The following is a 72,089-nucleotide window of genomic DNA, read 5'->3' on the forward strand; positions in this document are numbered from 1 at the left end:
GACCTCGAGAGGTCATCTAGTCCAACTCCCTCACAAACTTTGCACATCTGCAAATATTGTCAATATATACATTTTTTCGGTGTTTGAAAAGCTGCCTTGATATAGTCTTTTTTTGCAGATATTATAACAAAAATGAAAAAAAAGTATGAGAAGCATGACATGATACTTTATATGAATGTTAGTATTGAAGTGAAAACATAGTTATACAGCCATCTCACTTCACTTTAAAAACCTGAGCATTACTATTAATGGAAAGGTGGGATTGAAAATATAGCAAACAGAAATCCAGATAATAGAAAAAAATATAACGTATGCAATGGCAATGCACTATTTATTATGTGCTAAATTGCCCCATTAACATGACTTTTTCCAACCTTGAAATATCACACTGAAGATAAAGAGTAGTTCTGCATCAATGCTTGTTGATTTTTGCATTTTATGTGGAAAATGAAATGATAGCTGGGATAAATGTATCTGTTGCTACTCCTTGTCAAGAACATACATTCAGCATAATATTCAGATAAGGAATGTGTGAAAGAAAGGTCAACTAAACAATATTTGAGGAAGTATAGACTAGAGATTGATCTAACATTCCATTTCCTAGGATGAGAAAAATATCTGAGGATTAAAGGATTATAAATTAGGTGTGCAAGCTATGTGTCACCTTTGCACGTAACAGAGATTTTAAGATCCGAAAGTAAAAGCCACCACCTGGAATGCAGACCTTACGTTTGTTTTCTTATACTAGTGGCAGATCAGGTTAGTACATATCAAAAAGTCTGGTTGTTCCCCAGAAAACAAACAAACACTTTTTTTTTTTTTTTTTAAATGTCTCTACTATAACTGATGGTTGAGCTCCACCCTATCCAATTTCTCATCAATACAGTATTATCCACCTCAGTGTTTCTGATTTAGTTGTTTTTTTCCAGTGGGAATAAATCAGATGGCTAAAAATTAGGTCAAAAATGTTAAGTATTTCAGTGTGCCGTGATAATAAAGGGATGAATGAAATAAAATTATGGAAATATTTTTAACTAATTAATTTTACTGCTATGTAGGATAGGTGTTGGTGGCTGATAATTTCCATTTTCTTTTCCATGCAGTAGGAACTCACACCCAAGAAGAGCAGCAGTCTTGAGGAGCATTTGGCAGATTTCCCAATATTACTCCCCTCCAAAGGCAAAATTAACATCAACAAGTTAGATATAGTGTATGACAACAACTGGGATAGAGCCAAGCCAAATGTTCCAGGCATATTGCCTGGATATATTCAGATTTCGAGGAGGTGCTGTCAACATCACTGAGTATTTAGTCAGATGCTTATAATATGTTAACAATTTGCTCAGACAAGAGCCCTGTGTAGCAGACACAGAAAGAGTTTCATTTTTTTCTTCCTATAAAAATTATCAAACAAAATTCTGTTTCATATTAAAATTTGAAAGCACTTGTTCAAAATCTTGCAGCACGAGAACTGCAAGTTAAAGCTTCAGTCCAACTTCCAATTCAATATTTTGAAGATCTTGTGTGGATATGTATATCTATATATCTGTGTGTGGGAGGGAAAGAGTGTGTGTATGCACAAACACACGTGGCTGCATGTAAAATAAAAGGTACATATAATATAGAAAATGACACTTTAAAAAATGGTGATGTTGTACTGTTGATTTGGAACTCTGAAATAAAGTCTTGCATATAAATATATCTTTTATAGCAGATTAGTGCCAATACTTTATTCTGAACCAAAACCACACACAATGCAATGTCAGTAACAAGACATTTCATTTAAATATGAATTATATTCTCTCTCTTCCCCAAGAGAATTATCTTTCTTTTTTTTTTTTTTTTTTTTCTCTAAGGAAAAGATTTTAAGGAACACGGTTTGCAAATGATATGTTAGAGGAGCTTTTCACAGTGAAAGTTATTAAAGACATTAATTATCCTCAGATTAAGGTATGGATTTATAAAGGATATAAAAATCAATTTGGTGAGAATATGTGAAGTTAGTATGAAAGTTGGATATGTATCTTAAATTACTTTTTTTTTGCTATCTTACGTATTACTCTAACATTGGAAAACTGTGATTATTTTCTAATATGAAATTGGTATACTCTTATTCCTATTTAAAGTGAATTACTGGGCTTCATTCGAGTCCTTCAGAATTTTTATTTCTAACTTGAATTAGGTCATCTCTTCACCTTTGACTTTTCTAACTAAGATACATTTGATTGAAAGAGTTATTACAATTCGTACATTTTTCTGTTATCGTATATGTTAATATGTCAACAATGAATTATAAGAGAGTACTATTGTTCTCTTTCCCCAGTTTCTTCTGTGACATTCAATAAATCTTAGTTCATCATTCTATAATACACTTAATGAACCACATGGGTAACTTTGTTCTGTCTTACCATGCTCTGTTGACACCCCTGAGTTTTGTATAGTATTTCTTGGACCAAGAGAGGATAAGATGACAAAAACTCTTGACATATCATCACAACAATGAATGTAAAGTTGAGATTCACTAGTTACCTGATGTTTGCATGAAGTAGTAATATTAGCATATTCCTAACAGCAATAAAAAAAAAATAAAAAAATAGTAAGTATGTGTTTATCATTTCTCTTTTATCCCTAAAACCACCTCAGATTTCAGCATCTTGTAATCACATTGTCATTCAAATCTCACACTCAGTGAAACCATCTTTACCAAGGTTCCATGTCTCATATGAATGACAGAGCATAAGAGCCCCAAAATGTTTGCCTTGTGGCAGAAAAGGATCAGCTTGTTCTTTGATTATGTTGTAAATTACAACTACAGACATAAGCGTATTTATACACACATACATACCCATATATTCATGTCTATAAACAAATGCCTCTTATAACAAATTAAAACATTTCCTCCCCCGAAGTTCACTTATCTATTTAACGCACAATAACTAAGAAGTGCTGTTAAGTGAACTTTTCATGCCAAGAGTGGGTTCTAAAATATCTTGGGATTTTTTTTCCTCATAATCATTTTTTGTAACTGAATATTAGGAATGTTTTTCCACATTACATCAATTATATAAAACCTGTTGCATTTCTTAAAAAAAATTCCAAATGAATTATATGCCCATAGCCACCCTCCAAGAAATCATAGACAAAAATCATGTTTCTTTCTTTCATTAATTAGACTTCCGGTTGAGGAAAGAAGACTCACTTTTAAAGGTATGACTTTCTTTTTACTAATAATGAACACTTTCACAGCATGTTTCATCTACAGTTTCTTCTCCCTTTGCTGGGGAAACAGAAGTGCAGAGAGCATTCCGTCATCCTCCCCCATCCGCAGAGCCAGGCCATGGTAGCAGCACAGCTGGAGCCCACATCCTCACCCCTCGGTTACTAAAGCATTCTGCCTCCCAAGAACCAGTTTTTGGAGGGTGAAATATATACTGCACCTATCAGCATATAAGAAGATTATTTTCATTGATCTTTCTTGTGACACAGTTTTGCTTCAAGAAAAAAAAAGAGGAAACAATTACAATTAATGAATGTCCAGTGCATCATCTTGGAAAGACACTCTAAGGTGAGGAAGATGTCATAAACACTTCCTAATTTACCTAATAGACTAAATGAAGTAAAACTCATGATCCACTTTTTTTTTAAGAGTACAAAAACAGATGTAGAGTTTATGTCAAAATGGTTTAAGTACAGGCTAAACACAATACAAGCTGTGCTGTTATGTGTGTTGAGCTAAAGAGTTTTGGGATCAAGTAACATGGTTCATATCTAAATTATTCATGCTCCACCTTAATGTTTCTCAACCCCCTGTACATGGCAGGTAATATTGCATTATTAACAATCTTTTTCATTTTTGCTTTTATCTCAATAGTAAATTGCTGGCAAATCTTTCAGATGATAGTCTTAAAAAGATACTCTTAAAAGAATAGATTTAACATGCATGAACAAATAGAAATTGCAAGTGTTTGGCCTTGAGAGTATTTCTTTTATGTATAACTTTCTTGATGCCATGAAGAAAGATAAATTGGTGGGAATATTTAACTCATTGCTGACAAATTTATTCATCCAGGTTTTAAATGAAGAAAGCAGAAAATACTGCTGTCAAGGACTGAAGTCCTAGCCACTTTGCATATCCACATGACACTAAACTTTCGTTTAATTAAGGTATTCTATTCATAAACAGTGAAGCTGAAACCTCCGTAAAGCAAGAAAATAACTAATGCGAAGCACACAGTAGCTGAAGCCTGGTTTCCAAATAATTTGTCTTGGCTTTACAATGCACAACAACAACAGATCTACATCTCCCCACATTTTCCATGAACATTTTATTCTCCTTTTATCACAAAGCTCTCAACTTCTTCATCTTCTACCATCAGCACTACCAGCAGCACTACCAGCAGCACTCTCAGGGCTTCTGTGTAATGCCTCCACTTTTCTGTCACCCATACAAATTTATTCTCAGCTACCTCTCACATTTTCAATTCTCTCGCTTTCCCAAACCTTTTGGAACATGGAAAATGGATAGAATGGATGGATGGATGGATGGATGGTCACACTAGCAGCATGGACTCATTAGCTGTATTTCCTTAGAGAATCGGGCTGGATGGGGCTGCCCACTCAGTATTTTAGAGGCACCCAATTCCACAGAACAGAGGTTGGCAGCTGTACCTCAGACCCCACTTACAGGTCCATTTCCTCCAGCAGCTTATTTAAAATTCCCAGCTCTCAGTTCAATGCACTTCCTGAAAACTCAGGGTTCAAAGTGTATGCATCTTGCAGACCTGATGGCACAACCCTTCTTTTGTCCATATAGACCCATAAATATCTTTCAAATAAGCACATCACAATAAAACCTGATGTTACCTGCAATATCATGTTATTCAACACATCACCCAGGGAAAAGACTGAAGCAGAAAGTTGCACCATATCATTACGGCATGAATTTGTCCACTTCCTCTCTGATTTGTCACACAAGTTAAAGTGTGGATATGCTAGAGTATGTTGAGTGCTGTGTGGTCGCTCTGTGCAGCTAATCAGCACATGCCTCACAAGCCTTACTAAGGAAAATTTTAGCACATCCACAATGTGTGAGCAGACGGGTTCTGCAACACCTACACAGTGGTCAACATATTCACAATTCAAGCGCATACCCAAGGGCAATCAATTGGACTAACCAAGCATGCAAAATATAGATGACCTGAACACAGACACCTTTCATTTGCCCTGCTACAGTTTTGTGTGGACTGCTGGGCACCCAGAAATCTCAGAGAAAATGGCTAAAGCTGGTAGGAGAGCAAAAGGTGAGATATAAAAGCAGTCAGCTACTGCCAAAAGCAGTGACATCAGCAGGTGCATATTCCCTCATCCGCTACTGAGGCAACCTGGAGAGGACCATTGTGAAGTTATAGGCAGGACACACTATGAAGCTGCAGCACAGTAATTACTGTACAGTACAAAATCTTGTATTCAGTCATTGTTTCAAGCTACTGTGGTTCTCACTATAGAGAAAGAAGTCATTAAAAGTTAAAGTAGGTAATAGAAACATTGACATCAGTTTTGTTCTGTGGCAAAATTACTACATAGCATCTAGTTAAAGCTCTTCATGGCTGTCTAAGAGAAGAATTTGGCCTATTACGTCTCTAACAATTATTTGTCTATGCTCTCCATGCTTATTGTTTCACCTTTTCAGATTTATTTTTTCATTTACTTTAGTGTTCACTCTCAGACAGGTCTTAGTAACAACCACCATAAAACATTTCTCAGAATTTGTTTTGTTAGGTTAACCATTAAGATCATTGTGATTCTTCCTATTTTCATTATCAGAAGCAATACTGGGATGCTAAACCCCAAAACACTCTGGTGTGCATGACTTAGGTATTTGTATGCATATTAATATGTTTTTCACCTGACACATATTGAAATGTAGCAGATCACACACAAAATATGGTAACGTACTCAGAGACATAGTATCTATTTTTTAAAGCATGCAAATTGTGTGTTTGTCTCAATAGGTGACAAACAGATGGAATGTTGTCTTCAGCACATTTCTTCAGAGTTTCTAAATCTGCCTGATGGGAATTCCACTACCTGCACCAGCTGTACAGGTGACCTCTTTGACTTCCACTTGCCAGGCTCTGAATATATAAGGCAGTGCTGGCATGTTTTTAAAATAAAGTATATGCAAATTTGGACATATTTGACATGTTGCTGTAGTGCCTATTTAAAATGTATGCTATCTGTTTTAACCCTTGCACTCATAATTATAAAGTGTTTCAAACTGTCTATGCAAAAAAAAAACGTTTTTATGTCTTTCTCTTGATTAATCTGCTTTAGTTTTTGTGGGTTTTTTTTCTTTTAATCAGAAGCAATTAAGGTTTCATATGTAATTATGAGTCTTTTTTGTTTCATTTCATTGTGAAGGGTTACTACTGTACTCCTAGGGCTGAATTTTCCAAGCACTGAATGCCTACTTTCTACCCTATGTGCAAATGCTCAGGAAGGTCTTAAAAGACTTCCAAATTAGGAGATTTATTATACAAGAAACAGGACACATTTCTTGTTTTGGTATAGCATATATATAACACAGGACATAAAATATTCTCATTTACTTCAAAATACCAAAGGAACATAACCACTATATAATGTTTCAAAGATATAGTAAGGCCCATATTGAAAAATGACCAGTAGTTGTGCTGGTGTCTAGTCATTTTCTGGCTAAGAGCAACCAGACATTTGAGACTGTCCCCCTATTACACAAAAGACAAAATAGTCCTTTCCTAGGAGTATGAATAACCTGCATAAGACAATAGGCCTGATTTTAAGAAAACATATACCTGAGTCCAGGTGATTTTGATGGGTATCAGGTGCTCACACGAGTATGGTTTTGAAGGAGGATGTATGGCCCCAATAAGGTTATGGTTGATCAATGCAGTACAAGTTAATGAAAACGTAATGAGCCCCAGCAAATGGACCAGCCCATGGAAGAAGGCTCTCTCCCTCTACATGAAGCTGGCCTCTGGAAGGGCTTTTGAAAGGTTAGAAAGCTACAGTAATAAGAAGACAAAACCTCATTAGTTCCTGGAATTCTGCCTATGATCTTTTTCCATTTCCAGTAGTTAGTGTTGCTATGCTCAAAATTTTGTCTACAAACAAAGGGAAAATATATCTCATATGTAAAACCAAGAATTTGCTCAAAACCATAACAGTGTAATCCCAGAAACATTATTGCATTTAGATCTAATTATTGCAGAAACAGGAAGACTCATTTTCTATTGGGAAAAATGTCTCTCATAATAATAACAATTTACCATTTTTATACTCTTAGTTCCTACCCCTTTTCCTAGTGATATACACACCCTCTCCCTGCTCCTGCAGGTCTTGAAGTCAGTGGTTTCATCCTAGTGGCAGTGGTGGGTATTATGATGAGTGTCGATATCTGGAGTCCTTCACTGGGAGGAATGTTGGTGATATCTTCTCCCTTGCTCTATGATATTACTAGGGACTTTTCTATATGTTTGCCAATACATTTTATGTTTTGTTCCTTCTCCACTGATCTGAACCTCCATGTTAGAACCAAATATACTATAAAGAGTGCCTATGTTAGATACTATTTACTTGTTTTCTTTGTTATCGCTAAAAGCCGTTTTATCCAGCTCCAGGCTTCCCTTTCTTTAACTGTCCACTGGTGAGTTGTTCATAGCCCTGGAGTCTCCAGTGCCAGCCTGTGCCCATCTCTTACCATCCCATGTCTTCCCTCCTCTGTGCCACATCCTGTGGCTCCACTTCTCGATGTTGCTGCTATCCTACCAGACTGACATGTCTGTATACTATGTCTTTATGGCAGTTTTAAATACCTCATACTACAGAGAACAACAGCTTAGTATTGTTATCTCAATAAAACTATGGTCATACTCTATGAAGAAAAAGGAAAGTAGAACGAATTAGTGACCACTACCTAGTTATTGGGAAAATTGCTGTTTAAGCTAACCCAAGTAAAACAAGAACAGTTCAGACAAGGTAAGCCTGACACATTTCTGTTCTGGGCCTTGCAAACTCAGTTTGAAGCCTATGGCCAGGTAATGGCAATGTCACTACTGTAGTGCAGGTCTGCAAGGTCACAGAGTTAAATATGTGTTTTGTAACTATAACCATACCTCATGAAAACCCTCCAGAGATTTTGTGTCATGACAGTTGCCTCAGATCACTTTGGACTGTGTTAAATTCCTGTGCTGAATTATTGTCTGGCAAACTTTCACACTCTGGATTTTAACAGGGCTCTTCTGATCAGTGTGCAAAACACATCCTGACCTAACATACCCCATTGCTGCCTCGAGTCCTCTTCTGTCTCCAATACACAGACTGTGAGACACCTGCCTCCCTGCTGATGCATCAACTGGGACTAGAAATTTGCACAGTAAAGTGAAGACAGATACTCCAGGCAACCTTAGGAAAGAATTGAAAGGAGCTGATGTGGGGCAGAAATAGGAGAGAAAAAAGAATTAAGCAGGTTTTAGGAATAGGATAGTGGGAAGAACAGGAGGTGGAAAAGAGTCTGAACTCTCAGGAGAGGAAAAGACATGATCAGCAAGAAAGCAGCTAAGTGTCTGTTGCATATGAGGGAGAGAACTCATAAATGTAGAATCAGCAATGTGTTCACCTTCAGCTTTATGACTGATGTCACTGTGCAAAGTATAGGGTTAATTTACATAGCAGTTGCCGAATAATCTTCATTAAATATCTAGATGAAATGTCAGATTTATTTTCTACACAAACTGCAACAAACTCTACAGATCTACCCACAACCTGAAACATAATAGATTTCCTCTGGCTAGCATTAACCCTCTATTTATGTTTCTCGGCACTAGTGAATTCGAAAAATGTATTTACTTTCAGTGTTAAAACTCTCAGGCAGTAATAATTCTTATCTAAATTTACAAGGATCAAGTAACTACTTATGGAAAGTGCTCCATAGGTATTGCAGAAATCATTCATAGTTTACAATGGTCCAACAAATGCAACAAGAAGCTATGCTTGTAGACCATAAAAATGAAGTAAAAATTTAAGCTTGCTGCTATGAATTTGAACTATTGATATAAAATCAATCCTTAGCCAGTGTGGTCTAGAAAAGTGATTGTATCATTTTTATTATCAAGTCTAGATATTGCAAAAGTTTTGCACAGTTTGATATCTAAAAGCAAAAACCATAATTCTTTAATTTACTTCAAAAAAAATATTATTTTATATCAAAAACCATCTGAAATGTGCAAGGATTTATCTACCTTTAAAAGCACCTTTAAACAACAGCACTAATCTTTTCTTAGATGGAGAACATCGAAGCTACCTGTAAACCAAATTGCATTTTCCACACATGACAAGGCAAGTCAGTATAATGGAACCCAGGTGTTAGACTAATTTCTAATTTAACCATAAATGAAGAAAAGAGAAATATTAATCCTCAATGCAAGTTGTTGTGGTATTACAGAATCCATCATAATGAAGAAATGACCTCACTTTGCACAAAGGTTAACTGTACAAATGGTACTGCATTGACAAAAATGTTAATGAGTTTGTGTGGCAGCAGGTAAGCAAGAGCTGGCAGAAGGAAACTATTGTGATAGGCAGATAATTACAATGGAAGTCATGTCTTTGGTAATGACTAGGATTCACATCACATATCTTTTCAGTCACAGTACAATTTTGCCAGCTCTGTTTATGGTAATCTATGGGATTATTTGACAGCAAGGTGACACTTTGACTTTGGAACAAATTTATTTCACAGACAGCACAATTACTGATATTGTGACATTCAATTAGTTACATCACTGCTGTATAATTTTGATTTTAGAAAATATACAAACATGAGGTATATTTTCATCAGTACATGAAGTTCTTTGGTTCTCAGTTCAGGTTTCATCATGCTAAATGCTTTGATCTTACTAATGTGTAGGAGCCACGAGAAATTTAACAGCTGTGAGCTGTTAACCATTCAACTGCAGGATTAATAAAGAAAAAGGAAAAAAAATCCATTCCAATTATTTAATTAACTTAAAGAGAAGGAATATAGATTTCCAGGCACTATATAACAAGTACAAAATATGCTTTTTGGAAAGGAATTCTCTGACAGTAGTTACAGACGTTATATCACATTTTAGGCCAAATCTCCAGCTAATCTATTTACCTCAATCTCACAAAACAGCTACAAATAGGAAAATATTCAGGTAAACAATCAAATCTCTGTCACTCATTTTTCCCTTTATGGAAGGAACGTGAAATAACAGGAAGAGGATAAGACTGACAGCAAACATTGTGAGTGGCTCCTGAAGTTCCAACATATCCTTGGTCCATGGTGATAAGCAGCACCTTACTGTGAGCATTTCATTGCAAGAGCAGAGACTACAGCAACACATCAGTACTTGTGTGTAAGTAAAGTGTTCTGAAACCATAACTGATAAAAGATGTGCTTTGGCAAACAGACAGCAGTTTGTAAGAAAAATGTTTTCTGTTTGAAATTGTCCAAGAAATGCTTTGTGCCAACAAACTTCGGCTTCTGGGATGCTCATCAATGTTTTCTGCTTGTGCTTCATGTGCATGTTTCAGTGCCTGAGCTTGTGTGACTTGTCACCTAAAGTACATTTTGTTACTTCAGTTCTTTCAGTGGCTGACCTAATCTTCCACAACTGCCTCACCTGAAGTCTCTCTTGCTTCACAAAGTTGTATCTTCACAAATATATCATTGTAAATATTAATTTTATGGAAGAAAAAACATAAAAGAAAGTAGAATATAAAAAGAGGTATGAATATATCAGAAGCAAAAACTTGTTTAGAAGACAAAAGAATTTCTACAAATACATTGCATTACTATTAGCACGGCTCTTGTTTTACTAGTGATTTCCACCCCCACCTTGATGTAGGTTTTACAATCTAAAGTTTATGTATCCACCTTCTTTGTAACTCTCAATCTATGTGAAATGTTCAATATCTTAAGATACGTGAGGTAAGCATTAATCAAAGAACAGCATTAAGGAGCAATAGCTATTCTTACTCTGCATGATGTCTGCATCACTCCTTCCATTGAACTTAGGTGTAAACTTTTATTCTGCAATTGGATTAGAAAAGTTGGCTTAAACAACTTATTTATAGTCATGATGTGGAAAAGAACAATTTGCTGTCAGTATTCTATTATATCCAGTTCTGCTCAGTAATTTGCGACTTGAATGAACAAAACTGAAGGCTTTAATGGGATGAGAATGTTGCTAAGATTTGTTAGTGCAGTCACATTTTTTCTCTCCAAGGAGACAAGTTGCAATCATAACGATCTTACATTTGTAGAGTGGTTTTCATGCCAAAGGACCCCCCAAATGCTTTAAAAAATTGGCAAATTACATACAGGAATCTTACCATTCACCACTGAATTTCAGCAGCCTCTGTTGTGAAAGGGTTTTAACAATGCACAGTAAAGTTTAGTTCACTTTAGGACAAGATATGACTACTATAAAGCAGGAAGAGTCTCAGCAGGCAGGCAATAACACTTCAAATGGAAATGCAGAGAGACCACTGAAGTTAACATACTACTTAGAAAGTGTGGCACATCGATTTAATGACCTTCCTTTTGTGTTTCAAGAGGACCATCCATTCAATAACTCATTGAACAAGTCCAAGTGCACTTGATGCACTTAGAGCACAGTTCTTCAAGGTGCTGAGTACTGTAGTTCACAAGACAACAAATGGTAAATCTGTAAAAATGACATGAATAAATGTAAGTAAGTGCTTAAGTGCTTTACTGATGAGAACTTCCAGAGCTGTATGAAAGAGTCTGTGTCCCTGAGAGCCCAACTTCACATCTTGAAAGCAAGATATCTGAAGGAGAGAAACAGAAGCAGTGAGAGTGGTTGGTATTTTTCACTGGCACAGTTTACAAGGACAGCAAAAGGTAATTCCCCTCTCACGCATTCTTTGAGAATTTGCTTTATGATGCTACAGCTGAAGAGGACAAAGGTTCTGTTATTTTTTTATTTTTTTTTTTTTAAATTAAAAGTACTAAAAAAGAGCAGAAGGTATTTAGACAAAACCCAGGTCTCTAAAAACTTCTACCCAGTTGTTAATCTAACTGTGGAGATGCCTATTTCTATAGACATCTCAGTGCTGCAGTGAAGCTTGTACATGAGGGAGGTCTACCATAAACAGTAGTTTAAGAAGTATCTCAGATGGAAGCAAATGTGCCTGAGGACAGATATCTGGTTCAGACATGGCTGATGAAGGCATATGGTGATGGAGAGAGCAGGCAGCATTCTGATGAGACTCTCAGGAGATAATAAGCGTGTCTAAGGGTCTCAAAGAAGCAAGAAGGAGGGTCACCACAGGGAAGGATGATTTTGAATAGGAAAATCTGTTATACTAGTGTTCTTCTAAAGTTCACCCATAGGTGACTCAGACACACTTTGACGATCTTGGGCCATCTGTCCTCAGACATCCTGCCTCTGGGACCACAACTGGTGAAAAGGGAAAAGAAGTGCGGGCATCCTTTACTTACACACACACACGTGAAGAAGTCGAGGAGGAAAGAGGGGCAAGTGTCATGTGTTCACTGAGAAGAAACTCCCTTAAACAGGGAGAAAACAGCAGGTTGAAAATGGAAATGAAGGAAAACCATTCAACTATGAAGCCTTTTGGGGAGAAGGAAAGGTGTCCCTGAGGCTGCTCCACTGCACAGGGAAGGAGGGAGGGGAACCAGCCAAAGTTGCTGGATACCAGAGGCTTCCAGCACCCTCTGCAGCCACCACTTTGCCCAACTTGTCACCCAGCTCTGCTCAGTTTACAGCTTTTTCCCTGGCTGATGCCTGCAAGTGGGGACCCTGGGTGTAAATCCAGCAAGCATTTCTGTACTTTACAGTAGAGCAGGAGCTGAAACCAAGATCTCTCTTCATTTATTGGTCCCTTACCCACCAGCATATAGAGTCCTTTGTACACACCCTTCTTCTCCTTTTTCTTCTTCCCATCTTCTTTTCAAGGAAAGTGGGAGCAATGGTTTCACTCTTTCCCAAGATCTGAACAAATTCCTCATGTACCATTAAAGAAGTACAACAACAATAAAAAAACCTCTATTGAATAAAAAGATTATGTAAATATGTGTTTTCTAGTTTTCTTTTTGATCAACCTTACAGGAAAGATAGAGGAGGAAGGATTGTCCATGAATTTGTGTGGAGCTCTGGTGAATTATATCCTCCTGGTGCCAAACTTTTCAGTTCTAACAAGAGAAAGCCCTGAAAATTTCTGAACTTCTCACTATATCAGAGTTGTATTTTTATGCTTACTGATTATTTTTGTTGCTTTCACTTATAATTGCTATTCTCTAAAACAGTTTTGAAAAACTACAATCAACAGATGAAGGCTTCTGCGGTAACTGGTACACATCCATGCAACTGAAAACTAAGTACTACAAACTTTAGGAATACTTCTGCCAGGGAACTATTCAGGGAAGTATGTCATGGCTAGCACTTCTTCTCTAAGAAAAAGAAAACATCTGGACTCTTTATTAGATTGCTTTCCTTCGTAAAATTGTATCTCTTTACTCTTTGGACAACAATGATCTGTTTTCCCTTCTTTTGGTTTTGTCAAAAATTTGAAATCTTTCAAATATAAAAGACAAAATTAAAATGTGGTGGAAATTCAGGCACAAGGAACAAGGAATTGAGCTAATTTAAACTGCATGATTCTGATTACTGATGATGGGTCTTCAAAGCTTGATGTTTTAGTCTGCTGAATAAACCCCAGCATGTGCCCAGCACAGATGGCAAAAGTACTTCCATGTATGTTTTTAGGTGGTCTTCTAAAGGAAGCAAATATTCTGAAGAAGCAGAATAATTATACCGAAATATGTTTAATTTTTAACCTATTTTAACATTAGACTTATGCAAATTTGATTAAGACAGAAATTTAAACCAAAACTGAACTGCACACTGAGCAACAGCTGTGTATGTTCTGCAGGTGGTTTTCCACAGCAGCACACTATTCCACAGTCCTTCAGCTCCCTCTGCTGCTTAATCAGTTCCCTTATTTTTCAAATTTGACATAATCTTTTACTCATTTAACCTTTGTTTTGATGATAAAAAATGATGCAGATTAAAATTGCACCTAAAGCAATGAAATTATTGCTTGAATCAATAAACTGTGTGTGCAAAGTTTCATGTAATTATTGTCTCTTTTCAGGGAGAGGCAGAAAGCCCATCAGACTCTTCTGATTGCTTTTTGGTGACTTGTAGTGCATATATTCTGCCATTAAAATTTGATTTTATGTAACTGGAATGTATCTGTTGCTTAAGCTGACATTTCATGGTTATGCAATTTTATTTCATACTGGTAATTTTTTAAAATAATTATGCCTTTATATACCTCAGTGTGATCTTTATTACGAATGTCTCTTTCTGACATCTCTCAATACTTTCTTTCCCAGATTTTGATGGTGTTCACTTATCAACAATGCTAAAGAAAAGCAGCAGCAGCTTGTATGTTTGTATATTCTAGACTTTATTGCTGTATTTTCCATTTCTAAATAGACTTGACAAAGCTTATCCCAGATAACAGAGAACCATATATATTCAAACAATGTGTTGGTCAAAATGCAATATAAATGCAAAAGACACAAATACACACACACACATTCATTAAAGTAGAACTTTGGTTAATGAGGTATAAAGAAGGGAAGGAATTATCTGCCAGAATATTTGTGGGAAGTATTATTAAAACCTCAGCATCACACATCATACTGACTAAAATGGGGACCTGGAAAGCAGTAAAGGTTAAGGGAATATTAACACACAAGATTATGCCATTCCAAGGCACCTCTGATCCTCAGGGGATTTTCAAAAACCCAGTAGGTCTATCTAGATTACATCAAAGATGGGAAGCTTAGAATTCAATGTGTAATTTTCTCCATAGGTATGTAGGGTATTATATCAATTTTTCTATTCAGTTATTCAGCCGTGCGATTATATCAGTCACTGACAGAATTACCCCAGGAAAACAAGATTATGAATTCTCCATGTGAAATTCTGCAAAACTATTGAAAGTGCAAGTCTGGGGAATCTTGGCCAAGGCTTTACTTCCTCCAAGACAATGAGGATGACTTTCTGAGAGATCTGCATTAATGCTTAGCCCCAAAAGCAATGGCACCTGTGGGTATGTACTATGCTACACCTGTGAATAAATGCAATCCACCTGTAGCCCAGCATGCACAGAACAATTCAAACAACCCAGGCTTGATCAGACTTCTCAGGCACTGTTTGGATGCACGGCTTTGTCCTTTGTGAGGACAGTGTTTATATTTGAATTTTTTCAAAGTATTTGCTGCTGTTCAGGAAATGGTGACATGCTGCTGCCTCTCCTCAGGGGACAGGAAGCGGTTGTCTTCACTATCACCTTCTTCACACAGCTTATTTTAATGTGACAACTTAGGAGCAGGACCATTGGACTGGAGATTAATTACATGACTGCATACATCTCAGGAGGACATTACAGAATGACAGTCGCATCCAAAGGATACAGGCATGTGGAATAAAAGGGTGGATGGCAGGAGACCAAAGCCGCAGTCAAACAAGAGTACCTCAGAGGATGCCGAATTTCAGAGGTATTTGGGAGGACCATCCCATCCCCTTCCAGCCTTAGAGTCTGTTAGGCGCTTGAAATCCATGCATGTCCTGACCTTCCCTAGGCAGTTCAGTGCCTCACTCCTGCTCAAGTCTCACCATGGAGTATGCTGCTCCACAGCAGCTAAACCCAGCAGTTATATATCACCTGAAAAAGCTTCATACATTGACAGTCCCATTGTCACAATATATATAGGGACACAAATGTGAGAAGGCAATACTGATCATCATGTCCAGTACTCCACCACCAGCAACAACCAGAACATAAGCAGCAATTCAGGCCACAAAGGACTCAAAACATAAAAGCTTTCCCATTGTTGACAAATATTAGACCTGCAGTAAAAAGGCCAACGTCCCAGCTGGCATGTCCCATAGTCAGGAAAGAGAAAACATTTGAGGTCACAACAATGAGCTTCAACACAGCAACAAGAAGTACCATCACTTACCATGAAATATTTGGGCAATTCAGATGGCTTCTCCATGCAGGTCTGCCTTTCTCTCTGGTCACTATGGGCTCAGGAAACTTAAGTTCCTACTGACACTCTGACGTGCAGGGCAGCTCTTACTACACAGGTGTGACTGCCTGCTTCAGAGCCCCTGTCAGAGCTCATTTGTGAGGGCCAGACTCACGCAACTTTGCCACTAACTCAGTTCAATTCTGCACTGAGTCATGCAGGACTCTGTTCAGAGCAGGAGTATCAGGCTGCAAATGTAAAGCTGTGCACTGCTGCCTGCACAGCATGAAATAACATCCAGCTGCTCAACAGCTCAGATTCGAAGAATTCAAATCAACAGCTCTTTATTATGTGCATTTAATTAGGTCCTTATATGTTATATCACACTGTTTATCCTACTATTCACGGTCTCCTCCAGGCAATTCTGCTCTGCTCACACCTAAGTATACATGCAGACATCAGCCATTAGCAGCACTACTATGTTCCACTCACGCTGTATATTGTTATACGTGAATGTCTTCCTCTGCTCAATGTTACAGGCGACTGGTGTGGACCTTAGCTAGCCCTTTAATTTAACTGCTTCCCTACCCACACATTATCCAGTTTCTCATTCCTTCACTAGAATAGTTGCAGTAACTACAGTAGCTCTTCTTCAAACCTTTAGGGTACTTCTTCTGTTTTAATACTACAGAGTAATGAAAAAGAAATATGTAATCCCTGTCAAATTAATAAAGGAAAATTTGGTCTGATCTCAAATTTGGTGATTACTTTAACTCTGAACATGTGAGTAAAATACACCAAGGTGGCACTAAAAGAGTTTAAGATCTGAAATCCATCAGATCATACTAACTCAACTGTACTCAGCCTATCACTGCAGCCTCCCCACTGCTGCAAGGGAGGGCAGCAAAAAACTGGAAACCAAAGTCATAGATCTTAGGGGGTGGAAAGGATAAAAGAAGCAGAATAGCTCTTTCATTTACAAACATTGCCAATAATTAGGAGAAACCCTGAAGTATGGGAGGATTACTACAGCAGAAATAAAATGCAAATAAATGTGAACACGCAGCAATTTAGTTTCAGTTCATCCATTTTGGAATACTAAAGGATTTAATGTTTTTCATTCTGGGATCAAACCCTTCACTAAATTTTTCATCCCCATTACAAACAATGCATGTTCCTTGTCCTCTGTCTTACTTTGAATACTTTTACTCTTCAGATGCTTATGTACCATCTTCTTATTTCCTATTTAAATTAACTGTGATAATTTTATAACTGTTCAGTCTTGTACCATGACTTAAATTCCCTCTCCCAATATATTTATAGGCATCACTTCCACTCTCATCCAATTTTTCTTGCTTTCTTTCCAGACGTTGTTGAGAAAGAGAACTGAGGAAAGCAAAATGCACAGGGCCAAGAAAAGAGCAGAACCACAAAATTGTGGCCCTGTGAGAGGGACATTCTCTTGGGAGTGGGTGAGTGAGAACCTGGGCAGCAGGACCTGGATGTCCAGGTCTCCCAGGACTGCTTTTGTATTTTTATAATAAACAGAGAACAAAAGAAAACGTCTGTACATACACAGCTGTTCTTCCAGGAGGTTAAGTCTGAGCTCTGGGTTCAAACTGTGACTTTGCATGGTGACCTTACACACTGTTTGAGCCTCTCCAAGTAGCTGGTGTTATTCTACTGCTATTTCCAGATAGTTTTAAAACTCAACAAGTAGCAGAGCAAAGCAGTTTTTTTTTCCTGACTGAATTCAATGTGAACAAAACATTACTTGATTCTTGTTTAGGGCCCAAGTTCCAGGTACTTAACATATAATTACACCTACAGCAATAAATGAAACATGCCTGGAATGGTTTTCTGACACTTAAGGAACCAGAACAATTCACATTGATATTTTCAAACTTTTAAAATCACCAGACTGCATGTATGCAAACTACTCAGCTGAGATGTTCCAAAGTCCATCTTGATTCTTTAACCATGTCTAGGGCTTACACACTTAAGTGATGTGTTCCTGGTATTGGTACCAGGGTCAATGCTGTTCAACCTCTTCAGTAACAACCTGGAAGACAGGAGTAGTGCAACTTCTCCAGGTTCACAGACAATTCAATACTGGGGGGCATGGTCGATACACTAGAGCTTTGTGCTGCCATTCAGAGACCTCGAGGTGACAAAGAGGAATCCCAGCAAGTTCCAAGGGATCTGACAACTACTTCAGCTCAGGAGGAATAACCACAAGCACCAGCACATAACACGGACAGATCAGCTAGCTGGATAAGAAGCTTGGCAGTAAAGGTCCTGGCAGTGTTAGTGGACACCAACTTGTATTCAAGTAACACAGCCTTGCCAAAAACAAGGAAGAGTGTTGCCAGCAGGTCAAAGGAGGTGATTTTCCACTCTCCTCAGCACTGGAGAGACATCTGGAGTGCTGGGTCCAGTACTAGGCCTTCCAACACAAGATATGAGCATAGTAGAGTGAGTCCAGCAAACTGCCATAAAGATGACAAACGGATCGGAACATGTGACCTACAAAGAAAGACTGAGGGCTAGGACCCTTTAAGCCTGGAGAAGGGGAAGTTCAGGGAGATCTTATCAATGTGTACAAATACCTGATAAAGCAAGGGTGGAGGTAGAGAAGACTAAGTTAGAGTCTTCTTGGTGGTACCCAACAAAAGAACAAGAGGCAACTGTCACAGTGAAATACAGGAAACTCCATTTACACATAAGGAGAAAAAAATCCTAAACAAACCAACCTGCAAGGATGATCAAATGCTGGAACAAGTTATCCTGACAGGCTGTAGTCTCCATCCTTCTAAATACTCAAAACCCAACTATGCACACTCACCAGCAACCCGCTTTAGGTGATCCTGCTCTGTGCTGTGTGGTCGTAACAAGCGTCTGCAGAGGTCCCATCCAACCTCAGCAATTGTTTCTGCAGTTGTGTCTAAAATGTTTTGCAGTTTGCATGAAACAGCAACAATCAGGGCACCATTTCATCTTCTGTGGAACTAAACTTCCCACTTGAGTCTGGATCCAGTAACTGTTACAGCAGCTATACCTACAAACCTTTGACTAGGGAGCCACATCTCCACTACGTTTGTGAACTGCAGCTGTGGTTGAATCTCACCTTTAACTTCAAGAACGAGAAGAAAATGTGCTTCTCTTGCATTCCTGTGTAACCTCATCTAGGTGTTCCTGCGCTGGCAGGAGGATTGGACTAGATAATGTTTTGAGGTCTCTTTCAATCCCTAACATTCTGTGATCCGTGACAATTATTATAATACCTTATATTTGGAAATAATAGGGAAATGAGACAGCTTACCTCAGTCTTAGGATGAAGCTAGCAGCTCCTTGCTTTCCTCAGACCCACCTAACACGTACAGGAAGAAGACGATGAGCTACACCAATGTTTTGAGCATGGCTCAACCTGGTGAATGGACTCTCACCAGTGCTTAACTAGCTCGCAGATTTGATCTGATAAGCAAAATTGTCAAATTCCTAAAAAGCCAAAGGGTATTACGTACTTGTAAAGTTAAGATTAGATGAGCTAGAATTCCAAGAATTTCAGGAGATGCTCAAAACCAAATGTGGCGGTTTATTAAATTTGGGTTATACATAGCTATTAAACCTAGACCCGAGAGCTGTAGTTCAGGTGTCCATCTTTTAAAATGGTATGATGAAGATCATCAGGTTTGTGACTGTGTATCAAAGATAGTGGAAATGTAAAGATTTTATGAAAAATTTATTCAGCAAGAACAAAACTTCTAGAAACCAAGTCCTAGTCAGACTGAGCAGAACTAAATGTGCATTGAAATGTGCAGATCATTATTTAACAAGTCATTTGGTGTACTAAACTATCTTGCTGGAATAACAGGTGAGGAAACAGTTTTTAGTCTTGTTCATTTACTTTGTTTACTTTCACAGAAGCTGGTTCCTGGAAAGTTTACAAAAACAATTGATGCATTTGATAAAATTACCCCTTCCACCAGAACTCTGCATGCAGACTTTAACTCCATATGTCACAGAACAATCAAATATTAAGGTAATTTTAATGGTTTTTTGCTTTACAAGTTAGCATTGTAACGATCTCTGTTCTGAAAGTCTCTATAAGCACGTTTTGCATCTGTTTTACTGTGTGGGATTCTTCCAAAAGGTTCCAGATCATTGAAGCAGGCATCAAAAACTTCATCCACAGCTTTTTCTGCCGTTTCCTTGCTAACTTTTCTAACAGCCAGAATGGATCGAATTGCTCTGTCTCGTACACACGTCTAAAGTGGGAATTAGATAAAGAAAAACACGTCAGTATTAGTGTAAATAATTTTTTTTCAGATTTTATCAAGTATCGAGTCCTACTACGTATGCAATAATTTTGTATTACAGAAGAGTCAAACAATGCCTGTAACAAGCTTTAAAGTACATTTTTGTTCCATCTGGTGTTTTAGTTCCATCTGTGTGATTTAGTTTTCCAGTCAGGTAAGTAATTGATGTTCCTTAGAAGAGGAATTAAAATATAATTTGGCATTTGTTGTAGGTATCAAGTGTTTGAACAACTTAACTTGAACACAAGAGAAAAATATGCCAGGAAGAAATAGAGAAAAGGACAAATGCCAATTAGTACTTTTGCAATTAAAGGGCTATAAAACACAAAGGAACGACTTCTCTACTGGCCTTCATTTTGATACCACTCTTTACAGCTACTTTTGCTTACATGGTTTGTCTACTAAAACATGAAAAAAAAAGAGAAGATGTAAACATCCCCAGCTACAAGCTAACTGCCACTCTAGCATGAGAAACTAACAGGGACTCAACCCATAGTTTTTATTACTATCAAAAAAAATTAATTCCTGTAAGACTTAACACACATGGTTATTTAGAACCCTTGCCATCCTCCTCCCTTCAGTTTTCAAAGACTTTTTAGAGTTTTACTCACTAATAGCATGTAAGGTATTCCCACTACATTTCCTGGAAATTCTGGGGTGTTTTTGGTTCTTACTAACCACCCACTGTCAGGGTGGTTACACTCTACAATACGACTAAGTATTCAGGAATTTCATTCCAACAAAAATAATAGTAAAAAAACCTTAATATGAATTATTAAAAGTTATGAAAGCTTAATTAAGAGGAAGCAGCAAGTCCATGGCATCTACTTCTTTTTCTGATATTTTCAGCTATGAAAGTGTATAAGGCTGAGATTAAGTAAGTAAAGATGGCTCATGCACTTTAACAACTACAGTCTTTACCTGATGGTGTCCTTTTAATCCAAATTTAAACCTGGCTATTTCATTCATCAGTGTACAGTCTCCACTGAGATTAGCAGCTCGAATCTATTGAGAAAAAAAGGCACACAATCAGAAAACCACATGGAAACACACGATGAAGAAAGCTGTAAGAAATCTTTTTCTTCACTATCTTTCTGGAAGCTGCTGGTAGAGAATATTCCCAGGGCCACATCTGCTTATTAAGTACATATTAACCTTTCTACCTACCCTCTCGGGCTCAATGAACTGCAAAGTATTACTATAGAACCTGTACGTTTCTCCAGGGATCTAGTCTCACATATTCCCGAAGTTTAAATGAATGAGCAGAAGGGATCGTATGTGTGTGTATACATATATCTATGAAGTGCTAAAAGAACATGGCAAGTAATATTCTCCCCAAACTATTTATACCAGAAACTGATACAAGAATCAGTCATAAAGGCAATTACCTTTTGAAGACTACAGCTTCAATACCCAGAAGAACACTAATCCACGTGTTTTAGGAAATGCCACAATTAAATAAGCATTTATGTTTCAGCTTGTTAACTATCTTGTCCTGTGCACTGTGATTTCTTTCGTCTGCGAACTGTACCACACCCTGCCCCCTCAGTGAGGAAACGTAACTAAAACTAGACTTCCTGTAACTAAGAATCACATTGAGAATAAATGTATGGAACATATGAAATGGAAGAATTAAAAAGCTAACAATAAAAGTTGTAACACCATGTTTATATAAAGTAAGTGCCAAAGAACTGAAGCAAACAATCTCAACAAGAGCAAGAACATGCACAATCTTGTTTTAAACATTTTCTCTAATTTTATGTTTGAGGCTTAAATGTTATATACTTCACTGCATAAATGCTCAGAAAAAAATACATAATCATTAATAATTCTGAATTATTTTACTGGGTTCATGTGGCAGGATGTTGGCAGCATGGGGCCTGGTGGGGTGACTTCTGTGAGAGGAGACAAGGGGCTGCCCCCATGTCAGACAGAGCCAGTTCCAGATGGCTTGAAAATGGATCCACTGCTGGCCAAAGCTGAGCTTATCAGTGATGATGGTGGTACCCCAGTAACGACATATCTAAGAAACGGTAAAAAACACTAGATGGCAGCTGTGAGAGAAAGGGGTCAGAGAAAAATGACAGAAACAGCCCCACAGACACCAAGGTCAGTGAAGGAGGAAATGGTTCAGGCACCAGAGATTTCCCCTGCTGCCTCTGGAGAAGACCATGGTGACACACGTCATCTCTCGGCAGTCTGTGAAAGAACACAGCGGAGCAGATATCCTGACTGCGGTCCAAGGAGCACCCCATGCCAAAGCAGATGGACACGAGGAAGAAATTTTTTATAATGAGGGTGGTAAGACAGTGGCACAGGTTGCCCAGAGAGGTGGTAGATGCCCCATCCCCAGAAACATTCAAGACCAGGCTGGGTGGGGCTCTGAGCAACCTGATCTAGTTGGAGGTGTCCCTGCTCATTGCAGAGTGGGGGGACTAGATGACTTTTGAAGGTCCCTTCCAACCAAAACTACTTTGTGATTCTATGACATGCTCTGAAAGAAAATGCAGCCCACGGAGAGCCCACCTAGAGGTTTTCTGGCAGGAACTGTGGCCCGTTGGGAACCCAAGCTGGATCAGGAGTGACCTCACACTGGAGCTGGGGAACAGCACAAGGAGGAAGCAGCAGCAGCAGAGACAAAGTGTTATGAACTGACCACATTCTCTATCCCTCACTCCCCTGTGCAGCTTGTAAGAAAAGGAGATAGAAGAGCCAGGAATGAAACAGCAAAATTGAGCCTAGGAAGAAGGGGAGGTGGAGGGAAGGTATTAGTTTTATTTCTCACTACCCTACTCTCTCACTAATAGGCAATAAATTACATTCATCTTCTCCAAGTTGAGTGTATTTTATCCATGACCTCCATGCCCTTACTTTGATCCATGAGCTGTTTAATCTTATTTTTCTCCCCTGTCCTACTGAGGAGAGAGAGTTGCAGATTGGCTTGGCGGATCCAAGCAAGCCAAGGTCAACCACCCCCTGGCCCCAGTTAAATAGAATGGCTTTACTGATACCCCATAAGGTTACTTCATTAAGTTTTATCTATAAAAAGATAAAGATAATATGTAACTGTGTCTCTCTTCCACAGCAAATATGAAGTAAATAATAAAAAATTTTTATGAAATCCGATTTTTTTTTCTGTACCAAACTCATAATTTTGCTTCTCTCACATACTATTTACAGGCAAAACCTGTGCACATCTTAAGTCTGGAATCAAATACATTCTCATTAAAAACAAAGAAAAAAATCCTACAACTAAAAAGAAAAAACAAAACAAAACAAAGCTATTGTAACATTTTAATATAATTTTATATATTTTTAAAAAACAGTTAAAAAGCCATCTAATTCACACAATAATGTACTTCCATAACACTAATTATAAGGGGATGTTTTTCTGTGACCAAGTGATTTGGACTACATCAGAAACCAAATAAAAGCATGTGAATACACACAAGTTGTGTACACAAGAGAATCTTTACTAGCATGTGCTCAGTTTAATTTCACCTCCTAATGCATCAAATTTTAAGGCCTTTCAAACAGCAAATTCCTTTGTCCGCTGTAACGGACATGGAGTTATAACTATACTATTATAATAGCAACACGACAATAATCAAAAATGTATGTTATAGGAAAAGACAAGTCTGTTGTTAGCCAAAAAAAAAAAAAAACCTAAACAAAAAGGTAGTAACCTTTTTGTTAGTACTACTGTGATAACTACCCACTATACTAAGATTTGTAGGAGAGAAAAAGAACCTCGTAAACTTTTGATTAATGTGTGAATGCGTTTTTACCTCTAACTACTCTCATTTGTTAATATCCACTTTTTGTTATGATCAAACTCACAGTGATCACATTTTACTTTGTATGACACTGACTTATTAATATCTGTGAAAACTAAATATTTGTTTTCTGAATTAAACTGTTCAGATTGACTTAACAGAAAGGACAAAACGTATTAACAGGATTAAACCAAATGAAGTCTGAGTAACAGCATGACTACATAAACGTAAAATATCAGATAATCAGCAGTACTTAATATAACAACAACATTAGAAGCATTTTAACTTACCTCCGAACATGCCAAATGTTTGACATTTTTAAACCAATCAACATGTGCGCGGCAGTGATCAAAAGCATGTATCAATTCATGTGTGACCACCCGGTTCATATGGGATTGTTGGCGAATGTTGTTCTGACACAGAACAATCTGTAGAACAAAAGACAAAGGTTGCCTTTTCACCAAGTTTCAGCATCTCCCTTACTTCTCAGAGACTCAGCACACATCACCTACAGCATTTAGGCTCTTCAGATTAGCATTTTTCAAGGTTAACAGCCTCGTAATTCTGCAGTGGTACCATGGAGCATCTTTCACTTATCTTGTTTTCATGACTTTAACTTAGATATTAGCATTAGTAAATTTAATACTAGTAAGAAAACACTAAAAATTGTAGTCTTTCAAAAGATGTACAGTGCCTACCTGAGATGTAGCAGAATCAAAACCTCCACTAACACAGCCATCACAGTTTTCACAAGAAAAGTGCCGGTCATTGAAGACAGTGCTGAAAGGCCCAAACAAACAAAGTTATAGGAAAGAATTTGAAAAAGACCAGTAACTCCATGTAATAGTGTTGCCACTACATAGAACATGATGGATTAGTTTACATACCAACCAGATTGCTTCATAGCCTCAAGAAGAAGTTGAGCATAGGGATCTAGAAAAACATTGCTGCAATAAATTTCTCTAGACAATGGTTTTGAAAGTCATCTATAATTCAAATACAAAGACAAGTCAGTCTGGTGTTATTTTATTAGTAACAGGCATTAATAGAGTGGCTTACTGTGACAAATGTCTTGAGTAACCTTTGCAGTCAACATAATGTAATGAAAAAGAAACAAATGAAACAAAAAACACTATATCCACTCAAATTTTCATGACAAAAAGGAGAGGACCTGCTGATAGGAAAAAAAAGCCCACAACTACTTTTTATGTTATATTAATTATATTTCCTTTGTCTTAACCAAACCCTCAAGCAGCAGCGCCATCCGGCCGCCCCGGGGGGTCGTGGGCAGAGTGAGTCCTGGACCGGGGGGTGGGCAGCGGCAGGGGAGCAGCTCCAGCCCCCGCAGCGGTTCCCGGAGGCGCCAGGGCCCAAGGTCACCACGCAAGCCACGGCCAAACCGTTCCAGGAGGGCGCACGGCTGTCCCCAGTTCCACTCGGGCGCCCTCCGCTGCGCCAGGGCCGGGCCCGGGCCTGCCGGGAAGCGCTTACTCGTGTCCAGGGTCATCCTCAGCATCAGCTGGCACTTGTTGTGGAACGTGAAGAGGCTGCGGACCAGGAAGCTCTGCGGCTTTTTGTTGCGGTCCGGGAAAAGCCGGTAACCCAAGTCATCCTCCTCCTCTTCCCCCGCCTTCTCCTCGGCCGCCGGCGCAGCAGCTTCTGCCCCGTCCATAATCGGCCCCTGCACCTCCCCACGCCCACGGGCCCCAGCCCCGCCGGCGGGGCAAAGGGCGAGTGACACAGCAGAGCCAATCGCCGGACCCGCTCCCCGACACGTGAGGCGGCGGGGGCGTGGCCAGGCAGTGCTGGGGGCTGCGGACCGGGGGCCGGCAGAGGCAGCGCATGCGCCCATGTGCCGCCGCGCTGCCCCGCCCCCTTCCCCGGGGTTTGTCCCGCTGCGGGGCCGCGGTGCATCCTGGGAGGAGGCTCGGCTGCGCGGGGAGGGCGTCCGGCGGCGGCGGGAAGAGGCGGGACCCGGCGCAGGTGAGGCCGAGGCTGGGCCTGGTCTCCGGTGCTGCCTCTGCGCAGCCTGCGGCTGGCCTGGCCACGCGAGGCGGCAGGCGAGGGGGACCCCGCTCTGAGGGACATCGTCTGTAACGGCGGGCGGTGCGGGGGCGGGTGTCGGAACTCAGACGGGCTGGTTTTGCCCCGGGGCCTCTTCGGCGTGAGCCCGGGCCTCCGGGGCGCGGCCTCGGCTGCCCGCCAGGCCTCCTGGGTAACGCGGCTGCTCCCCTGTGGAGTCGCTGGGCCAAGGCACCCTCGGGCGTTGGGTAAAGCAAGGGAAGGCCCTGGCGCTGAGATTCAAATAAAGTTGCTTTAAAGCGCGTAAGAGCCGCCCTGCCCCGGAGCCTGGGCCAGCGGGGATGAAGGTTGTTGCCAAGCTGTAGGCGGCAAGCAGGCCAGTGCACGGGTGTCAAACTCAATTTCGCCTCGGGGGCCACATCAGCCTTGCGGTTGACTTCAAAGGGCCGAATGCAATTTAGGACTGTATAAATGTAACTGCTTGTAGTTACCCTGGGCTAGTGGGTAACAGGAGCAGGAGTACACCGTAAACTTGTGCAAGACACTTTAGAATGCCAGAAAACAAACAGCTAGATTTAATATTAGATTTTCCCATGTATGAGAATATTATTTTAGTTAGTGATAGCAAAAAGGACAGTTCAGCGGATCACAATGTAGTTTGTTATGCCTTTTGAAGCATCTTGTTCTAGCTACTGTTACCTGAGGTGTGCTAAGTCATACAGAATATTAGGTGTGTCCATGACCAGTTTTCATGAAATGAGCTGGCTAAATATTGTGGAGATAGTTCGGTATGGGGGAACAGTTGTAGGTAGAAAAGTAAAAATAACAAACACCTGAATGGGAAATGAAATGGGAATGAAAAATACCCATTTATTTGGGCTTCACCTAGAGTTTCTTTCAGATTAGTTTCAAACAGGCAAAATATTTAAAATATTTCAGGAAAAATATATTGCTAAGGGTAATCATGTTACCACCTATGCATAGGAGGTAACTAGGGAGAAGCACAGCTTTTGTATCAGGGCATCTGCTCAGCTGCTTACTCCTGAGATCCAAAACCTACTTTTGCTTTGGTCACATTACTTCATTAGTAACATGTAGCATATTTTTCCATATTTTATGAGACTTTGTCTGTAATTATGGACAGTATATTGTATTGCAGAAATCATTAGCTTGGTTTGTCTTGTACGCTTTTATATTTCTATGCTCTTAGGTTATTGTTTCACTGGATGTTAAAAATAATTAAATAAAAATTTGGTCCTTTCTCTCCCTTAGAAGTTGTGTGTACTGTCTCTATAAATAGCTTATATGAGGATTGTAACTGATCCTGAAATTCTTTCAGTCAAGAAGTTATAGTATCAACTGTTCATAACTTTCTTTGTCTAAGTCTGTATTTAGTTCATCGTGAATTACTTATTCAGGATTGTTTTCAAAATAATTTTGTCTTTTTTGTGCTATGGAGTGTACAAATGTGGAGATTTTTTTTTTCAGTTATAACCAAGAGTTTTTTTAAGGTTGCTTTTTACTTGTGACTTGATATTTCTGTGAAAATAAAACATCTTTCATTTAAGACACTACAGTTAAGAAAACAAAATTTATGAAGGCTATTAAGTATTCATAATTATTAAGCAGTATTTTAAGGACTTGGGGGGCTACAGATGTATACAAAGCACATTCAAATAACATTCTGGATTTGTAATTCACTGGACTTGGTAATAAAACACTTCATGTGTTTACTCATTCCTGTCCTAAAAAATGTGTGCATATTTGAGCTCACTTACTGGTAGCAGTTGAAAGTGCTTTTGGGGTTCGTTTGTCAGATGATGTGTTTATGTTCAGATACAAGGCAGAATGTATACCTTAATTGCCTTTTTGTGTTAAAACTTAAATATTAGTGTGTCAAATTTTATTTCATTCCGTTGTCTGGGAAACACTGCAGAAGTTGCTTTAAACTCAGATCACCTTGTTATCATTTTAAGGATTTGCATTGACTTGTTGGGCCCTTTACTTTACACTTAGTTAGGAAAGCATGACTTGGTGTTCCAATATACTTTGTTTTATCTAAAAAATGTGGCTTCTCATTGTTTTTTCAAAGATATTTAAAGTATGTTTCTTCTTAGTCTCTTACTATATTATATTCCTACTGTGCTATTGGGAAGCCTGTCTTACATGTAAGTCAGATTAGTCATTTTGAAGTATCTAGCTTCCTTCAGTACATATTTTCCAGTTCTCTTTATAAAGGTTTTTTTCCTTGAAATTTGACAGATCACAATGAGTTCACCAAATAAAGCACTAGAACTACAGCTGCAAATGAAGCAAAATGCTGAAGAGCTGCAGGATTTTATGAGAGAATTGGAGAGCTGGGAAAAAGATATTAAAGAAGTGGATTCTGAACTCAGGAAACAGAGCGGTGTCCCAGAAGAGGTAAAAATCACAAGTCCAATGTCAATATTAACTCAGCCGTTCATGTGATCATGTTTATAATAATTACTTTTTGCTTCTGCAAAATTACATGTATTGCCTTAAAATATCTGAATAGAAGGTATGAGCTAACCCAGATGACTTGTTCCTCATCTGAAGCAGACCAAAGATTTCTCTGTAAACAGTTCCACCAACAGCTGTGGGGCAGTAGCCTCTGGAGGTGATGGGGCCAGTAAATTTTTAATCAGTTCCAGGTAGATCTAGAATAATATTTATGTTTGTAGCATCAGTATTATTTGTGGCTGACTTTTAACGTATTTATGTTATTATTCACTGATAACTCTGCAGACAGTTGTCTACTGAAGCTTAACTTTATATCCTACATGTAATATCTGCTATTATTATGTATTGAAAGATAGAAAACTTGCTGTCCTTAGTGGTTTTGTAGCATTCCTGAGAATAGCTTGCTGGATGAATTTCTAAAATAAGCCAGTAGACACAGATGCTATATCTAGTTATGGGTATTACAGATTCTTCAGTACAAGTGACTTTCACACATCTGTTTAGTATTAAATTACTTATTTCAATTTAGAATTTGCCACCAATTCGAAATAAAGCTTTTAAGAAAAAGAAGAAAAACAAAAGTAAGCTCCCTTCAAAGATAACCAGCGTGGAAAACAAGAAAAACAAGATCAAGTCTTATGATTATGAAGCATGGGGAAAACTTGATGTGGTGAGTCAGAATATTGGCTTGTTAACTTAGTCCTGTTCCCAGTTGATTATGTCTTAAATAAGATTTTCTTATAGTGCTGGGAGTTCAGTCCGCAGGTCAGTATCTTACTGGGCTGGGTACTACATAAACATAAAAAGCAACTTTCTTCCAAAAAGGTCATATGTTTAAAATTTGGAATATTAAGGAATACTAGTTTTCTGTTCACTGTGCTCTCAACAGCGAATCAAATTTGACTTAAAGGAAAAAGCATGGTTGAACTATAAATCTATTAAAAGGTCATAATTCTAATAGAATATAAGACTAAACATGGTTGGCAGTATTAGAGGATAGGTCTCGGACTTTGAAAGTGTGGAATGCTTCTTGGTAAAGAGGACTTGAGCAGTAGAGATTTTTAAAAATGCACTACTAATTCTCCTCAAGTCTTATTTTATTTTGTATTGTTAAATTATAATGAAGTTAATTTATTTTTATCTGTTGCAGGATAAAATACTTGAAGAACTTGATAAAGAAGATAGTACTCATGATTCTGTATCTCCAGAATCAGACTCAGAGGAAGATGGAATCCATATAGATGCAGAAAAATCTCTTGCAGAGAAGGAAAAGGTTGTAGCATTATAACTGTTTATTATATTTGTTATTTGGGCCAGTTCTGTTTAATATCTTTATCAGTGATCTGGGTGAAGGGATCAAGTGCACCCTCAGTAAGTTTGCAGATGACACCAAGCTGGTCGGGAGTGTTGATCTGCTCAAGGGTGGGAAGGCTCTGCAGAGGAATCCAACCAGGCTGGATTATTGCCATATGGATCACACTGGTGTTTACCTCAACACAAGGGCTGAATGCCCCAAACTAATTCACTGAGAATTTAAGATTAGTTCCTTTGCAAGGCCAGTACATCTGGGAACGATGGGCGAACTTGTCTGTCTTCCCAGCCTTGGTAATGGCAAGTTGGTACCAGTTCAGTGTTACCTTATTTTGCAAGTAGAATACAGCAAAACTTATCTCATGCTTCATTGCCATGTGAGTTACACCAAGTCAGTTGTATGGCAACTTCTGTAGTTCTGAGAAACTTCTTTGTTTACAAACAATCACCTAACACCATATGTCAGTCCATACTTTTCTTCAGTAGGGTTTCTTGGATTTTTTTTTTTTTTTACGGTCTGTGTGGGTGACATCTGCCTTCTTTCCCTGCTGCTGTAGAAATTCCATAATTTATAATCTGCAGTCTGCACTGAGAAACTGAGATGTCTTTGACTATTGTCATGTGGGCTTCAGTGAAGCATTTGATGGCACACAGAGTGAAAATTCTGTCCCAAAGGAGGCAGAAATGAGAATATTTACCTTGGAAAACAAAGATGCCTAATCTGGTTACTAAAAACTCAAAAAAACTTCAGTAATTCTCTTTGGCAATGTAAGCAGTTATTATGTGTGTGTTATAGGTGTCTGGAAATGACCTACAGGTACTGAAATTAGGTGTATAGTAAAACACTCCTATTGCATAAATCTTGAGAAATAATATGGGATACTTGGAATATTTTAGTGAAAAGTAATATTTTACTGTAAAGGAGTACTTTGTGAGAGATGTTAAACAAAAATATTTGAGCATTCTAAAATACAAGATCAAATTTTTTCACCAAAAATTATTAATATGTCTTTGAATGTACAACAATTTGCTAATAAGAGTTTCCTCTGTTTACAGGGTAATAACTACTTTAAACAAGGGAAGTTTGATGAAGCTATAAAATGCTATACTAGAGGAATGCATTATGATCCATACAATCCAGTATTGCCCACAAACAGAGCATCGGCTTTTTATAGAATGAAAAAGTAAGGCTTGTTAAATCCTTAAATATTTTTTTCTTTCAGATGCTATCTTCAGATTTTCTATCTGATTATTTATTATGCTATACTACAGTCTGAGTAAGACTGCTATTGCAACCCACTTTGCAGTTTCAAAGCAAAATAGGAATTGATGGCATAAGGAATCTGGTAGTCTCTCTCATCTTTTTTCCCCCTCTGCTTTCATGCTGGATGTTCACTGTCTTCTGTGTTACAGTGTGAGACTTCAAAAAAAGAAAAGAGAGTGAGATAAAGTTCACTATCTAATTTGCCTTTCAGATTCAGTAATCTCTGAGGCTTTAATTTGTTTTGGGAGAAGAAAGGGCATAGGAGAGTTGGTTATTCTTTCTTTTGCCGCAGAGATTGTTTACCTCTCTTTTCCTTTCCTGTTTTAATGTCTTCTGAATTGAGAGATGTTTAAATACTTGTTCTTTGCCCCTTCTGAAGCATGTAACATTTCCACTTTAAAGAAAACCTTTAAAGCTTCAGAGTAAGCTAACTTGAAGTTTTGTTTTTTGTTACCTAGATGTGTCCAAACTAACTCATTCATATTTTTATAGGTATTCTGTTGCAGAATCTGACTGCAATTTAGCACTTGCTTTAGATAAGAATTACACAAAGGCATATGCCAGAAGAGGGGCTGCTCGCTTTGCTTTGAAAAATCTTCAAGGTGCTAAAGAAGGTGGGTCTTGTTTCAATTCTTCCTTATAATCGATACAAACTGTTCATCTGTCTGCTTGGTTAAAACTTGTGTGATTTGTTTATTTGGTGTAGGAATTTAATTTTCATTTCCTGTAAACAAAGAAATGATATATGACATTCTTCTGGCAAGGTAAAATTCAAACGGCAAGTCTAAATGGTTACTGTAGGCATTAGAAGTTCTATAATAATTCAGTGTTAAATGTTTTAGAATAGTGTGTTCCTTTAATATCTCAGGCTTTTTAGGTAACTACAAAAAAGAGTTCTCTGAAAAGAATGCTATTATTTTATGTTCTGGTTACTAACCTGTAGTTCCTAACTGAAAAATTGTTTTCTGATCTTTTGATAGATTATGAAAAAGTTTTAGAGCTGGATGCAAACAACTTTGAAGCAAAAAATGAACTGAAGAAAATTCATCAGGTAATAAGATTAATAGGTCCTAACATAAGTTAATACAGATATAAACTGAAGAGGGTGTATTAATTTACCACAAGAACTGAATTCAGTGAACTCTTATGTGCTTTTTCTGGCATTTAAACTACCTTGAGGTACAAATCTGTAATTGAGTTTCTTCTGGATTAACTAGCATGTATGCAGACATCAGTGTGATGGTGGGTTATCAAACTAAGACTGGATGTGTGTACTGACATCTGTGTTTTTTTTTAAAAAAATCTTCCCTCAGATGTTTTTCTACCTCCTGTGTTAATGTTTTGTTTGTTTGTTTTGCTTCTGTTTTTTTTTTTTTTTCAGTCGTGCTTAGTATTTTGTAGCAAGGTATCACTACATATGAGAGAACCTCTGTGTTCTCTTGGCTGTAAGGCTGAACCCTTAACCTGCTTGTAGCCCCACTGACTTCTGTGGTCTACCAAAACAGAAAGTAGCTTTATGCCTATGAGGACATAATACTCTACTGCAAGTCTGATGACAGGGAGAGAAGGTTAATTATGATGACCTCAGTAATTATAAGCTCACTCGTCATTACTGTATGAATATGTTTATACCTCTTCACCTGTAGTTTTAAAAGTGCTTGAAAAATTTAGTTTCAGAATGAAGACCCAAAGTCTCCATAATTGAAGAAATAAATTATTTGTGAATTGGAATACATATAAACAGGTTCACTGGGTTATTTGCATTGTGCTTCAGAAATAACATACTTTTTATTTGCCAGTATTCTGACTCGCAGTCCCTCATTGAAATACATTTTTGAGAACAATTTAGAATGATCTCTTCAATTTGCATTCAACTTACAACACAAGCACTTCTGTTAAAATGCTTGGTGATTTTTGCATCTTAAAAGTTCAGAATTTATCACAATTTTATGTTATGAAAATCTGTAAGTGGGAGAAATACTGAGTAAAAAAAATACATCTTTGCAGGCTCTGTCATCAAAAGGAAGTGCAGAACAAAAAGAGCTTGAAGATACAGTCAGACCAGAGTTAACAGATGAAGAGAAGAAGTGCATTGAAGATCAGCAGCTCAAGCAGAAGGCTATTACAGAAAAAGATCTGGTAAGACATAGGTGGTGGAACAGGAGAGAACTAGCAAAGAAAAATGTTGTGTTGTGCTATTAGCTATGCGATTGTGTTGATTAAACTTGGTACTGTCTTGAACTTCGTAAATACAATGTCCTCAATATAACCTTAATTGTTTCCCATTTTGGGCTATATAGGGACCGGAGGGGAACAGTAAGTTCTGTTTGGACTCTTCTGGAAGAATAATTATACAAGGTAGCTTTTACAGCCCAAATTGTACCTGATACATTTTAAATTTATAGCAAAATAAGTAGAACTTGAATTGTATCTTACAGAGATCTCATTTCTCCAATATTATATGCATCTTGACCCCTGCTTGTCCAAGTTGAGTTGTGGACTATTTCCCATGTTTTCAAATCTCTGATTACGTGGTCAAAAGTAGTTATAAAAAGGACTTGAGGGAGTGCAGGCAACATTGACAATAAAAATGTATTTCTGGATACGTGGTCTTGATTCACAGTTAGTTTATTGATTTCTCCATCTCCCTAGTGCTGCAGTTAAGAAATAACATTAGCAACTAAAATGTAATTTTGTTTCTGTTCTCTTTTCTAGCTATTTAACTTCTGACTTTTTATCAATATTCAGATTTCCTACACTGGTTGTAAGAGGTAATTAGTAGGAAGAGAATGAAAGCATACATTAAGTAGGTAAAAGGGAACAAAAGTTTGAAGAGGTCAGGGAAAATAAATTTCAGTCTAGTGCAATACTTTATTGGCAGCAGAGTTGAGTAGTAGCGGACAAGATAACACATGGCTTTATGAGTACAGAGAAGCAAAAAATAGTCTCTTGGAATCAAACAAAAACGTAATGTAATTTTGTTGTATGGAACATTATTTAGAAAATAACAGCAACATTTGGGCCAAACTAATATTTCAGGATAACAGTTTCATAGATGTAGCAGGATAGAGAAGGTTTTGTGCGGCACAGAAAGGCGTCTTGAAAGGGGAATTGTAAAGGCTCAGCTTGCATTTAAATTCAGGAGGTACATAATGACTTATCCTGCACATCAAGGGTAAAGAAAAATCACAAGATACAGACTTATAAGTCTGCACTTGATCTATATGTGTAGCATTTTTTTTTTTAATCCTTGAAGTTCTAGGAAAAAATAAGATATTTTTGTGGTCTGTCTCCAAGCTTAGATATGAAGAAATATGCCATAAATATCTGCCCTGATGTGGGTGTTCTTTGTGATCCATCTTCTTGATATTGTGACCCTGTCTACTAAAAGGGATAAGAAAAACTCATTGTACTAGATCTTTCTCAACGCTATTTTTCTCTAACCTAAATATTACAGGGTAATGGTTATTTCAAAGAAGGAAAGTATGAGGCTGCAATAGAATGTTATACCCGTGGTATAGCCGCAGATGGCACCAACGCGCTTCTGCCAGCTAACAGAGCCATGGCCTATCTGAAGATCGAAAAGTAAGTCGGGTTGCATGGGCTGTACTGTTTCTTTCTTTGTTATGAAGTAGAGTTTCACTGATGTTGAGTTATTGTCGCTCCTAATTCTTTCTAGAATTCAATACAGGGTAAAGGGTAATTTATCCTGTAAGGGAGAGAAAACAACTCAATATGTGTGATCGTACAATGTGTTTCATAGGTAAGAAGTTTCGAGAAAATAGAAACTATGATTTCATACTGATGCTAAAGTTTCATTTTCATTCTTTCATGTGTCTAAAATTCTAGATATTCACCTCTCTCAAAGGACTTGCCAGAAGCTTTATGTCTTTTTTTAACCATAAAACCCAGTCAGCTACTAAATGTTGCACTGTAAAAAGAAGTGGATTATGACTTCTGAATTCAAAGGGAATGGAGGGGAGTTTTTTCTGGAAATGTTCGTATTTTGATGTATTTTTCCTTAACTCCACTAATGGAGATATGAATGTGTAGTTAATTTATTTTTAATTAAGCTTTATTTAAATAATCCAGTAACAGTAGCAAATGCATTCTTTCTAGCAAATGAGAGAAATTTCATGTGATCAATTTTGAAGTCTGGATTTTTTTTGACTTCCCAATGGTATGGTAGTTTAAACCTTTTAAAATGGTAGCATAAGAAGCAGAGAGCTAAGCATTATTTTGGTCTTCTGTTCTAACATGATGTGGTTGGGTATCTGTAGAGACAATATATTGTTCTCAAATTATGAGATAGTAAGATAGGTAGCACAGGTAATATTTCTGACGCAACATCTGTAATTTAGTACTGAAGCCATAGAGGGCATCATAATGCAAATCATGTTCTCAGAGAATCAGGGAAGTGATACTTTAATTGAATTGACCAAGCAAGAAAATTGATTTTGTATGATATATCAGTGTATCATGAGTCTTTACATTTCAAAGAGGACCCAAACATAAAACGAAACAGAAGCTCATTGGTATTCTTATGAACCTCTAGAATTGATAAGAACTGAAAAAAAAAATACTGTTCCTGTAAATTTAATGATACATTGAAGGAAGAGAAGAGGAATGAATGAAAATACTTAAATATGCACATAGTGGAATCATTAATATAACTAATATAACTGGTGTGAAGAAATTTGATCTTACAGTGAAGTAAAGGACTTTAATGCAAGGGCATACTGACTTCTCATTCTTGAAGTAGTTAAAGACAAGTCACAAAAATTCAGATGTAGAGAAATTGTCATTTATGCTTGCTTCTCCTTTCTTGCCTCTTTTTTTTTTTTGGCAGGTTTCTTTGTAATGATATTTATGCTTTTTGGAAGTACAAAACTATGATACTGACTTTCATTTTAAAGCTATTTAGCGTTTAAAGTGGATTCTGGTCTGTCAGGCTTTAAGCATTTATTTTCACAGAGGAAATTAATTTCTCTGTGATGATAAAAAGAGAATTATCAGTTTGCCATGAGATACCAAAAGATAAGGTGAAATTTCAAGGTGCTGGGAATCCATTTTTTGTATGTTTACTTTTATTTTGCATTTTAGCCTAGTGATGTGTATTTACATGTATATAGGTAATTACTTTCTGTCTTCATATTTTAATTGTTTTGGGTAGCTATGTCTTTTCTATTGAAACTGCCTCTTTTGAAACATCATTAATTATGTACTACTCTTTCAATGAGATACGAAGAGGCAGAACAAGACTGTACACAAGCTCTGCTCTTAGATGCCTCCTATTGTAAAGCCTTTGCCAGAAGAGGATCTGCCAGAGTTGCTCTTGGAAAGCTGGAAGAAGCTGTGCAAGGTATGGCTTTGAATTAGCCTAAGTGTGAGAGGTAAAGGATGAGTATAAGGACATTTTGATTTTTTTTTTTTTGTTTTAATCTTCTAATACCAATTAAATCAGTTGCTAACTAATTTAGGCAATGGGGGCAAAAGTTAAGAATGGTGGGGTTCTGTTGTGTTTCATTGAACCTGTGTAAAACTTTTTGTGTTGGTATCCACATGAATGAAAGACAGTTTTGTGTGAAATTACAACTGTTGTTGCTTATGATAAGTAGTAACAAATAGTTCGAAAACTGTGTTTAAAACTAGGTAATGATATAAGCATTATGATGACTTACCTGCCTTTAATTATTTTAGATCTCTGAAAGGAAAACGCAAGGTTTAAAAATCTGTCAGAAGTACTTTCTAACTTGAAATGTCTACAGTTTTTGTATGTTGTTTTTCACTCAGATTTTGAAGCAGTTCTGAAGTTGGAACCTGGAAATAAACAAGCAATAAATGAACTCACTAAAATAAGGAATGTATGTATACTTGTGATTTTTTTTTTTTGTAAGCCTGTAGTAATAGAATTTGAATGTTTTTATTCTTTATTATGTAGTTTTTAACATATCTTATAATTATTCCTCAATTTTTGTATCTTTTGGACAACTTACTATTTTTTTCAGGAATTGGCCGAGAAAGCACAGCAGACTCATCAAGAATATCCCTCGGTATTGATAAAAGAATCAGAAATAAAAAATATAGTGAAAGTGATTGATAATCCATTACACTTGAAATCAACAGTAAGTTGTTTTTTGTGAGTAGCTTTCTATAGTGACAGGAAAATTAGAGCTTAAAGTTAAAATTCACTCCTTGCCTATTTATGTAGACTAACTCCTGATAGATACAGCTTGCCTGTAGAAAGCCCAAAATTTACAGATTTATGCTCTTGATATTTTTCAAGAACATAACTCCAACATTTCCCTGTGTGTGTGACAGTAGCCATGGTGTAGGCATTCAGCCTGCAGTACCACACACAGAAATACGGTGTATGCACGTCTGTAATGTTAAATGGGGTGATAAGTGGGAAAACAGAAAGCAGATTCTGAGATCCTCTAGAGTAGGGATAACCTGGTTTATGAGGGTACGGCAATAAAATGATCATATAAGGCTTCCTGTAGAATGTCATGAAGTTTCTTTTTTTGCCATTTATCTTTATTTAATGTATATCTTCCATGTGCACCACCAGAGATGAAACTGATTATCATGAGATTATTTAAAATGAAACACAGCTGTTTATCTGTGGGCTTTTATATACACTGATGTTGAGGCTAAACACAGGACATGAGGTTTGTGTTCTGTTTAGAAGCCTTTACGAAGAATACCCATTGAAGAAATTGATGATGACACAACAAATAGTGATTTGCCCACCACTACTTCTTCAGTCAGTAACTGGAGGAATTCAATGAGCATTGAAGGAACAGAGAATCTAGATGAAGATGATCAGTTGACTGCAATGGACATTCCAAAAGCAAAGCACTTGAAAATAGAGGAAATCAGTGATGCGTCACCTTTACAGTAAGTATAAAAATTCTGATTCTCTTTTTCTGAGGTAAATGTAGTTGAAGTATAATCTTCATTTTCAGATTTCTACGTGTGATGAGGTATTAAACATATTTTGGAGAATTTGAATGAAAAAGAAAACGTTGAAAGAAACTACAGTTCTTATGACTGCCTCTTTGATCGGGTAGTAATTAAGACAAGTATGATCTATTTAGTGTCGAGTAGAAAACTAGTCTCCTTACATTTCAAATATTAAAAAGTTCATAGTATTTCCTATATGCCATACTCTATTTCTTGTGCACTTCATCTTCCCTAGCTATGAATTTTATTTGTCACGTTTTAGAGTAGATGCTGAGCAGAGTTCAAACACTCTTTTCACACCAGTTGTGTGAGAGAAAAGGAGCAGGCGAGAGTGTCACCGTCTCACTCTTTTTCATGCTGAGCAGGCAGCTGATAACTTCAGGTTTGGTCAGAGTTCCCAAGTTCCACTGTGTTAGCTGAGCAAACTCAAGTCTGGTTGACTTAAACTAGGCTGAAGTATAGAAGCTACTGGCCTGACTTAATCCTGCTAAGTGTTGGAACTCTACTTGTCCGCTTAGGAGAGCACTGTATGCGTTGGCATCATCTCAGTTCTGCTAATAGTAAATACGTTTTATGGAATTCTGATGGAAGAATTTATATAAGAAACACAAACACCAGCCTTTTCCAACTCAGTCAGATGGATTTACTGTGAAGTGTTGAAGAAAAAAATATATATCTTAGCTGGTTTATAACTTCTGAAAAATAAGTGGACTTAACTGACAAATTATAGGACAAAAAATAGCTCCACTGTAATCAGTGTTGAAAACAGTTTGTTCATTGGACATGGTTATTGTTTTGCATTGTGAAATTGCAGAAAATGTAATATTTTTTTCAGTTGTGTATGGTAGCAATCATACCATAAAATGCAGTTATTTCCAGAAACAGAGAAAGGCTGAGCATATTTGTAAGTATTTGCAGATGTGTGTTTTTTCAGAAAAGATTAATTTGAGTATCAAACTTCCATAATTTGAAGGGTTTTTTAGATACCTGCTTGAACTGAAATACATTATTTTTAAAACTTTTGGTACTATTTTAGATTTTTTTAAGGAACTGAAGGGTCTCCAGTTAGGAGGTCTCAGTGTAGGATTTTATTAAATGTTTTCTTGGTTATGTTTTTCAAAATCTCTTTGCAGGCATCATGCTAGTGTGAAAGGAATTTCATCGGTGTTGCATCCATCTTTCCCTGTGAACAAAGAGCGAGAGAAAGAAATCAAAAGGTCATTCAGCCCTGCTTCTCCAGTCCCTGCCATTCCTGCAAATTCTTTCCAGCTTGAGTCTGACTTCAGGAAGTTAAAAGACTGCCCAGAACATATGTACTTGTACCTGAAGGTATGAGACGTAGTATTGATTAAGCGTGCTTGGACAGTTTCTTCAAACTGACATGGAGGAAACAGCACAGACTTAGGTGGAAAGGTTCGCGGTGTCTTAACAGTGTACAACAGTCACTTTTGTTAATTGTCCTCACGTAATGCTAAGGACTTTGATCCACATTTCAGTATTTGTCCTCTTGTACCTGGCTTTCCACGTACCTCGCCTTGAGTAGAGTCTCCGCATAATCTGTCTCTTCTTTCAAGTGTAGACCCTGATTCTGTAAAGAGTTACATGCACAAGTAGCAAATTGTAGTTTTTCAAATGAACGCTTCTAGGGTAGTTAGACATAGCAACATTCTTATCTCTTTAGACTGGAAAATGGTTGAAACACATCTACTTAATGTGTACTTCTGCTTATGTATATTTTGTAAAAAATCGCTTAGAATTCTTTTAAAAGAGATTAGCTATTTTGACCAAAAAAAAAGTAATGTTTAGTGTCAAATAGTGCAAGGGATTTGTTTTTGTTGTTTTGGTTTGGGTTGGTTTTGGGTTTGTTGTGTTTTGGTTTTTTTGTTTTTTCATGTATTTAGCATTGTTCAAGCTATCCTAAAAACTCATTTCTAATTCTTATGACTCAACTGTATTTTTTTTTTGCCTAAAAGTAACACTTTTTTAAATTTTTCCAAAGCAAATAGAGCCTTCGCTTTATCCAAAACTGTTCCAGAAATCCTTAGATCCAGATTTGTTTAACCAGATACTGAAAATTCTACATGATTTCTACATTGAGTAAGTTTAACTCCTTCTTTGTTTTACATTGCTTATTACTATTCTGATTTTTTGCCTTTTTTTGTTTTTTTTTTTTTTTTTTTTTTTTTTGTTTGTTTGTTTTTTTTTGGTTTTTTTTTTGGTTTTTTTTGTCCCTAGCCCCACCATTGGGCTTACAAAATCATTTCCAGCATGCAGCATTACATGAGCATCATGCAATAATTGGAATGATTCAATTATTCCTTCTAAAGAAATTAAACATATCCTGCAAAATCATATAGGAAAGAAGTAAAGAAATAAATAGCCTTTATTGTATGTTGTTAATCGGTTCTGCTAAATAGCATCGGAAACTGTATATTAGACTGCATGAAAAAGATTTTCATTACATTACTGTGCACGTTCTGTTATCACATATAATTGCACAGTATTACCTTTCTGTATTAACTTTCTAATGCTGAGAAATGCAGCGGGTTTCATTTTTGTGCGATGCTTGTTGTGATGCATTCCAGCTTGTATTTTTAATTACCTGCTAGCATTTAAAGCAGCCTGTAGTAAATGTGTATTGGAGCTACAAGTTCTGATTGTTACAAATACTAACAAGGCAGGACCTGACAAGTATTTTTTGAATTTCTGTCCAAGCTACCATTTGAGTCTTAAAGTACATTTTGCCTGTCAGAGGTAGTGTACCGCTTCTCTGAATTACTCTGTCTGAGAGCACACACTCAGAATGTTTTTAGGGTGTTGATTTACGTTTGCTTTTCTCCATAAAACAATGTTAGCCATTTTCTCGCTTTCTTTAAAAGTAAATATCCATCATGTGGGTGGAACATGACATCTTAAAGAGATGTAGTCCTGCATTTGGTGGTATGACATATAAAGGCTAGGAAGTTGAAATTGTCTGCAGTAAGGTAAAAGCCATTTCTTCTGGAGGGAAACAGGACAAGTTATGAAAGAAAAATACTATTTCTTGTTAGTATTTGTAACAAAGACAGTGTCTGTTTACTGTGGACCAGAAAAATGTAAAATTAACGCAATCTGGGCATTTTCTGTATAGATAAAAATGATGGTAACTTTAACGCGGTGCTTTTTCCTGAGTTTCCTGTGACCACTTGCCCTCACATACCCCGATATGTGTAAAAATGTTGACGTTATGGCAAGCTGTAAGCATTAAATAGCTATTCTGTACATGAACAGCTGTCAGATTGCATCAGTCTAGGTTTTTATATTTCTTCACTCTTGCTCTATATCAGAATGATGTTTGCATAAAGATTTCTGGATGTTGACTTGCTTTGTGGGTGGAAGAATGAACAGGAAAGATGAGAAAGGCAGGGAATATGAGAGAGAGAGAGAGAGAGAGAGAAGGGAATTCCATTGGTCCTTTAATTTCTTGTTCCTGAAGTCTTTAATATTGCTTGCAGCTACTGAATCTAATCAAGAGTAGTTATTTTTATATTTCTAATAATCTTCTTTAGGAAAGAGGAGCCATCACTCATCCTTGAAATCCTCCAGAGGCTATCTGAATTAAAAAGATTTGATATGGCGGTAATGTTTATGTCAGGCTCAGAGAAAAAAAGTAAGTAATTCAGTAGTGTCTTTTTAAACTTCATTTGTGATATTGTAGAATCTAGTGCTATTCTTGTTGTTAAGTCCATGTAATAATCAGATAAGATTAGTTAGTTGTCCAGATTTTTGATTGTTTTAGAAGTTAATATGAGTGTCATGTAATTTTTCTTTATCTTTTAATTCCTTATTAATTGTTGAAAACTACACCTAAATAATCTTGTTTCTATCGGTAATACCACTGCATTTTAGTCTGATAAAGCAGGTTCTCTAGCATGTCAGTTTGTAGCTGGTAATGTTGCAAATATATGAACTTGTATGAAATCTCTTATCTGAGATGCAAGATATCCAAATTACATAGTTTCCACAGTTTACAACCATTTCTTGGCAATCCTGACTTTACTGTTGGCAAAAAGAATGCAGACATCTCTAAACCACTCAGCCTGGTCATCTGTCCTGTTCTTGAGGCATCACTTAAAATTAGTTCGCAATTCGGGATGACATTGGCTGGAGTTCATGATTTACAAAAGTAGGTTTTGTCTCAAACATCTTCTTTATTTAGCATACCAGAAGAGCTATGTAACAGTGAGACACTTATAAGCAGAACATTTATTTGGGACAAAATAATGTCAAATTTACTGTCTACAGATGAGTTTCACTTATAACCATTATACTTTCAAAATTTTGATATCTGAATCTCCTTAAAATAAAATTACTTGTTTTACTTAACTGAAGTACAAGTAAATTCCTCTTATGAATTGCATTCACACCTTTAACCTGATGTAAGTTTTATCTGCCATCTGGCTCTTTTATCCGCTGCATTTAATGGTATAGTGCCAAGATAGTAAACAAAATAAAAGCTGTCTGTTTATGTTGTCAGGATTATGTACCTGTTTACAGAAGTGTTACTAGGCAGCTCATGGGCACCAAAACAAAGTGAGATCTTCCCTTTGCTACTTTTTTTCATCCTCTCAGTAGTTCTGAAAATTTACTTGTATTTCAGCTATATAATCCAACTCTTACTGTCACTGAGGAAAGAACTGGACTAATTTACCTTAAGACTGTGAACTGCAAAAATAAGTTTATGATGGGATTTTCTTTTACAGTCACACAGGCATTGTTCAATCATGTGAACCACATGGGACTGAGAGATACTTCTGTTGAAGAACTGGAGAAGAAATACGGCATTTTCTCTCAGTGAGATGACTGATGTACATTTCTGTTTATGCACTTCTTTCATGCGAAAATCAGCTGAAGAAGCCTATAAAGACTGGAATTTTGTTGCTTTTGTATAAATAATGAAACTATTAAACATGGTTTAGCCAAATGGCAAGTGCCTGAAGAGGTAATTATCTAGTTCTGCAGGTACATTTGCTTTCCAGCACCTGAAACAATACAGATTTACATTGACTTCAGTAGAATCTGTTTGCCTAAAAAGCAATTGGGCAGATTGCCATTCAAGATTTGTAGATAGATATCTGTATTAAAAGGAAGAAAAAATATTTATAAACATGTTGTTGGTAAGAATCAAATGGTGTATATTACAAATGTGCATGTTTTTTATTTTTGAAAATAAACTGAATGTGAAGTGAAGATAGTAATTTTTTAAGGAATTCTTTTTTTATTAAGGTGCCTAAATAATTTTTCTTTAAGGATACACCACATCAGAACATGTAATGTGCAAAGCAAACCTGAGTTATGATGGCCAAATAATTCTAGAATTCTTTTATTTGAGTTTACCCAAAAGCTTAGTTTTAGCATTGACAGCTGAGATACTCCCGTGAAGCTCAACTGTAATCGAAGAATAGAAGGAAGCCAAATACTGTAGAATTAAACTAAAAGGGAAAAACACTTTTTGTCTTTTTTGGTGAGTACTTTTAAAATAATCTCATGAAATTTACCTTTTGGGTCAGTTATTCCTAGGCTCATAAAGCCCTTAGGAAGCCTCAGGAAGCTTAAGCAGAATACCTTTCCAGTATGACAAAGACAAAGGCATGAGATCGCCTGAAATTCGTAGATGAGATAAGAAATAACATCAGGCACAATACACTATTCATATTAATCACATGTCCAGAAGGAAAAAAACGGCACTTGTCAAGTATACTGTAAGATTTAACTATAGTATCCAAGTAATGGCATCTAAAAATTTACCTGTGTCTTTAGGCTTGACTGCTCTCTCATTCATCCTGCTCATACTAATATTCTCTCAACTTGTTTTCATCCTGATTCAGCCTTTGTGCTTTACTGATGCTTCTCTATGGAAGCCTTCTGACATTAATGCTTTTGTTTTGGTAGTTGTACTCTTTTTTGGAGGAATGGCAGCTGTAGCATTCAAAAAGACTTAAAACTTCCAAGATTGCTTAATAAATAGGAAAAGGTATGAAGTAGTCAGTATTAAAAAAACTCATTTTAAAACATTTGCAGCTGTGTAATGTCCTAGTTCAGATATAATCCAGTTAAAAAAAAAATGTAACTGAGCTACATCCTTGGGCAGGGTCGCAGCTGACAGAATGGAGACTAGATGCCTGAGGTAGCTTCCAGTTAGCCCTGGAACTGAGCACTGGAAGAATAGCTGGTGTTATTGGGAAATGGAAGAGATTTTGTGTAATGCTGCAGCTTACCTACAGTATGAACTGTTATTATTAGTTATGTCCCAAGTTACTTGGTAACTGGCTGTTTCTTTACCTTCTTGTAAAGCATTTCTGATAACACACGAGGGATGTTGTTGTGACTATTACAAGGAGGAAGGGAGTAGTTACCAAAGTGATTTTGTACGTTTTTGTAGATACAGTGTACCTTCTTATGGACTGTTATGAGTTGTTCAGTGTAGAGCAGAGGTATATGCCTGACTATATGCCTGACTGAGCATTCACTATGTTCTCAGAAGCCACCTCTTGAAGGCTGTTGGGTGAAAACAGGTGATTGTAATATAGGTCCTTGATAGTAAAAGCAAGACGATAGCATAAAGGTTTGAAAACTGTAGTCCAGAAGTCACCTACAACTCCATCCAGTTTGCTATGCTTTTAGTGAGAATAAGTTGCCATATTTGGTTCTGGTCCCATTCCTAATTTTATGGAGATTTCTGTTCAGCATTTTTAGGTGGTAAGGAAGGCCAATTGAGAGGAAACTGTTCAAGCCTGTAGAATTTGGTGGGGTGTATAGGTGGACCTGATGCACGTTGCTACTGAGCTTAGACCACCAAGATTTACCTTGCAAGTGGTACAGTACTGTAAGCTTTTGCTTGTATTTCTAAATGCAACATCTGATGGTAAGTTGCAAAGTTCCTGAGGTTACTTTTCAGTGCATAGAAAACAGTGCAAAATGGAGGCATTCAGAGAGCTGGTAGCTCCACTTGCTCCAGGAGGTGGCAGTGTTTTTCCCTTCTAAATTGTAAAAGCTTTCCAAATCTCTCAACAGAAGAGTTTAATGATACATGGGGAAGATTCATAGATCTTAAGTAAGTCAACACTTCTTTGTGTGGAGAGAAGGGGATGGTTTTTTTTTCCCCCAACACTCTTTCACTGGATATATCCCTGTTGTGTCAGGGGAAAAAAGTCCAAGGTAAATAGTCTGAGGCAATTAAAATATTCCACATTGTTTATAGCCCTTTGCCATATCATGGCATTCCAAGCGTCAAAAATCTGAGGTCATGTTTGCTGCAGTGACTGATTTGGACGTGAGCTTTGAATGATTCTTTTATTTGTCAGTATTAAATGTTATATTTTTCTAGTCAACTTTTTAACTTGTCAAGATAATTTTTTAATTTTAATGTTGTCATCAAGTAGATCTGGGAGACATTCAAACTGCATATTGTCTATTGATGTAATAATTTAGGTTATTACAATGTTGATAGAATCGATCCTAGTACATACTTCTGCAGAAAGTCCTTGCAGCTTTCTGTTTTGACAGTAGACTGTGATTTTCTTTTCTGATAACTCTAGCTAGCTCTGCATTCATATAGAAGTAGTTTCATCTGAGCTGTGTTCATCTTGCTTTATAAGAATGTCCTGTGATAGTCAGATGTCAAGATAAAGATACTTCATCTACTGCTTTTTTATTACACTACTGTGGGAGGATTTTAACATAACTTGTCCTTGGCTGACTTGTGTCGATTACTGTGGAAAGCATAAATGAGTATAGTTTGAGTACTTGTTCCAAAATATTTTTTAGATTTAAAAATTAACGGTCTTGAGTCTGGTCAAGAAGTTATTGCTTCTTCTCTTCTTCCCTGCCTTTCTGTTTAAAAATGGGCATTTCAGCATGCCAATTCTCAAATATAACTACTACTACTACTGGTTTTGAGGCTACTTCTTTAACTTGTCATATTAATATGAGATTAACATATCAGTTTTTAATGTATCCTACAGAGAAGTCTTTGTGGACCAGAGAACCTGTGAACATTGAACTTCAGGAAAGTTACATTCTAACTCCTTTTCTTTTAGTAGACAGAGATCTTTCTTCATAATAGATGTAAATACAGTTGCTTATAGTTGCCATTATAGGGAATACTGAAGCAAAAACAGCCATCGAACAGTTCATTTCTAATGTCATCAGCTGTCTGTTGTTTTTCTTCCATCTTGCACAACTAATACTTTGTTTTTTTTCTTTTAATGAAAGTATACTTACAGAGCAATCTCTTCATACTCTTGTCAGCTGCTGCTTATTTTGTTCTCCTCTGATGTGGTCCCTGTGTTCTCTTGTTGTTCCTACTTTATCATTTTTAAAAAATATGTCCTTGTTTCCATTACTTATATGCTTTTCTCTTCTGAGATTATGTCAGAGCTCTTTGTTGGTCAGGTTGGTCCCTTTTTACACTTGCTGTCCATTCTTTCAATTGGCATAATTTGGGCTTATTATCTTGATACCATTAATTTGAGAACTGCCAGGTCTTCTGTACCCTTTTCCACCTTTGGATTTTTCTCCCATGAAACCTTACTGAGCAGTGTTAGAACAGAGGAAGAAGTTGAGAGAAGATGAAGTACATGAAGCTTTCAAAGTTGGGTTTAGGTGGTGTGATGTCTAGGCAGCTTGAGATTGCTCTACTGTCAGTACTAGTAATTTTGGGGCACTAAATATACATCCTCTTTTCCCTTCTCCACCTATGTCATCTGATAGCAACTGTAAGCCAAGGGGGCTATGCCAGTCTTCTGCCACTCGTTTTTTGTTTTGTTTTCTTTCAGTAAATTAGTGCTTTTCTAGGAATAGCAAGAAAGCCCGTAATAAAAGTATAGGAATGCACAATTGTTGACTCTCACTTCTCCCCAGGAAAGTTTCATCCTGTAACTTTTCTTATGTAGCAGCTGTCAACTACACTATATTTTCCTTTCTTGGATCTTACAGAGCCAGTGGTGTTCTTAACTGCATTGTATCACTGCTACCTTTGCATGGTGCTTTAGTAACTTCCTTAATATGTGTATTTCTAAGGGTTGTGTTATTCAAAGTACAAAATTACCCTACAAAATCCTTTGTTATTGATTATCCTTGAGAGACCGGGAAGCTAGCCTGACCTCTTAGGACCACATCCTAAGCTTGAATTTAGCCTTCGTTTAACATTAACAGATGCAAATCTGAAAAAAGACCTGGAACTGCATTAGTGATTAATCTGATTCTTATCTGCTTTGCTGATTAGGCTTAGGGAAAATGCAACTTTTGGAACAGAAGATGAAATTGTATTTTTCACTGTCGTCACATCTCTGAAGTATGCAGTTCAGCCTGATTGCAGCAGTGAAGTTGTTTTATGCATCTGTCTGTTCCTTTTTCTTCATGCTTTTTCACATGAACCATTTGTATCAGATCTTTTTCATTACATCTGCCTGAATTTCAGTCTTCCTTTTCACTGTGCCCTTTCTGTTTTCCATCAGGTTCAAAACATTGAATTCTCCACTGCTTTCCCTCTGCTGTCCTTAGCTTCAGGCAGCTCTGCCTCTGAAAGTGTTCTCTGAAGGCTTCTTTTAGTTTTCTAAATATCTCTGCTCAAGGCTCTTTGTTTCTGAAAGCTCCTCCCAACAGCTCTGTTTCTTCTTCTTGTAGGAATATTCCGCTCTAATATCTGACTTTATAAAATGAAGCAAGTACAGCATAGAAGCCAAAGGAATTCCTTTTCTTTTTTTTTTCCTTTTTTCTTTTTTTTTTCCTTTTTTTCTTTTTTTTCTTTTTTTTTTTTCTTTTTTTCTCTTTTTTTTTTTAATCCTTCCTATTCAAGTGGTGGTTGAGTTCAGTTGTGGTTGGATACACTGGAAACTTCTGCTTTCTGAATAGCAGCACGAAGCAGTGATTGCTTTCCAGACGTCATGTTCAGTCTTCAGACCTTCCAGTCTCTCTTCCGACAGTTGTTGCATTAATGAAGTTTAATATGGTGGTGTAAAAGATAAATTTGTTTCCTTGTTCCTTCATACCAAATAAGTCTGCCTGGATTTTAAAGCAAGAAATGTACCAGCAGGCACAAAAACTGATTACATTAACCAACAACTGAGTGTATTAAAATCTTCCTTGCTCTGATGTCTGATGGGATAGGACACATTAATATTCTGTTTTAAAGACCTGGTTTGTGGCTACATACTTGAACCAGTCTGCCACAACAGAGTCTAAGTGAGAAAACCCACCAAAAAAAACCCCAAATAAACAAAAAAAAATAAAAAAAGGAAGATTTTTTTGCTTTTATATGTATTACAGGAATGACTGCTTGTACTTAAGGTACAAAGGGCAGGTACTCAGGGGCAGCTTCATCCCCGAAGCATCAGCAGTCTGTAAGAATATCACCAAAAAGCAGGCTGATTTGCTCAGCTGTGATTGTGGTGGGAGAATAGCATCTGACTCCTTAAGTCAAAGTCTGGCATCTTTCTGGCTGCCCTAGGCAGTTTGACAAGTGGTGCTTGAACTTCTTCTATAATGAATTGCTATCACTTTTGGAAAAATCAGGAACACTTTGCTGACTTCAGAAGAGTGTACTCCAGAGTCTTCATTGGGAAGTGGAAATGCTGCCAACTTTTTCTGAAATAGCCTGAAGTTCAGATTGTTGAAATAAGAAGTAATGAGCTCCCGCTGTACGCTGAAGCCTGAGTGTAACACCGTGTAGCATGTGAGCCTTGAGGACTCCAATTCTGACCTTAGTATTAAGATTTCATTTTATGATTGAATTCTAGCGGTTGTGAAAATTAGCAAGGCTATTAAAGGGTTACATCTCATTAAATGCAGTATTTAAGTGTGTGTTTTCAACAGATGGGTAAAAACATCTTAGGGAATGTTTTCTGTACAATCTGTAACAAAGAAAGGACAGGAAATAAATACTCAAGAATTTGCCAGTTCTCTGAGATTTTGTTCTGCTTCATATTTCATTCTTCTGTGGACGAGCTTGTCTGATTGATTGGTAAAGCTGGCATCTCTCACCAAAAAATCTGCAATCATTAATCGTGCTTAAGGACAACATCACCCTTGTTTAAATTTGTATCATCTCTAGATTCTAAAGCAAGGGAGAGAAATAGATCCACTCATTGCACTGGTTTTCAACTGTCAGGCTTTGGCTTGATCTGACCTTGAGAGAGCACTTGTCCCATGTCCCAAACCTGGTTGCACTTGAAATACTGCTGCAAGTGACTTGATGCTGCCTTAAAATGGGTACAGACCACAGCAAGTGGGGTCTTAATGTGGCTGGAACCTTTTTGAGGAGCTGAGGAGCAACATCTTCTGTTTTTGTCTTAAATTTCCAAGATGGTATCTGGGTAAAATAAATTATTTGCAGCTTAATTGCCTGCTGTGCTCAAACTAACTGTGGTGCATGCTTTGAAATACAGAGCCCTGGGAGTCCCTGGGGACTTTCTGGTTGCCTTTCTGGCTTTCACAGAGCCCCAGGCAGGGCAGATGCCCTGAGGATCTTGTACAGGGACCAGTGCTTTCTGGTCATGGGGTTATGGTGGCACGGAGTAAGGCCTTTCTCCAGGGGTTTGCAACCTAAATATACCATGTGTCACGTAGTCTGCCCTCTGTTAGAGATGTGGGACTGAATAACAGAGAGGCTGAGGAGAGACCTCCCTTTTTTCAGTAAAACCCTTTCTGTGCGTGGTCTGTCTTGATGATTCTTCCCGAGGTGCAGTGGGAAGGCCTTGGCTGCCCAGCTGAGAGGGAAGAGAGATGGTACATCTCTCTGAGCTGTGATGGAGACTGGGCCATCAGGTGACACATCATGTCATTTGGGGTGCAGAAGAGGCTGTTTTACCAATGTGAGTGCCAGCTTGAAAGCAGTATCTCAGTGACTGTGGTGTGAAGGAGACATGAGTTTCCATTTCACAGAACTCAAAATCAGTGTATTTTTTATGACTTTTGTATTTCAAACTCAATTTCAATATTCAGTGTTTTCAACATTTCTTTCTACTTCAGTAAAATCTAAACACTAATAAACATTTTTAACATGAGATTTGGAGAAGCTAGGAACAGAACAAATGGCACTAGCCCTTTCTGAGCCCCAGGTCTGTTTTAGTAACTTCAGCTAGCTTTCCTCTCTCAGAATTACATTTTGTCCTTGTCTTTGTCCTTCCTTGTTTTTGCCTGTCACATACCAGGTTTCTGTGAAGCCATCTGTACTAAGGACAGATTCCTGCGGTCAGTGTTCCCATTATCAGATTTTGTCAGAACAGCTTTGCTGGTTCAGAAGCAAAGAAGAAATTTGGCTTGATCAGGATACCCACGTGCTGCATATAAAACACCCAGAGAGTCTTCAGTTCTATTCCCATGGGGTTTGTGCTGATAGAAACAAGAAGCCAGTGTACCACAGGGCCAGAGCTCCAGTCTCAGATAATTTCATAAGGCTTCTTTCTCCAACAACAGCAGTGCAAATGCAAAATAACATCATAGGGATCAGCTGCTGTATTGAGAGACTGACTAGGGGTCTTATTTGTTCCTGTTCAGCTACCTGGGGTTACAACACAGAGCTCTTTATCCTAAGACTCTCAAACTTTAGCACTTGATCAGGGAAGTGTATAATTCTTGGTTGCCTACTGCGTAAAACAGAGCTTGTTCTAATCTTCATTCCTTTCTGCTGCTTCCCTCTAGGCTGATACTTGCCACGCTTCATCCTGCCTGTGCTCTCTGTCATTGCCAGCTCCTGGCTGAATATAGCCCATGTGTTTATCGGAGCAGGAGGGACATTTTGAATGGGTCAAAATCAAATCAGAACAACAGACCAAAGCAGCCTCAGTGTATTCAACCTCCCTGTGTACAGGATTTCCCCAGGTACAGTGCTGCACACTGACAGATTTCAAAACTTAACAAGATGGTTCTTTCCAAACTGATGAGTATCTGTTGGGAGGCTGCCAAAGACCCAAGTGACAATTAGATGCCCGTGTACCTCTGAATCTCAGGAAAAAGCAGCTGCATTATATAGCATGCAGTTGCAGTGCTAGGTCCAAATTCATGGCAGACTGCAGGGACACTTGGAATAATCAGTGCTTGGGCAAAGAAAGGAAACCAGGCGATGAAATGAGTGACAAGACCAAACCCATTCATCATTATCTTCCATTATTATAATCAATTGCTTGTGTTGAGAACTGCCCCACTTCTGTGCACAGCCCCATGCCTCAGGCAAGTTCCATCCTAGAAATTAGTTGTTATCCCATTAGGCTCAAGATTTGGAATTTTTTGTTTTCAGCTTCATTGGTAAGATGTGGCTGTGCTGTTTTATCCTTTTGCTCAGGCTTTTGCTCCCGTGTTAGGTTTATGAGGGAACAAAGCAGGTTTGATTGAAGTGATGTGGAAAATTGAAAAGACACCATCACAGAAAGTCTCTCTTTCAACAGAATAGGCTGTGTCACTCTGCTAGCTCTAAAACCTTTATCAAAGAGCTAATTTGCAAGTGTTGATAGTTTTGTTTTAGCTTTGTTTGTTAATTATTATTATTGAAAGCATTCTGGGTTTGCCACCCCAGTGTCTCAGGCGAAAAATTATTAGAGAGCTTCCATAGGTCAATTATGACTAGAGACACTCAGAGAGAACTTGTTTTCCCTCAGGAAATATTTTTCAGATGTCTGCTTGAAGATAGACTGGTATGTGATTTCATTGTGTTTTTTATTTTTCTAGATTCTGATAAATACTCTCTTCTCTGGAGAAAATAATATTTCCAATAAATACTCTCTTTCCCACAACTGCTCTCTTCTTTTTTTAGCCTGTCCTGTTTTTTCACCTCCTATGTGTTGCCTTTCTGCACTGGAGCTCTGCCATGAGTCTCATGCTTAGCCAAGCCAGCTCCTGTTACGCCTCCATCTCCCTGAATATCAGGTGGGCCCCACCTGTGTTTGGAGGGTGCTGTCCTTACAGGCTTCATTTTAGAAAAATATAACATTAGATTCCTTCTACAGACCTCAAGTGTTTGTTTAGCTGCCAGCCTGAAGTGAAGTCTTTCTCCAGGTTAAGTTCCTCACCTACATCTATAGCTGCTGGCATTCAGAAAGACAAACATGATCAAAACTTTCCCAAAGTGAGCACTGAGGGGGGTGTCAAGCTGATGCGAAGATTCTGTCATGTCACCTGTACCCCTCCCTCATGTGCTGTCACTGCTGCCTAAGAAACAAATCATAAGTGTGTGAAATTGCAGTGCGGCGGTGGAGCTGGAATCTGCCGTACGCAGGAGGTGGAGCATCTGGGGCTGTTTGAGATCCTATAATTAGGAAGACTGTTGCCTGACTGTAAAAATGTGATTTTCTTCATTGCCAGGAGAAGGTAACAATGTTTTCTGCTGATGGGGAAGGCAGCTTTAGGTCTGCAGGGAGAGTCAGGGATAGGGTAGGTGCGCTGAACCTCTCAGTGGGGCAGGAAATTCTCCGAGGAGCCTGAGGAAAACTGGGAATGAAGAGGGAAATACCGCAGAACAGCTTTTGGGCTCATGTAGCTAATAGTGCTACTCATTAAATATCGTATTTTATGAAATTTGCTTGAAATTTCCTTTTCCCTTCCTAATTCTAGAACTGGCATAAGGATTCAAGAATATTCACAGACTATTTATGAAGTGAATTTTGTGAAGGGAAAGCTATAAGCTGTATTTGATCTGTTTAATTTATTTGACAAGCTTTGAGTCTGACCCAGCTTGGGGACAAAGAAATGCTGGAAGGGAAAGAGCACAAGGCCTTCATCTTCACTGAATTATCTCTGCCAGCAAAGAAAACCTTTGGCTCTTCAATTATTTCAGTCCCAGCCTGATGTTTGTTTCCTGTCACCCAGCCCTGGATCATCTGACTTGTCATACAGCATCATGGTTGCGTTTTCAACCTAATGCTAAAAATGAGAAACTCAATTCCTCTCCTTACACAACAGCCTACTGATGAGGCGTGTTTTGACAAGAAATTTAGGAACTGCACAGAATTGCTGTAAAATCCAATATCGGGGAAAATAATCACCCTTGACAGCTAGGGCAAACTGGAAATAGGTCTTCCAGGTCAACGTGTCGTGGGACATCACTGTTGCTATTAAAGCGTAGCACAAGGCAGTTAGGGATGCAGGGAAGGTGTGAATCTCAACATAAACAGATACATAGAAAGAGACGGTAGTGGCCAGATCTTGGCTCGTGGGCAGCTTTTCTTCCCTGAGCTGACTCACTGGCATTATTCAGAGTCAAAGGAAATAAAAAAGTTAGAAGAGAGCCACAGCTTTCTGCCCTGATGGGAAGAACAAATTTTGTCACAACTCCTTGCTGGTTTTGCCATGATTTATCCCAGAATCATTGAGATGTCATAATAGCTGATGCAGCAGTTTCTTCTGATCTCTGATTCATTCTCTTAGAAAATGTTAAGTGTGAGTATTGATTAGTGAATAAATAGGATGCATTGGCAGTACTGGGCCTACTATATCGTCCTTGTATACAGTCATGGAAGCAATGCTCTTTTTGAACAAGTAGAATTGCAAACTCAGGCAATCAAAAAGCTCAAAGTGTCAGTTATGCCCAAAGTGATACTTAGCCTTTATTCAGCCCATTTGTGTATTTTTCATAACATGGTATAATGTTTAATTACATGCTACACCCCATTTCTTACCTTCTAGGAGCAAGGCTCAATATTTATCGTCCTGTAGTCAGTGGATTCTTTGAAAGACTGTGGCTTTTTTCCAGGAAGCTCTTTGGTGCCAGTATTTAGCCATTTGGAGGGTAACCTGTGACTACTGTGGCACAGTTCATGCTTTTAAGCTTTTCATAATACAGCTGTGCAAAAAAATCTAATGATGAGTTGCAATCACAGGGAGAAAAGGCAAGTGAGACTAGTGGCCCTTGTTCAGCTGGTTGTTAAAAATTTCATGATGGCATCAATGACACCCACACAGACAATATTCTCCCTCTTGAAGTTCTCTTCTGTTTCCTGGCCATTTGTCTCCAGGGAGGCACCTGTATGACAGACAGATATACCTGTGTATGCGCTGGCTCAGCTGGACTTCATGCCACGTGATATTTGTTTCATATTGAACAGACTGGGAATGAAAAATCATTATAAAAGCTACAGCATCAATGTATTTTTTATTAATTTTTGAGTGCGTTGCTTTTATAGACTTCCATTGTTTTTCTTCCAGTTCATTTTTGTTGTTCTTGCTCCTTTAACATTCCTTCCTACTTTTCTTTTATTCATAAGTGCTAATTAACTGTGCCTATGAGCCGTAACACTTCCCTAATGAACGAGCCACGGGCTTTGTGTGTCTCAAAAGTGCCTCAAAAGACAAGGAAAGAACCGCATCCAGCTGAGCCAAACCTAGCACATCTCCTTGTGTGTCAGCCAGATGGGGAGAGGGCGGCTGCGTTTAACAGCCTTTTGGAGAGCTGCACATGCTGTGTGAGTAAAAGAAAGCCTGTGAGTGGTGAGAACATGGAGGGGGTGAGCGCCTTGCTGCGACCTACGCAGGAGAGACCATGCCAGGAGGAGAGGAGCTTCCCGGGAACCTGCTGAAGCTGCTTTGGCTCTGACTCGCGACATTGTCTTCTGACCTTGCCTGAAAACACACCACATTCAAGAAAAGAGAAAAATGCCTGAGGACAGAATGAAAGGAAAATGTTGGAGGGAAGAGCCAGCTCAGCAGGAAGATGTGGAGTTAGTGTAAATGGAGGTGCATGGGAGCGCCTCACATGAAGGGGACTTTAAATGGAAAGGAAGGATTAGACCTTTCTGGGAAAAGGCAAAATGGAAGAAATGGGTTGATTTACTGTCTCTGCACTAACAGCAAATAAGATGTGTCTGTATTTTCATCGCTTTTTTTGCAGGCAGAGTCAAAAAGGAAAGTGTTGTGCTCTTCAGAGCTTTTACATTGTGCAACATAATAGCCAAAAAATGACACTGGGAAGACATAATCTATTTCATGCTGTTTCCTTATTTTTTATGCTTTTTAGATGAAAGGCCCCATGTTGGATTGTCCTTTCTATGTTAATGTAAGTACAAATAATGGGAAAGAGAGAATAGGAATGGACATCCATTTGGAGAAATTAAAATCTTTTAATATAATACCAAATGAAATTGTTGTTATGAATCATTGTGTAACAGAGAAAAAAAGAATGGATGTTTGATTTGCAGAAGTTCCTACTTATCATTCATGGCAAATGAAGCAAATGCAGTTTTATTGCATGAAGGAACAATCTTCAAGTGACTTGGACTATTAAACACTCCATTTAGCCCAGAGGCAAAATGAGACACACAGCAAGAAGGAATGTTATGTAAAATAGGCATAGGTGGAGGGAAAGCTGCAAGAATGAGGCAGCATGAGGCTGAAAAATGCCTTTCTTAAATTTTTCTATTCCTTCCACTTTGTTCACAGAACAGGGCCTGGAAGAAACCCAGAAATGGCATTTCTGAGACTGAGCTCGCTCTTCTGTGTGGTGAGCCGCCTCTGTGTCAAGCAGCAGCAAGGAGGGAAGGTGAGGGCTGGTGGAGTATAAAGGAGCACTGTGACCCCCTCAATGGCTGTTAGACCAGTGTTTGACCTTTGTACCTCCATGCTTGTTGAAATCACAGCAATTCTTCCTGTGGAAAGGCAAGTTTTCTAAACACAAACAATGAATGAAAAACACTGCTTTCAGGCATAAAGCTGCATGTCACACATACCCCACACCAGCTGAGACTATCCAATATCGTATGCAACACACATATTTCCCTTCTGGGCTTTCAAAAACTCTTTTCCTCAGTTAAATCCACCTTGTGAAAACATGACAAATATAAATCTTTCATGATTCCTTGGTGCTCCTTTGGACTTTACATTACAGTCTTGTTCCCAACATGAAGCAAAACAAGGTTAGAGCAACACTGATTTTTCCCCATAATGCTCTTTTATCTGTAAACATAAGTGGAAGAAAAACAAAGCAATAAACAGCTCTACAGAATATCTTCCACCAAAGGGGTCTTTATGCCAAAGAAAAGAAGAAAGAAGAGATTAAAAGTGTGTGGTGAAACCAAAAAGTACACTGTGACTCTCTGTTTGATTGGTAAGTTGTGCTGCAAAAGCCAGCATTAAACCTGATTTAGTAAAGAAAAACACAGGGAGGAATATCTAGTCAGAATAACCTGACTGCCAGCCTCAAGATTACTTTTGTAGCACATAATTTTTTTCTAAATCATCTTTAAGAACATGAAATATACAAAAAGATATTATTAAAAGAAAAATAAATAAGGCAGAAAAGCACCCACAGAAAAACTGACATAATGAAAATAGTAACAAAAATAATAAAAGCAAATCAGGCTGAGCACAATGGAGTGTGCTCAAAAGACCAGGCTTTCAAAGTAAATTAGAATAAAAATGGAGTCTAGCTTTTTCTCTTTCAAACTGTTCTACACTCAGCCTTCTTAACTTGTACAACTTGCACTCGTGAGCACAACTATTGCTATTTTACATTCTTATTTAAGAAGGCTTTTTATCCTAAGTCATTAAAATTCCAATATTCCTGCTGGAGTCTCTCAAGTCATTTAATAATTCTGTGATTTAATTATTGAAATGATTGCAATCTATGTTCAGTAAGTGCAGCAGCATGTTGGTGATTTGAAGAGTGTGATATACATGTATTCTCAGTGGCAGAGGAAACATAAACAGTCATCAGTCATGTTGGCTCCTCCACATAAAACAATGATGAGGAAAAAGGCTTTTTGAAGATCTAACAACCCTAAGAGGATTTGAGACCCAAATTACTGTATCAGATCCTCCTCTTCTCCTTAATAGGTAAAATTTCTTCAGCACATCGATTTCTCCTACTGAATTTTCACAATCATCTTACTTTCCTCACAGTGGGTACATGTAGACCACCAAAATCTGGGCAGGATAGAGTTGCACCACACTTACCCGATGCTGAAACCAGTTTGGGATATTTAACTCCCCTATCAACAGGGCCTGATCCTTGAGTATAACTGTACCTCAAGAGAAAACTTGACACCCCTATGCACTCCCTGAGATCAGAGTGGATGCGCATTGAAATGTGAAATCCTGGTTCAAGTTCCTTTCTCCATCCTCATAGCACAAGCCAGAGCCCTAGAACATCCTGGGACAGTGGGTCCTAAATCCCTCTGAAAATTCCACTTTGCATGACCTAATTAGAGGTAATGTTTTGCAATAAAATTCCTAGCTTATATTAAAAGGAATTCATCTTACTCAAGTTTTTGCATGCAAGGGCAGCACCTTCAGCAGATAATGCTGTTGGAGCCACCCTTCTCTTCTTTCCACCTGAAGATCACTGTAGTCTGGTGGGGTACAGAAGAAAATGTAGACTTGGACAGATGGAAAACCTGAATTCAACTTTATACCATGCCAGGCATGTTTGCCCTGACTATTAGCTTATTTACTATGTCAAACAGAAAATGTTCTACCCTGATATGTTTTCAGAACAAGAAAGAACCCCTATAAAGGTGTTTTAAAGGTACTGAGCATTAGCAGGAAGCTAATGATTGTGTATCCAAGGCTGAGACAGGAATCTCAAACAAATGAAGTGTTAGGTGGTCCTGTCTTCAAGGAAGTGGTACTTGAGTGTGTCTCTTTCTACACTTTCTAATAATTGTTTGAGAAGTTTCTTTTCTCCTTCTGCCCAGACAGGACATAGACTGGTATATACACATCTAATGGAAAAAAGAAAAACACAGAAAATACTGTCTGCATGGGGAAATCGTGCATTGCAGTTAAGATTTACAAGGTAGGACTACCACTTACCTCAAGCACTTGTAGGGCATGGATCATTGTCTGTTTTGAAAAGATGTGGAAGAACATGGTAGAATACAAAGATACAAAACTTTATCTCTCTCCAGCTTCTTAGAACAAGTTTCATAACTAGTTCGTAGCTGCATAAATACTGGATTGATTGCTACAGCAGCAGTCTCTAGAATGTGGGACACATATCATGTGCAAAATCCTGTGCTGAAACTGAAGCTGCTAATGGAAAAAAAAACCCATGATGCTATCTGCAGAACATCCCCCTCCCCAATATTAGTTGTACCTGCAGCAGTCAGTCTTGGTGTGCATGCTGGCTTTCTGGCTCTCTTTCCCTCCCTTCTCAATCCTTCTTCCTCCTGTGGAAATAAAACCCAGACTTAGGGGAAAAGGAACATGCAGAAGGTTGCAGGCAGATCTCCAGTCTGGATAGTCAAATCCCATACTACCAGGTTATGGTGATACTCTGCTGGAGAGCCTTTTATAATAAATAATTTTCTTAGGGAAATCACTAAGGTCTGCACTTGTGTTGTAGCATTCCCACATCCATCTTTGATAACAGGGAAGGAAGAGGGCTGATGGAAAACCGCCAATATGCTGAGAACAAGAGCACGTGTTGCTCAATGCATTTTTAGGCACAGCAGGAATCCATGCACAAACATAAATTTCCAGAGACAGAAAATGCCTCAGCATCAATGCCATGTTCAGTGCATGGGAGAGCCTCAATGCCAGCTCAAATATAGCACAGTGAGCAGATGTCTTTACTACAGCAGGCATACTTAGACCTCCCTGGATTCACAGCAACAGCATAGAATTACAGTCTCTTTCATTCAGAAATTACAGCAAAAATCTGTGTTGCCACTCACCTTTTATATAAGCATGGGAGGCTACAACACTCACCCACAGTGAGAGTTCTGCAGTAAAGACAGAAAGGAACAGGAGAAATTAAAGGAAGAAGGAAACTATTTCCATTCTTCCCATTGAAGCCAGGTTTCCTTACATGGAAAGACGCAAAATTCCTTGTAGCCAAACTCGGGAGGTGTAAGACTGTATGGGGAGGCTACAAGATAGGTGAATAACTGGATGAACCTTCAGGTTTCAAAAGTCATGATAAATCACTTGAAGTCTACTGAGTGGCTGGTAGTGACCTGTGTTTCTCAGTGGCTGATACTGGGACCAATACTATTCAGCATCTTCACCTGGACAATGTGGTGGAATGCATTATCAACAAGACAGTGGTTCACATGCAATGAGGATGCCAGTTGACACCAAATGGCAAAGCTGCTATTTGAAAACACCTTGACAAGCTAGAAGAATGGACTGGCAGGTACCTAGTGCAGTTCAGCAATGACAGATGTAAAGCCCCTGGAATGGAATAAACCTGTGCAACAGCTGAGACTCTGCATTGGCTGGGTAGAAAGCACTTTGCAGAAAAGGACCTGTGAATTGTTATCTTGATGGGCAACAAAATGAACCTTGAGGCAGCAGTGTGCCCTTGTAGTGAAGAAAGCCAGCTTCATTAGGTATTAGCAAGAATACAGCCAGTAGATCAAAGGAATGACTCATCGTCTCTTTTTAACAGTTACGGGGTTGCATCTGTCCTACTGGATTCATCGTTGCACTGTAAAGCAAAAGAAACATCAACAAACTGGAGCAAGTCCAACAGAGGCCTCCCAGACTTGTTGCGGCTGGAGCACTTGACCTGTCAGGAGAGGCTGAGGGACATGGGCTGGTTCAGCCTGGAGGAAAAGTGGCTTCAGGGACACCTAATTGCTACCTTCAGCTGCCTAAAAGGTAGGTATAGAAAAGGTAGTGGCATATACTCTTCTCATAGGTGCACAAAGGTGGTCTCTTCCCTAATAGAGTAAGAAGCAATGGACACAAGTTGTGACAAGAGAGATTTCAAATGCATATATTGAAAACCATGTTCACAATTAAGGTGGTTAAACACCAAAGCCCATTGCCCCGAGAGGTTGTGAAAGCTCCATCCTAACACACACATAAAAGCTCACTAGAAACAGCCTTAAGCAACCTGATCTAGCTTAAATAGATGGCCTGGCTAGTAGACCTTCACAGCTCCCTTACAATATGTTTTTCTTTTTTATTCCCGTGATGTTATGCTTCATAGACCCCAAGAGAGAAAGCAGGCAACAGAAACCCTAAATTCTTAATGTAATGCTCAAAACCTTCCCTGAGAGAGGCAGTTTCCAGGACGTGGAGAACCCTGGTGTCTGTTTCCAGCCTTGATAGCAGAAAGGTCCATGCTTGAACCTCACAAGTTTAACAGCAGCCTTACATATTCAGAGATAATTTTTGTTCCCAGGCTTTGAGTGATAGTTTCCTGCTTATAAAAATCTCACAATTATGAATGTTGTTTCTACGAATAGCTGTTAGGAAAAGCTTTGGGTTTGTATGAGGGTGACTGACAGTTATCCCTACCTTATCAGATATATAAGGATACGTTAAAATGCTTGCTCCCTTTCTACTGGAGAGATTTTCGCAGCCCATTTCACAGTGTTTGTTTCTTTAAGCTCTGAACTACAAGCATCATGTCAAGTTTCTGGAAGATATTCCTCCACACCTACCCCTCTGGCTTTGAAATAGCTCCCCAGAGACAGTCACAGAAAATTGGTAGGTAAAGGAATTAATAAATACATAGCAACAACAACTACTATGAATACAAAACAAGGCAGCAGGAGAAGTAACTATCGTGTTTAATCCCCCCTTACACCCTTCCTGTAACACACATTATAGGAGAAGCTGTTTAAAACTAGTTGTTGACATGCAGTTCTGTTGGAAAATATTATATAAAGCCTTACTGAGTATGACTTTTTTCACTTTGCCTCAATCCAGTGGAATACAGGTTGGGCAACCTTAATGGAAAACTTAATTTCAAATAAAACCCATTTGTGATTTAATATGAGAAGCTACTATTAATGAGCTCTTAAGAACAGGACACTAATATAAATTCTTTATTGAGATGTTGTCATTAAAAAAGTCTTCTTCCCATCTTAAAGCTGAATTACTGAAAAACAATACTGAAGTGTGAAATATTTCTATTTTATGATGATTCGGAAGGTATGGAATCAAATTTTTCTGAGAGATTTACTGTTTTTAATTAGAATCAGAACAGCAGACTAAGGCAATAGTTATAACAAAATCTTAAAATTGCATTAATATTTTAGTAGAGGCATCTGAAGCAATGATTTTGCCCAGAAGAACAGGTCAACTACTTGAATATTTGATTTCAAAACCTAAGTAGAACTAAAAATATTGGCTTAAAGTGTTAAGTACGTCAACCAGGTATTGCCTTGAAGAAATAGACTCGTTTGGGACAAAACAAAAAAAAACACAATTTTTATCTTTTTATTAGAATGTTAGGAACAAATATATGGAATTCTAACTGAATGCATGAAGTCAGGCCTCTCAAATAATTTCATTTTTGTAATGTAAATGAAAATCGATGATTAATGTAGCATTTTCTGAATGGATACTAAAGCTATAATGCTTCATCTTTTTGATTAATCTCTTAGGCATACACTGCCGTTTACATTAACAATGAAACAATATATGAATTTACTGAGCCAAGGATGCAGCCTTATCCTAGTTAAAACACATACTTTGTGTGCATCCATTGACTATATCACATTTTGAAGAGAGGAGAATGGTTCTGAGCTGCACTGGTAGCAAAAGCTTCGAGCCTCTTTCTCCACTTGCCCATCATTACTTGTCCCACCTCTTAAAATGCATATACAGTTGTGGGTGAAATTCAGCCTGTGAACTGAATATGAAAAATAATCAGAGGATTTCAGCTTATTGATGCATGTATTGGTTTTCCGGTCTCTTTTTATGTGTCATAAACAATATAAATTCAAGCTCAGTTTTGCCCATTTTTTTTTTAAAGTATAGCGGGAATTTGAAGACACTTCTAAAGAAGTCATCAGCAGGTACATGGATGCAGCACAGCTTGAAAGTACTACCTTTACCCCTAAAACCATGCAAGTGTGACACTGTGACCCAGGCAGACAGGCTGCAGCTGCGTTGCTCCAGACCACTGTTTTTTTCCACTGCCTTATGAAATATCCCATATACAACAAACTAGATTTCTCTTTCCTGTCCCTGTATTGAGACCAGAAATTGTATTTAGACAGAGCAGATCACAGAAGGCATCTGGATGTGATCTGGAGATGGCAGAAGAAGGAGAACTGCCTGTTCCTTGGTCGTGGTTTCTAAATTCTAGTTCGTCACTGAAAGGGTAGTGCCTAAGATCTAGCTGGATTTGGGCTTAATTTCCAAACGTTATTCTTTGTTTTGGTAGAGTAATGAGTTCTTCAGTACCTCTGATTTTCTACTCCCCAAAATGTTCTTTGGTAATGTTTAAACTGTCTTGGAAAGTTTAATGAGCTTGACAGACTTTTATAGTGTCTCCCAGTACAACATCTTTTGCGCCACTACCTTTCGATATTTAACATATAGAATTAATGATCAGGGAACATAGAATCATAGAATCATTTAGGTTTGAAAAGACCTTTAAGATCATGGAGTCCAATTCTAAACAATAGATGAGAACATAAGATGAGATTTAAAGTACGGTGTAAAGTTTAAAGCATCTTTGGTTGCATTCAGTCTTTAAAACCTCAGGATTAGTGTGAATATTATCTTTTAAATACCTCTGTCCATAAAACGTGCACATCAGTGTAATGCTTGAGCTGACAGAGGTCATGGGACATCATGCCTTTCCTATAAGCTCCGTGTTGAGCTTATGTCCCACACCAAGAACCACCACTGTGTTCTTCAGGTGGGGTTAGCTCCCACCACTCCCCTCGGGCAAGTCCCCATGCTAAGTTGCAGGGCAGAGCAGCAAGTCCTGAGTCCCGTGTTAGTAGAGACTGAGCAAACACCAGAACTGTTTAGCACTGGCTCTGCATCCCAGACCATCATCTTCACTGGCAAGAATGGGCGGCTGGCACAGACACAACTTTCTGACCAAAATCCATCTGATTGCTCAATGCCACGTGGATGTGGATATGAAGATGTTGGGCTGGGCTGGTGCTGGCTGGGCTGTTTCTGAATAGATGCTCCCAGGTTTAGGAGATGATCCAAGAAGGACCAACTGTGCTCAGTCAGAAGCTCAGTTTGGAGTGCTCTTGACAAGTAGAAGTTGCTACAAGTAATTCATTATCATTCTGGACTTCTTTGGCTTCCTTCTGTATCTTCCTTGGGAGCACTGCAAAAGCCAAAGGTGTGTTTACGTAGCTCTGTTCCTCCTTGCAACCTCCTTATCTTTTTGAAAACAGAGGCATGAAAACTGAACGCTGCAGGCACATTTCTAGTAACCTTAACTTTCTCTATCCATAAAACAAGAGGTATAACGAGTGGCTATTCTGCCTTCAGCCTCTTTTTTTGAAAATAGTACTGGAAAGGCTCACATATTCTGTATCAATTAAACAACAAACAGATGCCATGAACTGACACAGAAAAAGGCAGCACTTTACTGGAATCTGGGCTAGCATCAGAAAAACCTACAGCCTATTTCTAATCAGGGCTTATTGTGCAGTGCCTTGAAAAGGATGAATGGGATGAACAGGGTTTGTAGGGAGCCTCATGAACCACAGAAAAGACCAAGAAGAGTTTCCCCTTCTGAATCCTTCATTCAAAGGTTTGTTTTCATCACTCTGAGCCTCTTTCAGACACAGATGCCTATGACATTTTTCCCACGAGACATGCCAAAGGCAAACACACAATCTTTTTACGGCTGGAACAGCTCAACAAAGAGTAGAGTTCAAATCTTTCCTTTGGCTTGGGAGGCAGGGATTCAAAGTCATATCTCATACTTCCCAGGCTAATGTCCTAGTTGTTGTCTAACTGTACTCCCTTCATTTCACTTAATAAAGCTTCAATTAGTCTGTTTGAAATGGGAAGCAGTTAACAAAAGAGACTAGGAGCCTCTTTCTCTGCCCCGTTCACCAGGGTGGCTGATAGTTTAGAGATCAGGTGAGATATGGAGGCTGAATTTCCTCAGAGAAGAGACTGAGTAACCTAGAGATTCCATGTGCTGGGTGACTCCTCTCATAATAGAGCTATTGAATAATAATAGTAATAATAAAAAAAGAATAAGGTGCATTTTTGCATAGTTCCCAACCCGACTGGAGCATTTTTCCAGCCAGATGTTCCACTACACCCTGACCAGACATGAACACTGAATATGTTTGCTCAAGTTTTCTTCACAAGAGCAAGTTCCTCCATGAGACTTCTCCATATGGTTGGTGCTATAATATAGTAATGACCAAAAAAATCTCACTAAAGGAAAATAATTCATAACAGTATTTTCAAGAAACATCCTGCTATCCTTATGCTACCCTCAATTATTTTAGGTCAGATGTTTGTGAGAAAGATTGAGGACCCTCTTCTTTCTGGCAAAAGAGCTCTGCCTAATTAAAAGAACATAATCTGGAAAAACAGACACAGATCAAGCAATAAATGGTATAACATTAAACTGGATCACAAAACAACAGAGCAGGTTTATATTTGTCACCAAAGCAGTTTCTTACCTCTTCCCTTTCACCAATGAGATGTAGTTCAGCCATGTTAAGTGTTTTTGCATTGCTATTATATGTGATATCTAGATCACTTCATGAGCAATTTTTACATTGCATAGCAGAATAAACAGCTCTCAAAACATACCAGAGAGACACCTCCTCTGTATAATATTTTCATGGCAAAATTAACTCTTGCAAAAATAAATTGTGAAGGGAACCTTACAGAAATTGTTCTGAAATAGTCTGCTGTGAAAACCTAGGTGTTGTTATATAAAACCTTACACTGTCTACAATGTTTTTAAAAAATCGGTATGCTTTCTAGATGGAGAATTTGCAACACTGGCCAAAAACACCTAAGCAATGCCATAGCCATTAATTTGACTTTGTAAATGCTATTTTCATCCCTCTTACTGCAATTTCTTTAGCCTATTATTGAAGGAGTACATGTTGTTCCTGAGTTATTCCCTGCACCTCAGAATTTTCAGTAGTCTCAGAGGAACAGATTTGTTCTCAAGCAATGTAATGAAAGTAATGAAGCCAGAAAACTTTATATGTCATACCAAACTTATTCCAGTTGGATCATCAGGCCTGTCAAACTACTAAACTCTTGCGAAGGAAGGCAGACAACATTTGTGATACCGTTGTGACTAGCAATAATGACAGGATGGAGGATTTAGTTCTAAAGGCCTTCAGAGAATGATAGGAGGCTTAAATCTGTCCAAAACCTATTGGGTTAAGTTGTCTTGCAGTGGAAGCATTTCATCATACACAAAGTAGCTCCTGAACCTCTTCAGCCTACAGGATGGTGTGTTCATCCACCCCAGAAGAAGCTTTGATTTAGTTGTGTGGGCTGACACTGAGGAGCTACACACACAGTTCACTCGTTACCACAGAGAGGGCAGGATGACCGTGAGAGGGGGTGGTGGGTAAACAGGCATGGTGAGCAGCCATCTCATTTTAATCTGCTTCTTTGTGTGCAAGTCATCACCCACAACCACATAGTCAAGAGGAAAAGAAGAAGAAAAATTGCACCTGATGACAACAGAGGAGGAGGAAGCCCTCTGGCACTCCTGTGTGACTTGCTGGTCACTCTTACAGTGGGTTAAATCAGCATTCAGGCTGGATTGCATCAATTCTGGTATGTCATGGTGTAAATTCATTGAAAAAGCAATCAAAAGCCATTATTTAATAGAGGGATTGATCTATGGGAAGAGATTTTGCCTAAAATTATGGCTATTCATTCTTGTACTCCCACTACATGTATCAGCTCTGCAAGATGAGTCTTCATTCAAAATCCCAACCCTGTCCAGCAAGAAATATGCTCATCTCTTCTGGTGTGATTTATTTTTACTGCTTTGTGTCAATATTAAACAAGCTTCTTAATACTTTTGGAGCAAGTAAGAATGTGATAAAGAGAATGGCAGTTTTTCCCTATTAAGTTGCCATTACCTAAATAATTGTAAATGTTGTGCTATTGCTTTCATACAACTTAAGATACTGCTATATAGACAATATTTCACTATGTGATCTTTAAATCTTCCTTCAGCTTTTATAAAGTCATCTGTCACATTACAATTTACAAACTCTATTTACTGTGAAGGAAACCAGTTCATTACACATCACTGAAATGTTTAATTAATGCAGTCACTTTTGTGAAACTTTGTTAATTTACAAATTATTTGTCTTTATTCATTAAGCATGTGGATACGCAGGTAATTTTGTTTTTTTAAACCTTCAGACTGTGAAAATGAGTCATTTCATACACTCTCTTCTATCTCATGTAACATCTATTAGCTTCTTAAGAGAGTCATTCTGATAAGAATATCTCATTATAACACCCAGAATACATTTCCTACATTTGTTTGTGCAAATGTTGGGGAAATGAAAATTTTAATGTCTAGCCCAAACATGACTAAGAAATGGCACACATTTACATAGACAAAAGATACATAAGGCATTTCTTCTTTGACATAAGAATTCTGCCTGAGAAATGAATACCATGAAATACTAAATACAAACTTGTGGACTCCAGAATTAGATGGCTACATTACTGCTTTGAAAGAGTAAGTTATGTTAGCCAGCAATGAAAAGTTACCCTTGTGCTGATAGCTGCAAGAGCAAATACAAAACTAACTGCTCCCCTGCACTTTTTTTTCTTAAGAAAAGAGGCAAGGTAAAGATCTCTCTTTTGCTCTCTGGACCCTTGGAAACAGTAGCTGTAGTATGAGCTGGTTTCATGATTCTGCTTCTGTTATTAGAGCTTCCATTAGGGACTTCTAGCACTCAAAGGGAAAGCAGCCTACCTTCCATCTGCCTTCCTACATGTTCAGTGAGGGAAATTGTACAACATTTCCAAAGTTCCACTTGGCTGTGCCTGAGGGGTTGGGAAGTATAGGAGGAGTCTGTTTATATTGAGTAGGATTCTGAAGCCTGAATGGGAGCTGGGCAGAACCTGTCAGTTTAAAACTTCAGGCACATGCCAGAGGTGAAAGTTACAGCTGTGTCACTAAACGGTTTAGTCTGGAGACTGTTCTTTGCAGTGCAGCCACATGATACTGGAACTTGCCAGCTAAATTCCCTTCCTCTCCCCAGTAGCCTGGCTGCACACAGGCTGCCATTGCCAGCTCTATTGGTGCTGTCTTGGGACGATGTAAGTTGCTGTGTCTGCACCAAAACCACGCCAGGAGCAATGTGTGCTGTCTAACAATGATTGTTCCTTGCTGCTCTTATACTAAAGCACATTTATAGATGTAGTCCTGTGGACCCAAGCTATGGGACAAGCCCCAGGCTCTTCTCATGGTAATGAACATCACATCTTACTGGGAATTTTACTAGGTGATAGGATGGGTAAGTGTCAGGTAACCAGGGTTGTTGTTACATTGTTAGAACTCCTTTTTTTATTTTTATTTTTAATTTATCTTTCAACTAAAATTCCTATCTCTTGAAAAAAAAATCCCCTATCCTACCTAATATGCATAAGAATCCCTCAGCAAAAAAAGGATGGGGTGTATCAGAAAACTTATGTCTGCCTTCAAACCATTAGGATTTGGAAAGGGCTGGCTTATTCAGAGGTTTAGGCTTTCTTCTCTTTTTTTTTTATTTCCTATCTCAGTCCACAACTGCAGTTGCTAGCAAAAGCTGCATCAATGCTATTGCACCAAAAAAAAAGATTGACTATTTCTATTTCTTTTGTTGCCCACAAACAATGAGTTTCTTTTAAAGGAAGCTTATTTTCACTGGAGTTTCTTGAATTACATAAATTGCTCTTTATAAAGGAAACCACAGCACTATTGATCATGAAAGGTGGTTATTTGTGTGAAGATCTGTATGAACTCAAGGGGTTACATTTTGAGATGTCCAGGTTATGACCATTGTTGGGAGTCTGTTGTAAGCGATTAAGATAAGTGCAGAAAATATTTCTACATCTTACTGCAGAGGTGATGCTGTGTGGTGTTCTGAAGGGGTGCTGCTAGGAGAATTACAAATGTGAGAATTAAGTATTCTGAAAAGTGTTTGAAGATTATGAACTGGCAATATGAAGCGGACAATCACCTTCCTTGGCACAATACAGTCTATCTCAAAATTTCATAAAGTGAGTTTCATTAATGAGTGGGAAAAAACACATGCTTTTAGTTTTGGTGTTTTTTTTGTTTTGTTTTGTTTTGTTTTTTTCTTTTGTTTTTTGTTTGTTTGTTTGTTTGTTTGTTTGTTTGTTTGTTTTTGGGGGGGTATGTGTGTGCAATTTTTTTTAAGTAAAAACATTTATTTCAGTATTTTTGATGCTGCATTTTAAACACGTATTTAACTGAAACTAATTAAATGCAGCTATGAAAAATTCAAAAGATATTTCAAATATTCCACCATGGACAATTTTTTTTCAACCTGATCATTATTTTCCAAGGTTTAGGGAGAAGAGAGGAGATGTTTTATAAGAAAAAGTGAAGAAATATCTTTACATCAAAGGATTTTCCTTTTTTCTGTTTTGCCATGGGTTAATATATATATATATATTCACAATGCTAGCACTGATAATGAACCCATGTCTGTCACCCATAGTCATGCTGTTTTTCAGATTAATGAAGAAGAGCAACATCTGGTCCTTAATGAAGACATACCTCGTTTTGTTCCTGCAAATCTATATTGAGTTTTTCTCTTATCTGCAACAAAAATAGTTTGAAATCACATCTTGGGATATATTCTTCATATCACTCATTTCAAAGTGAGTTTAATCAAACCTTTGATTTTTATTTATGCATTTCATTATTCATGTACTTATTTGGATTGTAGAGTCATTATTAGAGTCTCTTAAAAAGGAAAGAAATAGGATCTTCTGATCACGAGCAGAAGTTGCAAAATAAACCAAGAGGGCATTAGTAAATAAATTAGTATCTGGATAAACTTGATTAAACAAATCTTGCTAAAAGCACCAGATGCAGAAAACACAAAAGACTAATCATCAGCATCCATGATGCTAAGTAAATGTTTTACTTACTGATTATAATGAACCAGTGCTGTTAGTGGGAGTTTTGTGAGAATTGTTTGTTCTTGAATTATTCTTCCATAATGAAAATGCTGTTTCAGTGAAATATTTTATATGCATTTGTTTTTTTCTATTGATATAAAGCTCATTTGCCCCAGGGAAATGTCTCTTAATGTAAATTGGGATTTTTGTAGTATGCAAGTAATTTTTCTATAAACAATATTGATTAGAATGGTATTGATGGGTTTTAATTTTAAAGCTCTACACAGCATCTACTTTGCCTCCCTTAGTCATAATTTTTGATACTTGAACTTTCTTCTAATTTCCGCTGAATGTCATTCGCAACCTCATAGTGCTTTATAAATAATGAGTCTGAAAAATCAGAAACTCTTCAACTACTGGAAGTCATGAAATGTTCAAGACATAGCAGAGATTCACAAAATGGCATATGACTAAATACCTGTAACAAAAACATTCTCTAATAAGACCTAGTCGATCTGTGTGAATATAATCAACCATCTCCCATGGCTAACAATATTTAGTTCAAAAGACCTGCATTTCATGCATTTTAATTCATGTAATTGGAACAGAAAAGATAATATAAATAACTACCAAACTATCAAGACATTTACTGGACATGGCTGTTGTTTTCTTAATGGCACTAAAAAAGAAAAAAATAATTAAAAGTCATAAATGTCTGGAATATTTAGAAAGCAGCATGACTTTGTTTGTAGATTTTGGCTTGCCATCCGCGTTAGTGCTGTGCATATACCTAGGAGTACTCCTGAAGAGAAAGAGGGGGAAAGACTGCTCTTTTAGTGGCTCTGTTCTTAAGGTATCTATTTTGTCACATCTTAGTATATAAGGATGTTTGTTCTCTGTCAAGCTCATACTGCCAGGTGCCTTCTGAGCAAGGACTAACTGCATGATCAGCAGGCAACTAAACTCCCTACAGATGCAGTCAAAGCGGTTGCAGACCCATACCTGACGCTTTGGCCTGGAATATTTTTACACCTGAACCACAGTAACAAGAAGTTCTAGTTCTCCAATCTGAATTACCCCATTATTGACTGTTATAGCTTAAAGCCTCCTTATGGAACACTAGGGTGGAAAAAAGGTTTGACCCAAGCATTTGTGAGGGGCAGTCAATGAAAAGGGATGAATCATGATAAAAAAGAGGCAAGTATTAATGACAAAAAAGCGTAGCAACATATTATTCCAAAAATGTTCGTCTCCTCTTCCTATCTATCTTTCCTAGTGATGAGGTAGCTTTGATGGACTTATCTCAAAGTTTCACTTTGCATCTCTGCAACCGTCTCGTGGGTCACTTTTTTTCAGGTTTAAAGGAACCTGAAGGAGACAGCTAAAAAGCTGTGTGCAAAGAGGCTCTGCAAGAAAGATTTGCACAAATTTATAGAGGAAAGCAATTGTTGGCTGTGACTCCCAAATGCTGTAAGTCTAAGCTTTAGTGTGCTCACCACACTGAAGAGACACCTGAGGAGGCTTTGCTGGTCAGAAGGTGCCAGTCAGGAAGGAAAGAGCTGCCTTCTGTCCCTGGATTGGATCCCTCATGCTGATGAGTTGTCATCTACTGCTCCACCTTTTTCCTTTTAGAGTTTTATTCCTTTCTATGTTACTATTTTTCCTTTTGAATCTGTCAGCTGCCAACAAAGACTGTGTCCCGTATTTCTATTCGCAATTTTACCTGTCTTATTTTGCATGGTTCTCTCTAAAGGCTTTCCTATAGCCTTTTTCAAAGCTTAGTTACTTGCTAAGAAGTCTGGGACATGTTTATACAATGGGGACATGCCAGAAATAGGCCTGAGCCATGGAAAGACAGACAGGTGAACTCATGGTGAGAGTGGTCAGAGAGTGTTGGGATCATGTTTCTTTTTCAGTGTGTCAAGCTCATAGAAGATTCAGAAGCTCTTTCTCTGCTGAACAAGGTATCTTTCTTTATTAGCAAGTGTCTTGCAGCAAGATTACATCTGTGCTCTGTTTTGGTTCTGAGTGTAACAGAGAATAAGTATTTATCTATAAAATTAATGGTGCAGTTTGGCCCTAACTGTACAGCAGATACCTAGATAGATGCTCTTCTACTAACACCCTGACCCTAGAATTATGGAAAACTTCTCACAGTTGTACTGCTTTCTTGACTGGATTCCCTTTTTCCAGTTCCTGATATACTTCAAGACAGTGCCCCAATCTTTTTGTTCCAAACTGACACCATGACCTTCTCATGTGACAGCTTTTGCAGGGGCTTCCCTGCAAATACACTAAAACACATGTTGTTGAACTCTCTAAGGGGAAAAAAAATGATCCTGGAGAAACAGGGGCTGCTTGTTTTGTAACCATGCAGGTGCTTTAGGTCACGTATATGCTTTCTCATTCAGAGTCTAATCACAGCACTTTTTGTCTGTCACAGAAGACTGCTGGGGGTAGATTCAAAATGGCACCTACTCACCTACTCAGCACATAAGTTTTCTGTGTGCTGTGCAAGGGAGTGCAAAATAAATGGACATTAAGTTAGCATTTTGTTGACTCTGAGATCTCTAATGTCCACAGAAAGTAAAGCAATGCCTTGCTGCATTTGCATGTCGTGTCACATATATGTTAAAGAGAAACATTCTGGCAGATGTCTGATGGTAGTCACCAAAATGTTCTTTACTTTTTGTACAACTGAATATGCTGAGTTAATTTCCTCAAAAGTATGTTTTAGGAGAACTTGTTAGTTGTTATGTGGAAATGTAAAAGCTGTAACTTTGTGCAAAAATGTCAATTTAATATCCATGGTATTCATCACTAACAAAGGGGTCTGATGAAGAGTTTCCTGACATGAATATAAAGATTTCCATTGTCTTAAAGAACTAAGCATCAACATTACTAAGCTAATGACTACTTTGAGGCAATGTCTGACAATGACAACTGGAGGATTTCTGAAGCTGACGTCTGTTCCTGGCAGAAATCAATTACTTTTATATCAGTGATGGTAAATAAAAAATACTGAGATCAGAAAATGGACATGTTGTTAGCCTGACGTGGCCCACAACTGGAACATTTGA

The 72,089-nt window shown here is 38.0% G+C and overlaps 2 protein-coding genes across 5 annotated transcripts; one reads left to right on the plus strand and one right to left on the minus strand.

Moving 5' to 3' along the window:
* Nucleotides 1-19,658: 19,658 nt before the first annotated feature.
* Nucleotides 19,659-26,043, minus strand: ATP23 (ATP23 metallopeptidase and ATP synthase assembly factor homolog). 2 transcript variants are annotated; one of them, XM_005499920.3, is made up of 6 exons: nucleotides 25,683-26,043; nucleotides 25,079-25,124; nucleotides 24,890-24,971; nucleotides 24,482-24,619; nucleotides 21,337-21,420; nucleotides 19,659-20,364 (listed from the first exon to the last, which is right to left on the minus strand). In XM_005499920.3, exons 1-6 carry the CDS (start codon nucleotides 26,041-26,043, stop codon nucleotides 20,161-20,163), a joined length of 915 nt encoding a protein of 304 aa, XP_005499977.2. In that variant the 3' UTR covers nucleotides 19,659-20,160. The 2 variants fall into 2 exon arrangements, with proteins under 2 accessions (XP_005499977.2, XP_021139773.1); XM_021284098.2 differs by having other exon boundaries at nucleotides 19,822-20,364; nucleotides 25,079-25,177; nucleotides 25,683-25,869.
* RPAP3 (RNA polymerase II associated protein 3) lies at nucleotides 26,021-43,464 on the plus strand. Of its 3 annotated transcripts, none has more exons than XM_065048594.1 (17): nucleotides 26,021-26,174; nucleotides 28,476-28,634; nucleotides 29,224-29,364; nucleotides 29,845-29,967; nucleotides 31,062-31,189; nucleotides 31,762-31,883; nucleotides 32,250-32,320; nucleotides 33,277-33,408; nucleotides 34,727-34,854; nucleotides 36,510-36,631; nucleotides 37,063-37,133; nucleotides 37,278-37,394; nucleotides 37,958-38,169; nucleotides 39,369-39,564; nucleotides 40,235-40,332; nucleotides 41,784-41,884; nucleotides 42,978-43,464. In XM_065048594.1, exons 1-17 carry the CDS (start codon nucleotides 26,034-26,036, stop codon nucleotides 43,070-43,072), a joined length of 2,157 nt encoding a protein of 718 aa, XP_064904666.1. In that variant the 5' UTR covers nucleotides 26,021-26,033; the 3' UTR covers nucleotides 43,073-43,464. The 3 variants fall into 3 exon arrangements, with proteins under 3 accessions (XP_064904666.1, XP_013227248.2, XP_064904667.1); XM_013371794.3 differs by lacking the exon at nucleotides 26,021-26,174 and adding an exon at nucleotides 26,177-26,589; XM_065048595.1 differs by lacking the exon at nucleotides 26,021-26,174 and adding an exon at nucleotides 26,181-26,406.
* Nucleotides 43,465-72,089: the final 28,625 nt, after the last annotated feature.

Source organism: Columba livia, chromosome 1 (assembly GCF_036013475.1).
Source record: "Columba livia isolate bColLiv1 breed racing homer chromosome 1, bColLiv1.pat.W.v2, whole genome shotgun sequence".
Classification (NCBI taxonomy): domain Eukaryota; kingdom Metazoa; phylum Chordata; class Aves; order Columbiformes; family Columbidae; genus Columba; species Columba livia.

Coding starts and splice junctions, on each gene's coding strand:
- RPAP3 (XM_065048594.1), top strand. CDS start 26,034: ATGCGCCCATGTGCCGCCGCGCTGCCCCGCCCCCTTCCCCGGGGTTTG. Junction 36,632..37,062: donor GCTGGAAGAAGCTGTGCAAG/GTATGGCTTTGA, acceptor TTTTTCACTCAG/ATTTTGAAGCAGTTCTGAAG. Junction 37,134..37,277: donor AACTCACTAAAATAAGGAAT/GTATGTATACTT, acceptor TATTTTTTTCAG/GAATTGGCCGAGAAAGCACA.
- ATP23 (XM_005499920.3), bottom strand. CDS start 26,043: ATGGGCGCATGCGCTGCCTCTGCCGGCCCCCGGTCCGCAGCCCCCAGC. Junction 21,421..24,481: donor AACATTTGGCATGTTCGGAG/GTAAGTTAAAAT, acceptor TTTTCTCAATAG/ATTCGAGCTGCTAATCTCAG. Junction 20,365..21,336: donor GATTAAAAGGACACCATCAG/GTAAAGACTGTA, acceptor TTCCCACTTTAG/ACGTGTGTACGAGACAGAGC.